The sequence below is a fragment of the Rosa rugosa genome, chromosome 3, assembly GCF_958449725.1.
Source record: "Rosa rugosa chromosome 3, drRosRugo1.1, whole genome shotgun sequence".
NCBI classification, from domain to species: Eukaryota; Viridiplantae; Streptophyta; class Magnoliopsida; order Rosales; family Rosaceae; genus Rosa; species Rosa rugosa.
In genome coordinates, this window is record NC_084822.1 from 24,595,361 (window position 1) to 24,667,255 (window position 71,895).

The window sequence follows — 71,895 nt, forward strand, 5'->3', positions numbered from 1 at the left end:
AGTTAGCAGCATACTTGGGGTACGTCAAAACGTTGCTAAAAAAGTTCAACTTTCACACCATCACACAAATCCCCAGGGAAAAGAATGCCAAGCCTGATTCACTGGCGAGACTGGCAACCGCCCAGCCGCATCAAAGTCCAGCGGACACAAAGGTGGAATGCCTTGACAAGCCAAGCATCACAAAGACCCTAGCAGAGATCTTCAACATTGAAATCAACCCCAGCTGGATGGACGAGATCACTGCATACAAGCGCAGCGACACATTACCAGAGGATAAGGTCAAGGCACGCCAAATTCAGCGGAGAGCAACCCGCTACAATATCCAAAATGGCAAGCTTTACCGCCAGGGGTTCACTCACCCCAACCTCCGCTGTTTAACCCCGGAGGAAGGAAAGGTCGTGTTGGCGGGAATCCACGGCGGGGAGTGCGGAAACCACTCGGGCGCCAGATCCCTGGCCAATCGCACAATGCGACAGGGCTACTTTTGGCCTACGCTTGGTGAGGACGCCCGGCAAGTGTCAAGATCTTGCCACAAATGCCAGCAGTTCGGATAAATCTTCTTTAAAAGTGGGTCCCGCAGGGCCACTTCGGATTTCAGGGTGAAATTTGGGGTCGGCCCTGTCATCTTTTGTAAAAGATGCAAGCATATATTACCAAACTACAGTCTTGTTCCTTATCATTAAATTATATAGAAGATTTCATAAATGGAAGAGACTTCACGACTCAGCATAATTTAGCTCTTATTTATTTAGAGCTCATTTCATATTATGTATCTCTATATCAGTTCACCCCCTTATTCTAAGTTGTTTAGCTTATAAACTCTTTCCTCATTTTGTACCTATGATCTAAGATGATGATAATCTTTACAAGTACTTTGTTGCATGGTTTTATGATTATCATAATTTTTTTTGGCCTATTAATGCTTAAATGTACGTGAAAGTAAAATTTTCTATGTTAACTGATGAATGCCTCAGGAAAATTTCAATAAAGTTGTTGGAGAACTTATCACTTGCCTTGAGAAGATTGATAGCGACAACTATCTTGAGGTACTATCTTCTTTATTTGAGCTAAAAGATAAACTTTTTATGTAAATGAACTTCTTTTTATGATATATGTACTGTTTTATAATAGTTGAACCAAGTATCAATGTTGAAAGCATTTTCATGCTTTGTTTACATAGTGCTTGCAGAAAGTGATAGATCAAGGATTTTGAGTAGCAGATGATTAGATTAAAGCCCTGAAGGCCTGGTTCCATCTCTCCCTTGTTTTTCCTTTGAATAATTAAGTCGATGGTTCTCCTTAGTATGTACCAATGCATTCATTGAATCCCTTATGGGTCTTCCTCTGTTTGTTTTTTCAATTTTAATTAGATTACTTTTGTTGCCTCCTGCTTGAATGATTTCATAAAATAATTAGTATTTATGAAAAGCTTCTTGTTTCTTTTTCTTATCCCAAGAACTCAGTCGTAAGCTTGCATGAATTCAATGGATGGACAGCTCAATAAATGGACAACTCAAGATATTCTTGAAACTCCAAGCAGCTCAATTATAAATAAGGTTACTAATACTATTTCAATTGATGGATTTACATGTTATTCTTTAGATCTAGCTTATTGTTGATGTTATATCTAGCAAACTGGTTTGTTTATTTATTTTTTTATTTTTTTATTGGTGTGTGTATGCATGTCATCAAAATTAGCAGTAGTACATTTTGGATCTTCATTCGGCTTTAACGAGATGGACTTGTGGTATTTGTAGATTACTTATTTTGGACGTTGGACATTTTATTAGATGTTCTCTATATAAGAAATTGTTATGTGTAATCTTATACATTTTCGATAATATGAGGATGTACTTTTTGTAACCTTTTATGGATTTGAGGACTCCATTTCCAGATCTTTGAGGACATAATTTGTGTGTCTTAATTAGTATAGAAAAGAGAACACACATGAGTGTATTTTTGTGTGCTCTTGTGGATTTAAGGACTCCATTTTCAGATCTTTGAGGACACAATTTATGTGTCCTAGTTTAGAAAAGATGACACATATGAGTGTAATTTTTGTGTCCTCTTATGGATTTAAGGACTCTATTTCCAGAGCTTTTAGGACATAATTTGTGTGTCCTAGTATAGAAAAGAGGACACCTATTAGATAATATAAGGATGCAATTTAGGTGTCTTCTTATGGATATAAGGACACCACGTCCAAAGGTTTTAGGACACGTAAACTGTGTCCTAGTATAGAAAAGAGGATACATTTCCAGTGTCCTTGTTTGAGACTTACAATGACTTTCGGGTAGATGACTTTTTTTTAGAGAGACCTTGTATGTAATAGAGGACTCTCTTTCAACATCCTTGTATCATGTTTTTCTAGACTTCAATGTAAGAAATATTCTTGTTTTCAATTAACTAAGTGATTAAGAGTGTTTCTATTGGGACCTCCAAATTTGCTCACTTGACATCACTCTATTATCAATTATTAAATGACATATATAACCTACTATAAAATTACTATTAAGGACAATAATTATACCAAAAAAAATATTATATTTATTTTATGTAGACTTTCCAATTCAATAATATTAGATTGTATTCTTTATTATTTTCCTTATTTATTTTCATTTTTCAATTTCACCACATACTCATTAAAGATTTCATAAATATTCAATAAGAATTAAAAATATGAGTAAGATCATGTGACATAAAAATGTATGATATATATGTTAAACGCATATTGGTGAGTAAATCCTATTATGATTTATGACCTAAATTTAAGTCTATCCATTATATTTGCAAAAAAAAAAAAATAGCTAGCTAGCAATAAACAAAAAACTAAAAAATATTTAAATAATTAATCATGAGGTACAAAAAATAGAGAAAAAAATAAACATTAAAAAATGATTTCTTCATATATTTTTTTTTGCACAGCTAAAATTAAAAAAATAAAAAAAAAAAACACAGAACAATTCATGTTATTTTCTTATTGATTAGAAATTAATTCTTGAAACTCAATACCTTGTGTTTGGTTTTTTTTTTTTTTTATTGGAAAAGAGATTTATGCATGTTGTTTGATTAAGAAATGTATATGTAATTAAGATTTATAGAGTAATTAAATCATTGAAAAGATTAAGTTTTTTTATTTCAAAGATAATAATTTGTTTGCAAATTATATGAGTGAGGTTATTTGAGGAACTTTAGTGAGGTTTAGTGAGTAAATTTAGTATTTGAAAATTTGATAAGAGGTGCAAAAAACATAGAGATTAAGTGAGTAAATTTGGAGGTTCTAATAGCAAAACTCGTGATTAATGTTTCTGATACGTGTATAATATGTGAGGTTAGTTTGGGTAGTTTTGGTGGTCTATTAATTTGGTATTTTTGGTGGGTCTATTTAGTGAAACATTATTATAAAAAATTAAATTAGTAGTGCATTAAGTAGGGGTGCGAAGTAAGTAAACTGAAATGTATGAATAAAATTTTCCATAGGAGAACAAATACCTTTTTTTTTTGGGTTTGGGCACTTTGAAAATGAAATAGTGAAAAAAAAAAACTTACACACAAGAACTCCTCGAACAATCTACATTTTAGGAATCAAACAGGAAAGCTTGAGCAGCAGTAAGAGGGAAAGAATTGGACCACACTAGAGTATGGTTGCTATGTCGGAGGTTGGCTAAAGCATTCACTAAGGAATTTGCTGACACGCTCATTGCAAGCGAATAATTTAACCCTGAAAATATCGTTAGTAGTATAAGCAAATAGGGATCGTTCTATTCCGGGGATTGAGGGTACACCTGTCATTGTCAAACAATTAAACAATTAAAATTAAAACAAAGTATAATATTCACAAAGATATTCACAACTATAAACATTTTACACGAAAAGGGGGAATTTTGTTTTTCGGAAATAAATAAAGTAACAAAACAATTAAAATGCAAAAACATAAAAATACAAATGGAATAAGAGAACAAAGATCAAAACCGAAATTTATGATTAAATTGATTCAAACCCTAATATTATTCATCTAAGTCATGAGAAAGGAGTTGATCATGTGAAATGTTAGAAAACAAACAATTTCCCATATTTTACTTTTCAATGCTAATTAATCTAAGTGAAAGCACAAAGACTAATCCTATCAAACATGCATTCAATCCCTAGAAAGCTAGTCAATCATGACATGTTTAACGCATGAAACACATAGAAAGGCTATCAACTCAAGTGTACAACTTAGTATGGAAAAGTCCACCTAATTGCAATCCTCGTTAATTAAATTCGATCTTTGTACAAAACCTTTACTACTTTGATCCAAGTTTACACAAAACGAAAAGTCGATTTCATGTTCTTAAACCTAGCACCAATGATATCGAAACCCTAAGTGTTTGCAACCACATAAGATTAAAATACAAAAGTTATCTATAACGCAAATTTAATTAAACAAACCCACATAAGCAACTCTCGAAGAACAATAATATGAATCTGAAAATTTCATTCAATCATATAAAATTCCAGAAATTAATATTCGTTCAAACACATATGTCAACTAGAACAAAACCAACGAAATTCAAAGCAAAGGTTACAAAGTAGAGGTCGAATTACACCGTGGATGGAAGATGATGATGGATGAATAACGATGAATCCTTTGAAACTCGAAAGCAAGCTTCAAAGGTGGATGGTGGAGGAATAGATCACGGCTTCTTCTTCTCTTCCTTGGCCTTGCTTGAAATCGTGGCTTGCTCTAGAGGATGGAGAAACTCACGGCTATGCTAAAGGGATTTTCTGATTTTTCTAAGTTGTAAAACGTAAGGAAGAGGAACCCTAGACGTTGAGAATGAGAGAGTATATATAGGGGACGGCATACTTGGTCTCCAAGCCGTGCACTTCTCCAAGCATTCTCACGGCAATTACTTGATAACTCCACATAATTTCCTCCAATGCTAGCTTGTCACATAAGCCCTATGACATGGTTCAACCAATCACAAAATTCCACTTTAATTTCCTAATAATCTTGGCCGAAATACCATGATAATATTCTGATTTTTATAGTTCAATTCGGCCAAACTTCCTTTAGGGAATTAAGGAATGTATCTAGACTTCTTTTGAGCTTTTCTTGGTCTCCACCTTTTTCTCTTTCCTTTTATTTCTCCCTTGAATCTCTCTTGGCGTCATCTTTGCTAGGGTTTCACGTTATTCCTCCTTTATCTCATAGCTTTGGACGGCAAATCCCCAAGATAATCTCCAAGTGTATTTTCCTTCCATAACAATTACCCTATAAAATCTCAACCGAAATTCTCTTTGATAATTTCTGATTTTCACGCCACTTCCTTGTTTATCTCTAGGTATCTCACGGCAAACATCTCTCTAGGGTTTCACCTTTGCGTCACAAACCCTAATTCCATGGGCTTTATGGGCCTTGATCCATTTTGCCGAAAATCCAAGTCAATCCATAGAGTTCTTGGGCCTTGTTGCTTCAACTTCAAGCCTTGTCTCTTTCCAACGTCAAAACACATTATTTTTCCATTTCTTTTTCATAGTAACGTTGGAAACTTCATTGGTAAGCTTTCCTCCTTTTCGCAGGGTTTCCTGGTTGAAGCAGGAAAACTTCTTTTCTTCATTTCTGCTCATTTCTGTGGTCCATTGTTCCTCATTTTTGCTCCCCTTAATGTTCGCAAGCTCCTCTTTCCATTTATGAGTTCATTTCCACTTTTTAGCTCCGAGGTCCTGAAAATAGAAACTATTAAGAAAAATAGAAACTTTCCTAAAATGAAAAATGGCAACTTTCCTAAACTGAAAATGGAAACTTTCCAAAAATGAAAAATAGAAACTACAAAAATAGAAACTTTCTACAAATAGGAACTTTCCCAATCGAAGAATGGAAACTTTCCTAAACAGAGTTTTAATAAGGAAATAACGCAGAAAATGTAGGGAAAAGTAAGTAAAACGTCGCATTAAAATGCTCCTATCATTTGCCTCTCGATTAACATGCCTGAAGGAAATAATTTGGAGTTGTTTTGCTAAAATTTTGTTGTCTCGAATGATTGGCTTTAGACGCCAAGGAGTCTGGATCTTGCCATTGATAGGAATGATAGCATCAATTAGAAATCTTAAGTCACCTTCTATTTCTAATGAAGAAAAACCATGAAGCAAAGTCGCATGCATACCTGCTCTCAGAGATACCTGGTGAAGATTTTTGCAAACCACTAAAATGGGAAGACCTTCAGCATATATGAAGACAAAACCACCAGCTGCATTGGAAGAGGAGAACACAGAACCATCAAAATTAAGTTTAAAACAACCCTCATTAGGGGGATATCATTTTATGTTTCTAGGCTCAAACTTTTCCTTACTGCATTCAACGGAAGATAACTGTAATAGGAAGAGGCTATAGTAAATAAAATTCTAGTATGAGAAAAATATTTATTTGTGAAAAAAAAATCATTCCTTGCTTTCCAAATGAAATAAGCTGTATTCAAAGCTATGTTGAAGGAGTTATTATCCTTAGACAAAATAGTGGATAAGAAATGTAACCACTCTATGACTCTATAAAGGATCTTTGCCAAAATTGAGGCTGGAGGTTGGGAAAAATGGAAAGCCATATTTTTTGAGATCCAGCACAGTTGAAGAACAGATCTATATTTTCAGTTGTTGAATTACAGATAGGGCATTGTTGATTGATCATTTGTCTACTAAAAATTTGGTCTCTAGTAAGAAGGCGCTTCTTGAATAACAGCCAAGCAAAAGTTTTAATCTTAGGAGCCAAGGTTTACTCACTGATAGGAGCATAAAGTGCGACGATATTATTGAGTATATGCCCCATTTTAGACTTGTTTCTCCCTTAAGTTTCGTGTTTTGAGTTATCGAGTCAGTTTAAGAGTCTTGTACAGTGTTTGGCGTAAAATAGGCGCAAAATGCGAAATTTATGAAAAAAAAATCCTAACGGGATCAGGATTCCTTACCGTCGACGTTTTTGCGGTCTTTACATTAATTCCCTTTATTTTCTCTTAAAAAAATCTGATATTCTCCACCTTTTTGTAGGAAATTTAAGACGTTTGACCAAGCAATGAAGAAGGGAAATAAAGGAGAAAGACGTTTCAGCTGGAAAATAAATAAAGGAGAAAGACGTTTTTAGTTCGGGAATAAAGGAGAAAGACGTTTCAGCTGTTAAAAGACCCCATTATGAGAGGAGTTAAGGCCATAAAGGAGACGTTTTCAGTTGGAAAATTAAAGGAATTATGATGCAATCCCATCCGTCCAATGATGAAGGGTATGATCGACAAAAGCCAACCAATGCTCCCCTATAAATAGGCAACGTCCAGAACAGAATTTCCATCACTTCCCGGCCTATCACTTCCTAGCCAAGATCACTTCCGGGCCTATCACTTCCTGGCCAAATACTATTCCAAGACTGCCCAATTCACTCCTTAAACTTCCAACAACTACAAGACCGTGACCACCATCCATCCATCAATCTACGAAGTTCTTAGGCGCTGAGTCAAGGACGCTCCACCACCATAGCAGAGACGAGTTCATCACCTTGTTGCTAAGCCGCTGAGGAAAGCTTCAAAGTGTAACTATGACTCTACTTACAATTGTTGTTTCGGTTTTGTGTGTTTGGATTTGCGAGTTGTGTAATTGGAGACATGAGATTTTCAGAATATTTTTATTAATATTTTTTAGATTTTCAGTTTATTATTGAGTTAATTTCGAGAATTCTTTTATGATGCATGTTACAATCTTGTGCCCTTTTATGTGTTTAGGTAATTTTCAGAGTTAGGTTCATAAGTTTGCATGCTAGAATAACGGTGAGAGTTCTTGTGTGTTTGCTTAATTTGCCAAGAGTAATTGTTATTTGTTAAGACGCTGAGTTAAACAAGTAGTAATTAGTTCTAAAAAGTGGTAAAAATCATGCTTTAATGATTAAACGATTCTGGAAATTACGTGTTAAATTCTATGTGTAATGGTTAATTTGCACGTGTGAGTTGATTCGAGGGTTAGATAATACTACTACTTAAGAGGACTACGCTGAGTGTTTTCAAAAATTAGTAGTATTAGGCTTGGTAAGGACTTTTCCGATCCAAGCCTACATTAGAACGAATCAGATAAATGGATTGATCCGCTGAGGCTTTTCATTTGGGCTCTTATCTAAGCGTTTAAGATGGGCACATTTTTGTAGCATGTTGAAATGAATTTCTGAGTGGTATTGGTCTAGGTTAGGGAAGTCGATCATTGTATATAGTTTTATTTGTTTTGTTTTTATTTTAAGTAGATTAGGAACCAAATTCCAAACCCCCATTTTATTCTTTTATTTGTTAATTGACCTTTTTGTGTAGGTGTACCCTACAATCCCCGGACTGAACGATCCCTGCTTATCCTATACTGACAACTACATTTTGCAGGGTTAAATTGTGAGGCTATTTTAGCCGCATCAATTTTTGGCGCCGTTGCCGGGGATTGTTAAAATCCCTAACATATAAAGTGTCATCGATTTTGTTGTATATAGAATGCATGCTAAATTTTTGTACTACACTTGTGGAATGGTGACAAATTGCGATTTATGTTTGGCCAAGCTATAATTGTGATTTAGTTTAAGTTTTATGAGTGTTACGAAATTAAGCATGTCTTTTATAATTGTTGTACAATTTGTAGAAGTTTTTAAGCATATTGTAAATTGTAGAATGAGTTTTTTTTAAAGCATGTTGTAAATTGTATGTGTTTCACTTAGATTAATATACTTAATTGTTGTAAATTGTATGTTGTCATGAATTTAGTTAAATACTTAATTGTTGTAAGTGTGTAAAATCGTATGAGTAGACAAGGGCCCTTTTGTTAATATTGGCCTAAACCCTTCATTAGTACCTTTCTAAGGTCTCTTGAGGTTGAGGGCGGCCTTTATTAGCATTTGGAGAACAGTCTAACACATGAGTTAATTTCCAAACTGAGTAAGGGGCATTACAGATGGTGTCTTAGGTTGAGACCCTGGGTGATGGGTTCAAATTGGATCTCAGAGATACTATAGACTGTGCGTAAACCACAATGTGGAAGTAGCCAATAGGGGCGTAAACCTCAATGAGGGAGTAGCCTCCGTAGTATCACCAAAATGAGTCCTCCCTCTCACTTACCTCTTAATCTGGCTATCTGGCCTTCTGAAACCACGGAAAGAGACTTATGTCTAGGCGACTATCCCTATATCGTATCTCACCAATAGTAGTGGTTTCTATTGGGCTCGACTTACAACTTGGAATCAATTGAGATATTAACTAAGTTTATAACAAACTTAAAAAAAAAAAAAAAAGATAAAAAAAAAATAAAAAATGTTATGTGACATGCTTAAGGTATATTGGATTAAACATGACCTTGTCGAGGGTAGCTGTTCTATAGTCCCATTGCACAAACGAGGTCCTCTGTTCCAATACCTAAGTATGTAAATGTAAAAGTAACTTAGAAAGTAGGAAAGACATAATGTTTGTATTTCGAACCTTGTATATGTTACTAACACTTGATTTGGTCTTAAAGGTCCATGAATGTCCACTGTCTCTGATAAGACTAAGGAGCTCTTTGAGAAATTGGAACGTGCTAAGCAAAGGGCAGAACTCACTTTTTCAGACCGCCCTCTTCTAGAAAGGAGGGATTCTCAGGACTCTAACTATTCAGGTTATAACTCCTCAACTAGATCAACCGAGGAGATCAACAAACCTGACCATTCTGAAGAAGGAGAAGAACAAGTCTTTGAAGAGGAGGAAGAGGAGGTCACTGAAGAGGACGTTGCGAATACAGAAGAGGAAGAAGAGGAAGAGCACGCCCGTGTTGAGCAAGTACAAGCACCAATGGCTGAGACTATTAGGCAACTGTCTAATCCTACAGGTGGGGGTGCTGCGCCCTTATGCATTGCCTATCCAGAACCAGGAGAGGGGCTTAATGATGATTTTGAGTTAAAGAGTGGGTTTCTGCATCACCTACCCAAGTTTCATGGGATGAGTAGTGAAGACACCAATAAGCATCTCAAGGAGTTCGAGTTTGTCTGTGGGAGTATGTGCCCTAAAGGAGCTGATATCAATATCTTGAAGATGAAGGCATTCCCCTTTACTTTGGAGGACAAGGCCAAGACTTGGCTATTTGAGCTGCCTGCTGGGACTATCAACACTTGGGATAGGATGAAGGGCGAGTTCCTTACGAAGTACTTTCCTGCCTCAAAGGTCACTGTTTTGAGGAAGCAGATTAGTGGAATCACGCAAGGACATGAGGAGAATTTCTGCAATTATTGGGACAGGTTTAAGAGCCTTGTAGCATCATGCCCTAACCATGGGATGAGTGAGGGGTCCCTCCTTACCTATTTTTATGAAGGACTCACCGCTAATGAGCGTGGTCTGTTAGATGCTGCTGCTGGAGGGTCCTTTATGGATAAGACACCTGCTGATGCAAGGGAGCTACTTACTAATCGTGCACTAAACTATCAGCAATATGAGGGGGTGCTTTCCACTCAACGGAGGGTACATGAGGTGTCCACTAACTCTGCTCTTGAAGACAAGGTCAACAAGATGTCTACTCTGCTGTCTCAAGTCTTAAACGGTAATGGAGGAGGAGCAATGGCTCAAGTGTGTGGGATGTGCTCGACTCAAGGGCACCCCACTGATAAATGTCCCCAGCTTGCCTCTCCAGAAGGATGGGAATCTGTTAACGCCCTAGGGTATCATGGAGGTCAAGGCGGCCCGAGGTACAACCCTTACTCCAATACGTACAATCCTGGGCTCAGAGATCACCCCAACTTTCGTTGGGCCAACAATGATAACACCTTGAGACCACCTCAAGGCCCAGGTCAGAATTCTCAGCGCCCACCAGGTTTGTTTTTGAGGCCTCAGGTACCTCAAACTTTTGGTATTCCCAATTCTGTCCCTCCACCTCCTGTTTCTAATACTTTGAGTGCCCCTAATTATGATGAACTGTTGAAGTCCCTTGCTGCGGGGCAACAACAACTTAACACGGCTACTCAAGCTTTGGTTGTAGGACAGGCGACCCATTCAAAGGATATTGCAGAGCTCAAGAATCAAATGGGCCAAGTGGTGGATTTCATGGGTCGAATTGCTGAAACAGGGAAGCTACCGAGCAACACAGTGCCTAACCCAAGGAATGAGCACGCCCAAGCCATCATCACTAGGAGTGGACGCGTACTAGTTGACCCTCCCAGAGCCCACAAGAAGATCCAAGCGGCCCATAATGAAGAAGAAGACGTTGTGGAGGTGTCTAAGGAGGATGTTGAGAAGGACCTAGCTACATCAAGGGTGGAAGTTAACGTGCCCCAAGCTGAGGCACCCAAAGGTACAATTCCTAACTCTAGTGGTTTAATTAAGACTAACCCAGTTGTTTCTATACCTTTCCCAAGCAGGTTTGCCAAGACGAAGAAAGATAAATCTGATCAAGAGATCTTGGAAATCTTCAAGAAGGTTCAAGTGAATATGCCCCTGATTGAGTGCATCAAACAAGTGCCTAAATACGCCAAGTTCTTGAAGGAGCTTTGCACCAAAAGGAGGCAGACAAGATTGAAGGAGGTGGTGAAAATGAGCGAGACGGTATCAGCCGTTATCCAGAGGAAACTACCCCCAAAGTTGAAGGACCCAGGGAGTTTTTCTGTTCCCTGTATCATTGGTGACACCAGGTTTGAAAATGTGATGTTAGACTTAGGGGCATCCATAAATGTTATGCCTTATAATTTGTATGTGTCCCTAGGTCTAGGCCCTCTTAAAAGGGATAATGTTGTCATTCAACTTGCTGATAGGTCTAACAAATACCCTCAAGGGTATGTTGAGGATGTTCTTGTGCAGGTAAACCATCTGATATTCCCTGCGGATTTCTACGTATTGGACATGGAGGAATCACCCCTAAATACCACTCCATTACTTTTAGGGCGTCCCTTTATGAGGACTGCAAGAACGAAGATCGACGTGTACAAAGGGACTCTCACCATGGAGTTTGATGGTGATGTTATACGCTTCAACATTCTTGAAGCCATGAGGTACCCTGTTTCTGACTTGAAACCTTGCTTTGCTATTGATGTAGTTGATTCACTCGCGCAGGTTTTATCTGAAGTAATGGTTGAGGATGAATTGGCTCTGACCCTAGAGGAGGTTGTCGGATATGATGCAAATGGGGAACCTATCCCCAAGGTTGAGTGGGACGTTGAGGAGCCTAGAGTGATCAAGACTGTGGCCTCACTGGAGGCTCAGCCTATAAAGAGGTCAATTTCCTATTTGTCAATTCCGGTTTCTACTAATAAAATGCTACGCTCTATTGTTCAGGCACCCAAGTTGGAATTGAAGGTACTCCCTGAGCATTTGAAGTACGCGTACCTAGGAGAAAAGGAGACCCTCCCAGTGATCATATCGTCAACGCTGGAGGTAGAGCAAGAAAGGAAGTTGGTGGACGTGTTGAAGAAGCACAAGACTGCCATTGGTTGGACTCTAGCAGATATCAAGGGGATCAGCCCAACCACGTGTGTCCACCGGATCCTGTTAGAAGATGGCGCCAAGCCCACAAGAGAAGCCCAAAGGCGTCTACATCCGCCCATGATGAAGGTGGTCCAAGACGAGGTGATCAAGTTGCTAGATTGTGGGGTGATCTACCCCATTTCTGATAGTAAGTGGGTCTCTCCAGTGCAAGTGGTGCCCAAGAAGTCTGGGGTGACAGTGGTACAGAACGAGGATAATGAGCTAGTGCCCCAGAGATTAGTGACTGGTCATAGGGTATGTATCGACTACCGGAAGCTGAATGCCATAACGAGGAAGGATCATATGCCCTTGCCTTTTATTGACCAGATGTTGGAGCGCTTAGCGGGCCATTCCTACTATTGCTTCTTGGACGGATATAGTGGGTACAACCAGATCTGCATAGCCCACGAGGATCAGGAGAAGACGACCTTCACGTGCCCCTTTGGGACCTTTGCTTATAGGCGCATGCCCTTCGGCTTATGCAACGCACCAGCCTTGAGATATCTGATGATCAAGAAGGAGGCCAAGCCCAGATTGATTAGATGGATCTTGCTGCTGCAGGAGTTTGACCTAGCGATCAAGGACAAGAAGGGAAGCGAGAATGTGGTGGCGGACCATTTGAGCAGGATAGTACATGAGGAGGACATCCAGCCCCTACAGGAAACTTTCCCAGATGAGCAGCTCTTTGGGATAGAGGTTAGTGTGCCCTGGTATGCGGATATAGTTAACTATTTAGTCACTAGGACATTTCCTGACACACTTTCCAAAGCTAGTAAGGATAAATTGAAGAAAATGGCTAGGCACTTTATTTGGGATGAGCCCTATTTATGGAAACATTGTAGTGACCAAGTCATTAGGAGATGTGTCCCAGAGTCTGAGCATAGGTCAATTCTGTCATTTTGCCATAGTGAGGCTTGTGGAGGCCACTTTGGGCCTCGTAGAACGGCCTTGAAGGTCTTAGACTGTGGATTTTATTGGCCCACTATCTTCAAGGATGCAAACTTGTTTTGTATTTCTTGTGATAGATGCCAACGGACTGGTAATCTTGGCCCAAAAGATCAAATGCCCATGAGCCCAATAATAACTGTAGAAATTTTCGATGTTTGGGGCATTGACTTTATGGGCCCATTTCCTTCGTCTAATGGCTGTTTATATATACTATTGGCTGTGGACTATGTATCAAAGTGGGTGGAAGCAAAAGCCACCAGGACTAACGATTCAAAAGTGGTTGCAGGTTTCTTGAAAACTAACATATTTTCCAGGTTTGGTGTGCCACGTGTGCTGATCAGTGATGGAAGTTCTCATTTTTGCAACCGGACAATCGAGGCTTTGCTGAAGAAGTATGGGGTAACCCATATGGTGTCCACGCCCTACCACCCTCAGACCAGTGGCCAAGCAGAGGTGTCCAACAGGGAGATCAAGAGGATACTCGAAAAGACAGTGGGCCCAACAAGGAAGGATTGGAGCCAGAGATTAGATGATGCATTGTGGGCCTACAGAACAGCCTACAAGACGCCTATTGGGATGTCTCCCTTTAGGTTGGCCTACGGAAAGGCATGCCACCTTCCAGTGGAGCTAGAGCACAAGGCTTGGTGGGCTGTCCAGAAGTTCAACATGGATTATGATGCAGCGGGCCTACATAGGAAGCTACAGCTAAATGAGCTTGAGGAGATAAGGAATGAGGCCTACGATGCTTCATGGATCTACAAGGAGAAGACAAAGGCCTACCATGACAAAATGATCCGCGGAAAAAGCTTCCAAGTGGGCCAGAAAGTTCTGTTATTCCATTCCAGACTTAAGCTATTCCCTGGTAAACTTCGTTCTCGTTGGGTTGGCCCATTTATAGTTACAAATGTGTTTGCTCATGGTGCTGTAGAGATCAAGAGTGAGAAGACGGGGAAGGAGTTCAAGGTAAATGGGCATCGTCTCAAGCCCTACTATGAGTCCTTCGTGGGGCACACATTGGAAGAGATACCCCTCCAGGAGGCACCCCATGACATGTGAACAAGGAGAAGAGTCCCGGCTGAAGGACTATAAATATTAAGCGCTGCATGGGAGGCAACCCATTTCAACCGAAGCTGTGGAGGAGCCATCAACGAGAGTTTGACATTTCTATCCCTTCACTTGCTTAGGTTGAATTGTACTTGTGTCTTTGTTTGTTTGTTTGTTTATTTTACCCTTCCCATATTTAGGGTCTATATACCATATTCTTTTGCCTACATTGAGGACAATGTAGATTCTAAGTATGGGGTGGGTTTACACCTTTATTTTCAGATTTTTTTCAGTTTAAAAAAAAAAAATAATAATAATAATTATTTTGTTGGTTTTATAGTCTTTTTGTTTGTTTGAGTCTTAGGATGCTCCTAACGTCTAGGATGAACATGTCTCTGAATTCATGGCTGAAGGTTTTCACAATCGAAATAGGACTTAATTGAATTCTGTGGTTAATCGACGTTGTGATACTTGTATGAAGATTTGAGATAGGATTGTAACTTGGTTCATTAAGCATGCTAGGATTAAGTCTGATTCATTTGACCCTAAGTGAGCTTTTGAGCTAAAATACTTTCTTTTCGAGTGCTTAATTGATAATTCTAGAATTTCGTGGCTGTATTTGCAAAACCTCATCATTCTTTGAAAATTCAATGATCATGTGCCATAAATTTTAATGGACTAGAGAGTACTAGAACTCGGCTGTTGTGACTGTCAAAACTTGTATGCCATAATATGCACTGATCCTGGATAGGATAGAAGGCATTAGGGTAACCACCATAGCCAAACAAGCATGTGTCCCCAATTGTGCCCGTCGTGGGACTCCTTAGAGTGAACCCCTTTGAGCCTACGTTTAAAACCTTTGTTTCATCACCCTCACTACCCTACCTTGAGCTTAGTACAGGATATCTCTACCCTTGTCCTAGGGACTTAGTAGAGCATGACATAATGTGTAGGGGTGACGATGAAAGACAAGTGTGGGGTGGGGAAAATCCAAGAAAAAAAAAGAAGAGAAAAAAAAATTTTCCATAAAAAAAAATTGAAAGAAAATGAAAATGAAAAAGAAAGAAAGAAAGAAAAGTGGCAAAAGAGAAGAAAAATTGAAAAGAAAACTCTTGGGAAATTGTTGAAGTGTGGTTTTGGACTTTCAAATTTGTAGAAGGCTCAAAGTTGAAAATTATGCCTTTGTCCATTCCCATGTTGGTTAGAGTGAAGGTTTGGCCCAAAACAATGATATTTGGTCTACAAAAATGATGACATAAGGTGGTCCATATATGCTCTGCTAGGTCCTTAGGATTTTTGTATCCTTAATCTTCATTTCGAAAACCCTAGCTTAGCCCCATTACAACCTATTTTAAGTGCTGACTTGATCCTTGAGATGGGCAGTCTTTGGTTAGTGGAGTCAGGTACGCAGTCGAGCTTATGGTTTAGGTCCATTTGTGCACTTAGTCATTTCTTGAGGTCTTTAATAATTCTTCACAAAATGCGTTTATTGATGAAATATGCAAGTTGTTTGTTGCCTTACAATTTGTTCTCTTGCATATACTTGAGTGTGAAGCTTTTAAGCATAGCCATTTCTGAGAGAAAAATTGAGAGTATGCCTTGTGAGTTTGGATTGGACTTGTTCGAAACATGCTATCATTCACTGTATAACTTAAGTTCTCCACATCTTACTTAGTCATATGAGCGTTACATGTTTATTAACCATGGAATTATCTATGCGATTTTGATTAAGTGTTTAACGTGAAAGCCATGAGTTTGGAGTCTCTGAGACAACAGTTAGGGGTAGTAGAGTCATTTACTTGCTTTTTGTCGAGTCTTTGTTTTGTTTTGTATTTCTGTTTTGCTAAGGGACTAGCAAAAGTTAAGTGTGGGGTATTTGATAGGAGCATAAAGTGCGACGATATTATTGAGTATATGCCCCATTTTAGACTTGTTTCTCCCTTAAGTTTCGTGTTTTGAGTTATCGAGTCAGTTTAAGAGTCTTGTACAGTGTTTGGCGTAAAATAGGCGCAAAATGCGAAATTTATGAAAAAAAAATCCTAACGGGATCAGGATTCCTTACCGTCGACGTTTTTGCGGTCTTTACATTAATTCCCTTTATTTTCTCTTAAAAAAATCTGATATTCTCCACCTTTTTGTAGGAAATTTAAGACGTTTGACCAAGCAATGAAGAAGGGAAATAAAGGAGAAAGACGTTTCAGCTGGAAAATAAATAAAGGAGAAAGACGTTTTTAGTTCGGGAATAAAGGAGAAAGACGTTTCAGCTGTTAAAAGACCCCATTATGAGAGGAGTTAAGGCCATAAAGGAGACGTTTTCAGTTGGAAAATTAAAGGAATTATGATGCAATCCCATCCGTCCAATGATGAAGGGTATGATCGACAAAAGCCAACCAATGCTCCCCTATAAATAGGCAACGTCCAGAACAGAATTTCCATCACTTCCCGGCCTATCACTTCCTAGCCAAGATCACTTCCGGGCCTATCACTTCCTGGCCAAATACTATTCCAAGACTGCCCAATTCACTCCTTAAACTTCCAACAACTACAAGACCGTGACCACCATCCATCCATCAATCTACGAAGTTCTTAGGCGCTGAGTCAAGGACGCTCCACCACCATAGCAGAGACGAGTTCATCACCTTGTTGCTAAGCCGCTGAGGAAAGCTTCAAAGTGTAACTATGACTCTACTTACAATTGTTGTTTCGGTTTTGTGTGTTTGGATTTGCGAGTTGTGTAATTGGAGACATGAGATTTTCAGAATATTTTTATTAATATTTTTTAGATTTTCAGTTTATTATTGAGTTAATTTCGAGAATTCTTTTATGATGCATGTTACAATCTTGTGCCCTTTTATGTGTTTAGGTAATTTTCAGAGTTAGGTTCATAAGTTTGCATGCTAGAATAACGGTGAGAGTTCTTGTGTGTTTGCTTAATTTGCCAAGAGTAATTGTTATTTGTTAAGACGCTGAGTTAAACAAGTAGTAATTAGTTCTAAAAAGTGGTAAAAATCATGCTTTAATGATTAAACGATTCTGGAAATTACGTGTTAAATTCTATGTGTAATGGTTAATTTGCACGTGTGAGTTGATTCGAGGGTTAGATAATACTACTACTTAAGAGGACTACGCTGAGTGTTTTCAAAAATTAGTAGTATTAGGCTTGGTAAGGACTTTTCCGATCCAAGCCTACATTAGAACGAATCAGATAAATGGATTGATCCGCTGAGGCTTTTCATTTGGGCTCTTATCTAAGCGTTTAAGATGGGCACATTTTTGTAGCATGTTGAAATGAATTTCTGAGTGGTATTGGTCTAGGTTAGGGAAGTCGATCATTGTATATAGTTTTATTTGTTTTGTTTTTATTTTAAGTAGATTAGGAACCAAATTCCAAACCCCCATTTTATTCTTTTATTTGTTAATTGACCTTTTTGTGTAGGTGTACCCTACAATCCCCGGACTGAACGATCCCTGCTTATCCTATACTGACAACTACATTTTGCAGGGTTAAATTGTGAGGCTATTTTAGCCGCATCACTCACACATTTTATGCAGAACATTGGAGTTAGAATGAGCAGCAATGTTTTGATTCAACAAATCAGAAGCAGATTTAACAGTAAACTTACTATTGCCAGTAAAATCCCAAATCATTTCATCATGGAAAGAATAAAAAGGTATCAGGACAAATTGAATTTTGACGACAACATCTGCAGTGAGGATGGCTGAAAGTTTTTGCACATCCCACTACTTATTCAAAAAGTAATCAGCTACAACTTCTTGGTTATTAACATTTTCTTTTTGAGTATCAGAAAGTAAATTAATAAGAGGAAAAGGAAGAACCCATTTGAAATGCCAAAATTTAACAGTTTTACCATCACCAATGATCCATCTGATACCAGAAGAAAGAAGCTTTTTAGAGTCTAAAATGCCTTTCCAGGCTGAAGAAGAATTTGAACGTTTAGGAACAGTCCAGAAAGAATGGTACTTCAGATATTTTTCTCTGATTAATTGAACCCGCCAGTTACTATGATCTGTTAAAATCTTCCAACCTAACTTGGCAAGGGTAGCTTGATTAAAGTGGGAGAAAGATCTTATACCTAGTCCTCAAGGGTCTTTAGGAGTACAAATGGTAGACTAGGGGTCATCATGGGCCGGGCAAGGGCTATTCCTACCCTAAATTTTAGGGCTTAGGGTCGGGCCGGCCCGAGGATTAAATATGGTAATCCTTATTCACCCGAAAGGTTCGAGCCGCTAGGGCCTAAAGGGCCGGGTCGGGTTGGCCTTCTAAATAGAGCCAAATACGGCCGAAATGGGCCGAAAATGGCCTTATTTTGTTTAACAAAAAGAAATATGTTATTTTCATTTTTTATCAAAATATGGCTCAATGGTTATATAGATAATCCAAGACTCAATCTTTTTGTTGTTGATCATATTTAATATATATATATCCATTAATTTGGTTGAAATTTTGCCGAGATGATCTATACATTAGTAGCTAAAAACTGAACGGTCGAGATGTGAAAATGCGACCGAAAAGTGACCCTAAACCCTAACCTCAGAGCGAGGCATTACTCTGGATAGGATCTGTATACATATATATATATATATGTCAGGACCCGCCCCGGATTTCACCCCGAAATCCGAAGTGGCCCTGCGGGGCCCACTTTAGAAGAAATTCTACCAAAAATTTGGCGGAACTTCCCCTAAAAGTAGGCTACCCAAAACCTGTAGGAAAACATTTACACTTCTAAATCATCCATCCTCATTCTCCTGGAGCCATCTGCTCCCCAAATCACAACTCCCATTTCACAAATATCAGTCTCAACCTAAAAACAATATTAATCTCATAGATTATCAGAGCAATACTAATCCCCTAGGTAACAAAGAAACAGAAATAGAATGAGTACGCGGAAGCAATGCTGTTGACTATGCCACTCCATGTACGCCCGACCTCAACTAATTTCGCCTGCAAACTGGGCATTGAAACCGAAGGGCCCAGGGGAAAGTATTGAAAACACGTTAGTGTGAGTGGACAAAAATAAATAATTAAGATGATTTAAATGAAGCAAACTTAAATACTTTCCCACTTATTTAAATTTATAAAACTTCGATGCATGCCACGTTTATAAAACACATTTCTTTAAACTCAAAATCTCGTGAAAACATACCAGCCCCGCTGGCTAAGAGATATCGGACTAGGCCCCGCTAGTCAAGTAATAATAGGATATGGGGAAGAGATATCACCATACGGGTAAAGGAGCCCCTTAGGCTCTTCCTACCCTCGACTGCCACCCACACATAGATTGTGTGAGGAGGAGAACTAATAACCTCGACTACCACTCACGTGAGGAGGAGAATAAATCACCTCGACTGCCACTCACAAACACAAAGTAAGTGAGGAGGAGAATAAGCTACCTCAACTGCCACTCACAAACACAAAGTAAGTGAGGAGGAGACCTAATCGAATGACCCGAGTATGGTGTGGAAAAACAATCGAAAACCGGTAAATCAGTAAGGCTTCCCCAACCTCGCAACAAAACACGAGTATGAATCCCATCCATACTCGGAAAATCTCAAGAAAATATATACTCCAATGACGTGGCCCCGCACGCCAAATTTCTAGAATTCATAAACCATTAGGCGAGAAATAATCGATAAAATAATTCAATCGAAAATCCCATTTTCGAAAAATATTCCAAAAATCTCAATATCGACGAATAAAATATATTAATAAATTCCGGAAATCACCTCGGAAAGTAATTCGTCGAAAATCACTTAAATCATGATTTCAAATAAAAGCCATATATCGGAGATACTTATCAAAGGCTCAAAATCCATTCCCGAATCATAATTGAAAATAAATTATAATTAATCTCCGAAAATTTAATCATATTCCGAAAATAAATCATAAAATCCAAATCTGAGCATAATAGATTCGTATATGAAATTCATATGGAAAAACAATGCCAAAATTAAAATCCAAGGCAAAATATTATGCTCGATAATAAAATGATAAATAAATTTTTATTTCGGGAAAAATAAATGCATGCATCATTCTTTAAAAATAAAAGTCCACTCACAGTACTATTCAGGTGATCACGCATACGAGTTCCTAAAATCAATTCCTCATAATTACATCTCCACTTCTCCTCGGATTCAACCCACATTCTACCACTAATACCAATTCGTTATCTTAAAGGTTCCAAGTCAGAACCGAGAGATATCCGACGGTCGGATTCTCATAATTCGATAATCGAAACCCTAAACTTCAAAAATTCATAATTAATTCCAAGCTTCTCCAAAAATCACCAAACTTCACAAACAAGCTCTACAACATTTATAGAATTTAATGGGCTAAAAACTGGAATTAAAACACTGCCCTACACGCCTCCACGCGCCACCCACAGTGGCGGCGCGTGGGGCTCACGCGCCGGTGGCCACCACCTCCAATGGCCACCAAATTTGGACAGCACCACCTACTCATCAGACCCAACCATTCATTAAACTACAACAAGTTCCGATTTTACCTGGAAGAGCTCCAATTCGGCCGGTGAAAAATTTCCAGAAATTCCAAGAACCCTAGAAATTGCAAATCGTTAATTCGACCTCTACACTGCAAATTGAAATGAAAGACCTTAGGGGAAATGATCTATGTCAAAAACCGAACCTTCGATGTCAATTTCGTGGCCGGAAACGGCCGGAATCGGAAGAATCGCCGGAAAACCCCAATCTGCTACAGTGAAGTTCACGACTCCAAATCGAGCTCCACCGGTCGAGCCACCGCAAAACACCACCCCAGGCGTGTCAAGGGAGAGAAGGCGAGCCTGATGATGTCCGGATTCCATCGTGGGGTGGCCGGAAAAGGAAGAAATCGGAGGGAGAAGAAATCGGGCCGAAGAGGAGAAAGGATCGGGGGAGAGGAGAGAGAAAAGCCGGTAAGTTTCCAAAATGGAAACTTACCACAGTAAATTGGCTATTTATAGAAACTTACCCTGAACAGTAACTATGAACAGTAACTTTAATCTTTCGCTTATAACTTTCGCATACGAACTCCGATTTTTACGAACCACATATGCACGCGCTCGGTTTAACGTTCTCTACAACTTTCACGAAGGAAGTTTTCTCAAATTTTGACCCGATCAAAAAGTCAACTTTTAGGGCCACTAAAGTTACCGAAAAAGAGTGAAAGTAAATCGAATTGTCGTTTACTGTCCAAATGACTAGTAAACCGGTGAATTAAGATACGGGATGTTACAATATATATATACATATATATATATATATATATATATGTATATATATATATATATGTATATATATATATATATATATATTGGAATAACATTTATAAATATTAGTTAAAGTGGGTATATTCAATTAACTATCTCTCTAAATCTCCTAAAATTTGAGAAACGGTCAGATCGGCCCGCCCTAATGCAAGGGCTGGGTTGGGCTTTGGCCTTAAGGGCAGGGCGCGCTTGGGGCAGACTTAGGGCCGAAGGACTAAATGATGACCTTTATGGTAGACCAAGCCACTGGAAATTCAGTGGTATTGCCCCAGAAGAATTTTCTACATTCAGCATCTAAATCCTTAGTAATTTTGGTTGGACATTTAAAACAAGATAGAACATGGTTAGGTAAGCCAGAGAGGTTGGCTTTGAGAAGAGTTAACGTACTTTCCGCCTCTAGACAGAGAAGCCCCTTTCCAACCAGCTAGATTTTTCTGCATTTCCAGAACCAGATCTCTGGAATTGATGGGGTCTTTCCAAAAATTAATGTTATTAATACCAAGATACCTACCTAAAGTTGTCTTGTGTTGAATATTCAGAATATTACTAATATGAGTCCTGATAGGTGAAGGAATGTTATGAGAGAAGTAGAGAGTGGATTTCTTATAATTAATTTGTTGACCAATAGCTTTACTAAAAAGATTTAAAGTGTTCAGTAAATGTTTGGCAGCAGACGTAGTAGCTTTAGTAAAGATCAGACACCATTGTTCAACTCTTTGACAACATGAAAAACCAAAAGCTCTACCCTTCCATCCCTTGGATATATAGAAGGGAGGGCAGAGGCCTTTGGCATTAGCAAAGAAGAGATTAGAAATCCTAAGACCATTAGGAGAGGTTGTAAACCAACTTGGTTCTTTGTAGAGGTACAAAGAGCATTCAAATGTTGATTTAAAGGTTCAATACAGAGAATAAAAATGTAAGGAGAGAGAGAGAGAGAGAGGATCTCCTTGTCGAATTCCTCTTTTAGGTTCAAAAGGAGATTGGAGAACGTCATTGAGATTAATAGAGAGGTGACTGAAGTAATGCAATTCATAACAAGATCAATCCAGTGCTTATGGAAACCAAAGCTAGAAAGACAGTGAGCAATAAAATCCCAGTTTAACAAATCATAAGCTTTTTCCAAGTCAATCTTGATAGCCATAGCACTAGAACGGTTTTTGGTTTTGCTAAAGTTAGAGAAGTTCATGAGCAATAAGAATATTGTCAAAAATGGACCTACCCGGAACGAAAGCTCCTTGATTAGGAGAAATACACTTATGAAGTAGAGGTCTTAGCCTATTAACTAAAATTTTGGATATAATTTTATAGATATTATTACATAAGATAATTGGTCTAAAATGGTTGACTAATTTGGGATAAGCCGTTTTAGGAACCAAAACAATACTAGTTCTGTTGATCAGATGTAAAGGAGTATTGTGTAAGAAAAAGTCTTGAACAAAAGGAATGACTTGACCTTTAATTTGATCCCAATACGTTTGGTAGAAAAGAGCATTAAGACCATCTGGACCAAGAGCCTTGAGGCTTCCAATTTGCTTATTGGCTTGAAAGATTTCTGCTTCAGAAACTGGTGCAAGTAACTTGTTATTATCAGCATAAGAAATGCAAGGACTGATATTAAAATTAACATAGAAAGAGACCAAAAATAAAAAGAGAAGCATTGCATGAAGAATGGAACTAGTGACTATAAAAGAGAGGAAAGAACCACATAACCAATTGAGCTATGCTAAAAATGTGTAAATTTTAGTAATTTTCGATCGTAATATTTGTATGAAATACTCGAAATCCTCTTCTCATAGAGAGGCCCTTCATAGTGCCTCAATAAGCTAATCCTAGCCGTCCATTATGACTTTATGGCCAGGATTCCCTTCTTCAGTTAGGTGGCTATGGAAGTTGAGTGGCGATGAAAGGGGTGGTGGTTGCGTAACTGAACATGTGCAAAATTGGAATTTTATGGGACAAATAAACAAAAAAGATAGTCGGGTTCTGTATTAAGCATTTAGCAATTTGTGAATAAAATTTCTCATAAAAAAACGTTAAGATGGAATGAAACGTGATGAAGGGTAATTTTATTCATACCTTCTAAAATTGATATGCAGACCTTGTATGATTTTTAAAAACTAAAAAAATTACAATTACAGTTTAGCGGCTTTTGCGTCTCTCTCACCCCGCATGTTGAGAGACGGCTTCTCATTCTAAGATTGATAGTGATGGTGCCATGGCATGCATGATGGGAGGACATAATATATTGGGAGATCATGCTGGGGACGATGACTCAATGGTAGTAGGTGACACCACCGGAAGTGGTTGGACTGAATTCTGCAGGAGATGCTGTGCGATAGTGTTGGTGTAGTGTTGGTAGAAGATGAGAACGGAGGCCATGAGGGGTTAAAATTGGAAGAAGAGGTCCAAATAGCATATCTGAAAGTCTGGATAGAAGCACTCCAGGATGAATACCAATTTCCAGGAAAAGAAAAAAAACATGCGAATTTCATGCAACTGTTTATTACTCCTCCGGACTGGTCCAGACGCCATAAAACTGGCTTGTCTGTAGTTCAATTATCTAAAACAAAACTCATTTTCAGGCCTACTCTAACGAATTTGAAGAATCGCAGTTCTTCTGAATCAGAAGTGCGTGGAAGTCGTGGGCTTTTTCAGTCAACCCAATGTCTCTGAATGCATTCCAAACCCTCCTACAGGCAGAAACAACAAAATCTGCAGTGGTTGAAAGCTTCCACTGATCAACAACTTCTCCCACTTCTTTCAGCTGCCCAAGCATTATATATGAGGAAATGATGCAAATATAATTTCTACTTGTCATCTTTTGTTTTGTCATTAACAAGGATTTCCATATCTGATCGATTCTACCTTTGTTTCCTAAACCAGCATGCAGAATAATGAGGAAGTCGTACGTAATCCATTCGCTTTGTGTGATTCCTTTCTCAGTTTCAACCAGAGAGTTGAATTCTTCATTCACCAGATGACCAATATTGATATATAGATTGGCCAGGTTAATGTATGTTTCCCAGCCTTCAGCAAAACCAGGATCAGATCTCATTTCATCTAATATCCATTTAACTTGATCTATCTTTAGCATTGCAGCACATGAACTTATCCAAAGATTGTAAGTGAAGATATCTGGGGCAACCTTCTGCCGTTTTAGTTCTTCAACAACTAAAGGGACCTTCTCCACTTGTCCCACTGACATGTACATAGTCATCATCTCATTGTAAGTAAGGGCACTAAGGGACAGCTTCGAATTCTTTATTCCCTCATAGAGATCCTCAGCCTTTTCAGTCAATTTTGCTGCAGCATAGCAGTGGAGGAGAGCAGTATATGTCTCACTAGTTTTTGCAGTAGGAGGTAGACCTTCAAAGTACCGTTCTGCAGCATCAATACCAAAGACTTTTGTCATCAAGACAATGCGGACTGCATAGTCTGAATCTAATAACTCAAACTCATTATGGGCGACCATCCACTCCGATACCTGCAAGCTTGTATCAATTACAAGACAGCATTCACTGAACTTTTAGCAAAATTTTGATTGCAGCATTAAATTGAAAGAGATATACAATGATTACATTTAATGTTCCGATTTAAGATCTTAGTAAAAAGAGAAACAAAACAAAACAAAACACAAAAAGCAAAAGGAATTACATTTTTTGTTTTGAAAAACAAAAAGTAGTTGGAACTATTAAAACTCCTGCAGACTATGAAACCGCAAATTAAAAACTCATTGATCAATGCCTTGGGTCAATAATGGAGATGTCCTTCATGCAGCTCCCAATGTTTTGGTACTGCCATTGTTTTCTGAGAGATATGAAAACAACAAACCTCTGGTTCTAGATTTTTTTCCAAACCTTTTGCGAACTTTTAAAACAAAACAAAAAAAGAAAAGAAAAACAGAACACAAGAGTGGAGGATAACTTAATATAGCTATGCTGATAGACTATCGTATGGATTATCTCAAACTTAACTTTTAGAAAGAGACGAAATGAATTTGTACAATATCCAACAATGTAACCAAGACCAGCCTATCTCCTTTTATTTTGGCCAAAAATCATTACTTACCCAGTTACCCATAATATAGGACACAAAAGGGGACAAAAATTCTTCCCATAGTATCGACCAAGAAAAATAAAAAATTCTTCCCACAGTCATCAAGGAACTCACTAACAAAGTATTATTAGCACAAACTAGTCATAAATTTCTTTCTTTTACTTAATTATCTTTTTTTTTTTATATGTTATATACAGACGAACATAAACTCTTGTAAATTGGGGCAGTTCAGCAACTGATGACATATTTTCCCTTATAACAGTAATCAAATGGTAAGCAATTCAGGAGGGTTGGTATTTAGACATCCATTTTTCAATGCTTAGCTTGTGGCTTACCATGATACCTGAAAGACATATCATAAATTTTCAAGAATGCTTAAAACAATTGCTACTCTAACCCTTTTTCTAAGCAATAGGTACATTCAGACCAAAAAAAGACAAAGCAATAGGTACATAGAATTTCAATCCTTCATCAGTTTCGTATCCATTTAAATACTATTGGTTATGTTCTAGCAAAAACCTCCTAATGGTATTAAGACTGGGGAAATCATTACAGTTGTACGAAACCTCTTAAATGCTTCTGTTATGCATACACAAGAATAAAAGTGCTCAGATTCCACTTTCCATGATTTTTCTGGCCACCAGAACATGAAGAGAATCAATTTTGCTACAAAGAAAACAGACTACGAACCTCGAGAGCGTGCTTGTGACGCTGAGACATCCTAAGGTCCTTCGAGATCTGGCGAAGCTCTGAGATGGTGATTTGGTTACCTTCATAGACCCATTTCTCAAGAACGTTGGTGACGCTTCTCTTGGGCAGCCTCAGCCTGAAGATTCTGGTCTTCAGGTCGTCAATTTCCTGAGAATCTTGGAGAGATTCACTCAGAGCACCTGAAGAAAACGATCTTGAAATACAAGTGTTGCCCACCATGCGGCTCGCACTGCATTTTCTAGGGTTACATAATAGACTGCTGTCAGTTCTCAGAGGACATTATATGGCCAATTTGGCCGCTTTGGTTGCTGAGAGAGTTGCAGGATATTATTGAAAGAAAATTAGATTCAGTGTAAGAAAGGAAGAATTAATTCGTTTGAGCTATGAAATGAGATTCCCCATGGTAAGAGGTTTTGATTAAAATCGAGCATTTTGAAATTCAGATCATCAATTTCCTTTTTCTGGTAACCAAACGGAGAAATGGGAGTTGGTGTTGCTTACCGTCTGAGAGTGACGAAAAGTGACCGAGACGCCATCGCCGCTCACCTATTTTGGGTTTAGTGTTTGGCTTGGGTCACCAAGCGCGCCTACTGCAGCATATTATGGCTGCGTTTGGGAGGGCTTTTTAGCTCCCCTGCTTATGAGCACAAGATGGAGAAGCGTTTGGTAACACAACTTCTGATCAGCTTCTTCCAAAAGCTGCTGCGGCTTCTCTCGAAAAGTAGAAGCTGCCTCACCCCTATTTTTAGAAGCCAGAAACCAGCTTCTCCACTGTAGCGGTAGTGACTGTAGATTAATGAATCTTTGAAAATACCGGTCTCTATCCTCCCTTGGTTGAGGCAATTACTGGATTGCCATGAAACCCTTCTTCTATCTAGACGCCGCACAATCTCTCTTCCCTCTCATCACAGACGCCGCATCACACAGACCCTCCCTCTGACGCCACCTCAGCCTCTCATCACGATTTCGGGTTGGAAATCGAAGGCTCAATCAAGGCTGCTAGGCAATTTGATTCGGGTTAGTTTTTTTATCTATTTCATGATAAATTTTTGTGCTTTTGATGAAAAGGAAGTATGAATTTTATTCTGGGTTTTGGATATGAGTAGTAGATTGTGATTTGTAGCACACATATATACTGGGTGTTGTGATGTACATATATTTAGAACTATTTAGAACCAATTTCAGGGATTTGGTCAATTCAATTTGCCTATGATTTGAGTACTGCTAGCATCCTTGTATCATTGGATATCTGTAATGGGTTGAGTTTGATTTTGTTTTGGTGAATTTTCTGGACCCTTGTAACTTGTGTTCATTGGTGTTGATCCCGTTTTGACTTAGTAGAGGTTCAACATGTGTCAGCAATGCAACTTTGAGATTGAATTCTGTTGTGTTCTAGGCTGTAGGATTAAGGTTTGATCTGTATTCAATCTTGATATGAACTGATATTAAGGTTTTAAGAAAGTTGCTGTTTGGAAAGATGAGATTAATGTATGCCTTGCTTCTTTAGAAAGAATCCTTTTCTAAACATTGAGATAATACTAAAATATATGCAAGATTTTAGAGTGTAGGAAAGATTGAAAGCTGCACAGCCTGCACTGAGGGCTGAGGCTTAGGTTTGAGAGGTTGGACCGTCGGACTGATGGACCGTCGAACTAGGAATCAGTAGGAACTATTTGGCTATTTTGCTATTTTGTTATATGCTTTCAGGGGTAGATAATGCACCCAATTGAACAAATTGATTTGAGTGGTCTGTATGTCAATGAGTTTATCGATGAAGACACAGGTTTCTGAATCTTTTTATTCCATAAGCTTCATGAATTAAGTTGTGATACCCCGGAAATTCGTATTTATTTTCCGAGGATTTTTCGGAATCTAATTTATGGTTATTGGACGGTTTCGTGGCTCATGGACGGAGCGGAAGTGTTTCGAGCGGATTTTTATTTGAAAAGTGTGGATTTAGGGGGGGGGTTCAAGGTTGACTTTTGATACATTGAGATTCTCCAAAAAATTCCTTCACGAAAGTCGTAGAGCATGCACGTCGATACGAGTTCGTGGACGTGCAGTGCGCATCAATTGGAGTTCGTATGAGAAAGTTAAGGTCTGCGGAAGTTTTGGGAAAGTTCTATAAATAGGAGTTTCCATTTTCGGAAACTTACTATTTTTATTTTTCCACTTTCCTTTTCCGAAAACTCTGAAACTCTCCGTTCTCTCTCTTCTTTGCGACTGACCCGACCCGAACCGAACCCGGAGATCCGACCCGTCCGGCAGTCCTTATTCCGGCGACCTCTACCGGTGAAACTCTCCAGATCAGCTCGTCTCCTCCGTGCGCTCCTATCTGTGGTATCCTCTTGAGGCGATTCTCCTCCACGGCGGCGCTGCAAGGCGGCACCGTTTGAGGTATTCGGACCCGATCGGAAAACGCAGTTCCGGCGCTTTTAGGAAGCATGGTATGTTTTCCTTATTCTCGAGTTGAAAGGTTTTCCTCGTTTTTGGTGTGAGTTGTGTGTGGTTTGAGTTACTCATACGGGCTTGCAAAAACTTATCGGGTTTGTTGTGTGGCAACCCGGTGCACCATTCAAACGGTGTAGGGTTAATCCTGCAGGTCAGGGAAATCGTGGTTGAATCTGAAGTAGCGTGCTAGCAGCTTTACAGTAGGAAGTCAATTTTGTGACTTTACCGTTATTAAGACTTCCGTTGTAGTGAGCTCTGAGGAGCATTTACGTTTTATTTTGTTGTTGACAATTTAATTTGTAAGCTTGTGTAGTATATAACTCTGTGGAGAGCGAGTGTATATTTAACTTTGAGGGTTCAGGGCATCAGTTTGTACTTGGTTTAAAGGGAAAAAGTTTTCAGGTATTTTGTATTTATGGCTGAACGATCACGCATGTATAATTATGGGATTATATATCGATTTTTTTTATTTGTGTTAAAAATCAGGGGCGTGACATAAGTTCTGGGTGACAATCATCAACCCATTTTCTTGCTGATTTTAGAGATACATTTGACTTTTTCTTGGAACTTACCTGCTTTAATGCTTCTAAGTTAGCATGGGGTGTTTGTTCCTCAAGTTGTTTAAACTGACTAGGAATTTTACTCAATTGGAGGCATGTGGTGTTATGGTTAAGAATTGTGGAAGTCTGCATTCAATTTAATCAGCACACTAAACATAATCATAGGATGGAAAATCTGCTCTGCCTGACCTAGTTTTTGGGGAGTTTTCTTTGGGTGGCTCTAGTGGATATGCAGAAGAGCTACAGGATAGTGGTTGGCATAGGAATCGATCACAGTTCCTGCTCTTCGAAGAAAAAGATTGAGCAATCAACCTTAACTAAAGTTAATATTTTTAACCATTTATGATTTTTGCAGTCAGGAACTGTAGAGAATAATTAGCTTATCAATTGACAATTCATTCTGTTTTGGTATCAATAGGAACTTGGAAGTCACATATTGGAATTGGAAGGATTTGACAATCAATGTGTCATTCCGTGTTTATCAAATTTATTTTATTTCTCTTTAGGAAATGAAAGTTTTGGCCTTTAGCTTCAGCAAACATCTGTATAGACATTGCATCTTGTAAGTTTCAGTCATCAAAATTACTATCCAGTTTCGCAGATTTTAATTTATGGTTTTGTTTTTCTTGTGTTAAGGTTCCCATTGCTATTGGAGGCCCCGGACTGGCACCTGGTGTTTGGTTCTGCAAGGATCTTCCGAGTGGTGGTCTTGCCAATGTTGCTGCAACTATGATCAATCTGCATGGATTTGAGGCCCCTGCTGACTATGAGCCGTCCCTCATTGAAGTTGTTGATAACTAGGAAATACAAGGCAACATAGGGAAAAGAATTCTCACTTGTTGAAGGAAAACTGAAATTAGGAGAGAATGTAGTCGTGCTTTCATTGATAATAGATGCCTCTTTATATAGAGGATTACAAGCATAGAGATAGAGTTGTACATGGAAACATAATCGTACATTGATTGGATATCTCTTAAGATTCTCCGAGAATATCTCTAATATAAACCCTATTTCAACTAGAGCAAGTAACCTAGAGTTTGGGCCAGACACATATTCTAAATTTACTTGAACACTCCCCCTTGTGTCGCCCAAACGTGGTGTTAATGCTTTGATCCGTTGGGGATCTAATTAACGATAAGTAAAGAGAGAGAGAGAGTTGACACAAGATGTATAGTGGTTCGCCTCCGCATGAGCGGGAGACTACGTCCACTTGAAAGCTATACTAGTGTGTCGAGCCTTGCGGCCTAACAAGATTACAAAGTATGTAATGGAATGTCTTGAGTTGTGGGAGGAGGCATTCCTTTTATAGATGAAGGAATGCTCTTCCTCTACTTATTCTTCGATGTGGGACAAGTTTCCACATATTTCTTAGTCTATTTAACATGCAGAAAGCTATGTTGTGGAGGCATCTTGGCAAGGGCAGAAAGGTGGCTTCCCGGTGGCGGATTTGTGACTTCCGGATACCGCCGCGTAGCCTGCACATAGGGCTACACGATGCATGTCTCGGTTGGGCCTTGCCATGTCTTGTGGATGTCCCAAAGTGGGTGTTACTTATGCTTGGTGATGTAGTAAATACTCCATATTATTGGAGGTATGTACAAGTCCCCGAAGTCCCCAAGTAAGAGGAGCTTCTTGGTTGGGGAGTTCAAATCACGAAGTCATCAAGCATAAGTAACCGGGCGGTACGGAGCCCCCACAAGTATAAGTTGCCGCTCGTATTAATGGAACGCGAAAAGAATTCAATTTGTCGGGATCGACAAATGGTAGAAGAATTCCATGTTCCATTAACGTGTGGTGTGTCGAGTAGAATGTCGGGAAGGCGTGAGCGGGAAGCACGTGAGCGGAAGCTCAAGGGGTGCCGGGAAGGCATGAGCGAGAAGCTCGTGAGCGGAAGCTCAAGGGGTGCCGGGAAGGCATGAGCGGGAAGCTCGTGAGCGGAAGCTCAAGGGGTGCCGGGAAGGCATGAGCGGGAAACTCGTGAGCGGAAGCTCAATGGGTGCCGGGAAGGCATGAGCGGGAAGCTCGTGAGGGGAAGCTCAAGGGGTGCCGGGAAGGCATGAGCGAGAAGCTCGTGAGCGGAAGCTCAAGGGGTGCCGGGAAGGGGCGGGAAGCTCGTGAGCGGAAGCTCAATGGGTGCCGGGAAGGCATGAGCGGGAAGCTCGTGAGCGGAAGCTCAAGGGGTGCCGGGAAGGCATGAGCGGGAAGCTCGTGAGCGGAAGCTCAAGGGGTGCCGGGAAGGCATGAGCGGGAAGCTCGTGAGCGGAAGCTCAAGGGGTGCCGGGAAGGCATGAGCGGGAAGCTCGTGAGCGGAAGCTCAATGGGTGCCGGGAAGGCATCAGCGGGAAGCTCGTGAGCGGAAGCTCAATGGGTGCCGGGAAGGCATGAGTGGGAAGCTCGTGAGCGGAAGCTCAATGGGGCCGGCCCCTGCTAGGCCCCGCTAGAGAGTCCCCGACTCCCCAGCCATGTTTGTTGAGGGGGAGCTGCACGGAGCAGAGGGTGTTGGGAAGCGATCCCAATCTTTGGTACCCAAGCGTCGGGGTTAACTGCCGGATCAATGGCTGCCGTAGGCTGTGTTAACTAGTCCCTTGCTGCCGGATCAATGGCTATTATGAGGCGTTGCCTGACCGCTTGGCGGTTTTGGTCGTAGACCGTGGACTCGTACAGTGTATGTGCACGAAAAAATGACAAAACACACAGAGCAAGCATGTATAGACATGGCATGTGCGGTAGCTCAAATTTGCAAGAGCGTAAGAGATAAGATGAAGCTACTTATCTTGTGCCAATTAGGGGGCTAGCGGAGTTTGGCCGAGCGTGATGCTCCATTGCATTGTGGCGGATAAAGTACTCCGATAATGTCCGTCAACTCGTAGCTGCGGTTGAATGCTCAATAGAAATAGTTGAATTTCCTCGAAACAAAATAGATGATCAATATGTGTATTTGTAAAAGCAACATCAACAATTTGCATATGTATTTGGACAAAATCGTAAGCAAAGTGTACAAGTAAATGTAGTAGTTGATGACAAATAAGTTGCATATATGTCTATTTTGAATGTCAAGTTTGCCGGGAACGAAACTCGTTATGTGCAATGATGGGACATAGCCGTGACGACATTGATTTATATGTAAATGCATGTCATGTGGCAGAAGTGGGAAAATTAATTTGATATACACATGCAATAGCCTATGTGTACGTGTATATATAAGTTCCTACCCACAAACCATATGCTAGAAACATAAATAGCATATATGCTCAAGAAGCATCAATATATCATGCCCTCATACCTGTCTTGTGTATGATAATCGGAAAATGCCTGACCGTATGGCAATGATAATTGGCAGGATATGTCTTTATATTGGAAGTGCCTAGCATAATTAACATGCAGCCGCTAAATGCCCACTTGGTCTTCCAATGAAGACAAGTATGGTGAAGGGTCGGTGCCCCATAGATACACATGATAATTAGTATATAAATCATGATGCATGATAATGGATGGTGTATGTTGTTTATGCGTATAGGCAGACAAGTGTCCAATGTTGTCAGTGCATGGCACTTGACCGTGGAGCCTAGCGGATTATAATTGAAAGATGGAATATGGCAAAGCATGCCTAGCAGGTTATGCAGACATGTGTGGTTGATAAATCCGTACGTAGCACGTGAAGCTTATCTAACTTGCAGATAACAATGATATAAATATTTAAACAAGAGAGCTTATCTCTGTGTGGCTCAAAGGCACTCGCCACTCGGTGTTTGAAGGAGCTGCGTCCCTGAGTTTATTTCTATCCCAGATTTTGAGTGGGTCGACTACCGCGATTTTAAGCTTGCAGGCCGAGTACAAAGTTGGAATGGCGGCAGGGCCTCGTACACAGGCAGAATGGTGCAGAGTGGAGACTTATTGAAGAGAGCCATGGGTGTACTCAGCCCAGCGGTTGGAGCTCTACCCAGCGGTTGCCGGTTGGCGGAGCACTGTCCAGCGGTTGCTGGTTGCCAGCGGTGTTGTCCAGCGGTGGTGTAGCTGGCGGAGATACTCGGTGGAGCCTGGCGTTCACCTGGAGCTTGGCAGAGACCACGGAGCTGTAGGTTGGGCGGATGTTTTGCCGGCGGTCTGGCTAGCCGCTGGTGCTGGAGGAGCGCGGGGATGGTTCGTCGAAGAGAGGCTGGCGGAGGTAGGCTAGCTGAAGAGTTCAGCGAAGGCTTTGCTGGTCAGCGGAGCTTCGGAGCGCAGCAAACATAGCTCGGTGGCGGCTCCGAGTTCGGCGGTGCCTGGAGTTCAGCGGTAGGAACTTCCTGCTGCTCTGAGTTCTTGAACGCTAGTTGTAGGGGTCTCTGGCGGAATACTACCGCTGGGTATTGCTAGCGGTCCACGTCGCCGCTGGACTCCCTGGTGCGTCCAGAGGACTTGGCGGAGCTGTTCAGTTGGGCGGCGGTGTCTCCGAGCTCAGCGGGGCGACAGTTGGCAGAGGTGATGGTTGAGCGGAGTCTGTCCGCTGATAAAGTACAGCAGAACAAGTCCGGCGGAGCTATGGCCGAATGGAGGCCGCTGGTGACCGGCGGAGCGGAGCCTTGTGCTCACTTGGAGCTCGACGGAGATTCGACACTAGCTTAGCAGAGGATTCGAAGTTCAGCGAAGAGGTGTTGCTCAGCGGAGGAGTTGCAGCTGGCGGAAAAAATTTGAAAACAAAGGAGATGGGTGCCCAGAGAAATTTTCTGGGTGCCCAGAGCAGTTTGCCGCCACCCTTTTTTTTTTTTTTTAGGCAGCCAGTGTTGACCTTCATGGGTTGGGCGTTGACCAACCTTGACTGGTGCTGACCGAAAGTGTGACCAAGCCTGATGGGCGTTGACCAAGCTTTGACCGCCCCATATGTTGGTGTTTTGAGCAATTTCTGCAAATTTTGACCACTCCTTGGGCGTTGACTACGTGTTGACCGGCGTTGACCAGTGTTGACCGGCCCACAAAGTGCAAATTTCTGCACATTCTGCTCTAGTTGCCACCAAGAAACATTAATTCAAAGAAGGAAGGAATTTCTTCAAGCTCCGCTAAGCAGACTTAGCTCACGGTAGGTGACGAAGCCATTGTGTTGGCTTCCCACAGACGGCGCCAATGTTAATGCTTTGATCCGTTGGGGATCTAATTAACGATAAGTAAAGAGAGAGAGAGAGTTGACACAAGATGTATAGTGGTTCGCCTCCGCATGAGCGGGAGACTACGTCCACTTGAAAGCTATACTAGTGTGTCGAGCCTTGCGGCCTAACAAGATTACAAAGTATGTAATGGAATGTCTTGAGTTGTGGGAGGAGGCATTCCTTTTATAGATGAAGGAATGCTCTTCCTCTACTTATTCTTCGATGTGGGACAAGTTTCCACATATTTCTTAGTCTATTTAACATGCAGAAAGCTATGTTGTGGAGGCATCTTGGCAAGGGCGGAAAGGTGGCTTCCCGGTGGCGGATTTGTGACTTCCGGATACCGCCGCTTAGCCTGCATATAGGGCTACACGATGCATGTCTCGGTTGGGCCTTGCCATGTCTTGTGGATGTCCCAAAGTGGGTGTTACTTATGCTTGGTGATGTAGTAAATACTCCATATTATTGGAGGTATGTACACGTGGTGCTCCTCTCGTTGCCTCATTAAAAACCTTGCCGAGTAACAAAAACCCTGTGGGACAAAAATAACCTCGGTCGAAGGGGAAAAAGAGCACAAGACACCCTTCACGTTTCGAGACCATACATGTAGACATCTCCCCCTGATGTCTGCATCTCCCCCTGATGACAACGGTCATGGGAGTTCGGATAACTTCCGCAAACGATGCTACCAACATGTTTCTCGAAAGTGGAATTTAGGCAATGACTTTAGTGAGCAAGCCTGCCACACTGTCCTCAGATTGAACCTAGTTCGCTTTGATGTTGAGGAGAGTCTGTTCTTGTTGATTATGCTTGGCGTTTTCGCTTTTGATGTAGCCTTGCTTCATTTGTTCAAAACAAGCAGCATTATCCTAAATGCTCGTAGGCTCATCTGTGGTAGACTTCAAACCACGATTGTTCGAACATGCGTAATTATGGATCCAATCCATATACATTCACGAACCACTTCGTGAAGAGCAATAATCTCTGCATTGTTCGAAGATATAGCGACTAGGGTCTGTTCTGTAGACCTCCAAGATATCACGGTCTTTACCCATGGTGAACACTTAACCAGTTTGGGAATGACCTTTGTGTGGGTCAGAGAGATACCCAACATCAGCAAAACCTTCCAAAAAGCTTATCGTTTTGGGATGGGGATAGTGGACGCATGCCACTGTTGGCGGCGTTCCTGGTGTGTGATGGGTCCGAATCCATCATCTCTCTGTAGGAATAGAACAAGCCCATATCAATCGTACATCTCAAGTACTGAAGGATATCTTTTACACCAATCCAATGGCATCGCGTTGGCGCAGAGCTATACCTTAGCTAACAAGTTTACTGCAAATGAGATGTCCGGTCTTATGCATTGGGCTAAGTACAATAATGCGCCTATTGTACTAAGTAAGGCACTTCTGCCACTAGCACATCTTCGTCATCATCCTTTGAACGAAGATGATCCTTTTCAGGGTCAAGACTACGGACGATTATGGGGGTGCTTGAAGGCTTGACCTTGTCAAAATGCCTAAGCATCTATCAACACGATGCTCAAGTTCCAAACTAAGGCATAATCGTGTTCTCCTAAAATCCTTCATCTCAAACTCGGATTTCAAGTGCTTAGTGGTTTCCCTTAACTCTTTAAGGGCTTCCAATGAAGATCATGTCCAACATGAACCGCGATAGAATCCGAAACTTGTTATAGAAACGCGTGGGCATATCCCTTCCCAATCAAGTAGTCACTTTAGTGAGCGTTTCAATCTTATTGTAAACGCGCTCCGTGGTCTAGAGCCACTTGACTTGGGTAGATGAAGTTCACCATGAACCTTCATGTATATTCCATATCTAGATCTCCATAGAGATACGTAGTGACCACATTTGTAAGCTGCATGTTCAGTTATTCAGAAACTACCAAACTGACAAGGTAGTGGAGTGCAATGACATCCATTACGAGAGAATATGTCTCATCGTAGTCGATTCCAGGGCGTTTTGTGAGAAGCCTTGCGCCATGAGGCGAGATTGCCATCTCTTTTTCTCATCACGCTTTCTAACGATGACCCATTAGTCAATAGGTTTTATGTTATGAGGTGTTGGCACCATTGGCTCAAAAACCTTCCTCTTCGTTAGAGAATCCAACTTAACCTGGATCGCATCTTTCCATTTAGGCCAAATATCTCTACGTTGGCATTCATTCATCAACGGAGCGTGGTTCGATATCATCTGACTCAACAAACTCATGCACAACGAAATGCGCAACTACATCATCAATTATGATGGAGTTTCTATCCCACGTCTCATGTACACTAGTGTAAGTTTCATAGAGCTCTATATTCTCAAGAATAGGTTCTGACGTTGGGGCGTCCCCCAACGATAACCATAACCTGGAAGATACTCATGAAACGGATTTTGAGTGTCGATGATCAAAGGATTGGAGTGTGCCAAAGTATCCTTCGAACCCACGGGCCTCCCATGCATCCTAGCTGGGGCCATGGCCTGTAACGCCAGAGTGCCACTCTCTTTGGTGTTGGCACCATGCCTACCTCCGTGTAGGGTGGCGCTACGTCCTCTCGTAGGGACGTCCTTCCTTACAGGTATGTTTGCAGCATATTTGTGTGATCTCGTCACTTTAGTAGGGATCGAGATGAGACATAGTGGGGACAGACCATGTCAATTCCTGTCGTTCCTGCTGAACATCTGTGTTCTTATCTCCCCCTAACGACGGGAAGACTGTCTCATCAAAGTGACATCCGCAAATCTAGCGGTAAGGAGATCGCCTAGCAAGGGCATTGAGTGGCGGACGATTGTTGGAATCTAAAATCCAACGTAGTTGCCCATTCGTCTGTAAGGACCCATCATAGAGCGCTGTGGCGGCGCAATTGGCACATAAATGGCATACTCAAATATGCGTAAGTACGATTCTTGTACCCAGTCACTAGCTGTAACGCAGAGGTAGATTGAGTGGCAGTGGGTCGTAGATGAATTAGCATAACTGCATGCAATATTGCATCACCCCAAGCGGATATAAGGAGGTTGGTGCGCATTACCAATGTCTGCACTACCATCGTAGTCGTTTCCACGAGACCAATTGGGTGTGTTCATGGGAATATGATGTCCAACATCAGTCCCATTGCAATAACCATCGAAAGTCTTCGATGTAAACTCTCTAGCATAGTCAAATCCAATTGACTGAATAGGATGATTCGGGGAGTGAGCCCGTTGTCATATGATATGTGCTAGGAATGTAGCATAAGCAGCATACAAGTGGATAATGGTACAACATGTGACCAGCGTGTGTGCGTGCCAACCAACATCATGAGATATTTGAACGTCCGCAGGTTGGTTGAATCAGTCCACAGAATCCCCACGGACTCTATGTAAGAACAGAATGAGTATTTTCATATCCTTTGCATAGGACGGTCTCAGTCCTAATTTCCCTAAGAAACAGGCTTTGTAAAAACTAGCGAGAGGCTTTAGAAGCAACCAATGAGAATTGAGGTTGGGCCTGAGCGTCTGAAACGCTATTTGAAGCAAGTTGGTGATTGTACCATCACCTGAGGCGCCATCACCATGATGGACGCCATCCATGGCGTCATGGATAGGGACTGTGCCAGCCTTAGGCTGGTGGTGGACGGAGGCGGTGCTCTAGGCAGCAGCGTCGGTCACACTTAGTCCAGGAATCAACTTTTGATTCATGCTTCGTTTCGCTCGAGAAAAGGGATGTCCGTGCGAAGTCTTTAGTAGACGGATCATCATATCATGACCAGGATGACCTATCCTGTCGTGACAAAGCCAATATGTGTCTAAATCCAAGAGATCTTCTCTCATAACTTCATTAGATTTAATAGCTCGAATAGTGACATAGAGTCCACTAGAGAGACACATAAACTTCTCTAAGATGCGCCTTTGTTCGCAATCGTTAGAGGTATTGCAAAGAAACTCATTTCCGTTCTCTACATGCGTTTTCGCATGGAATCCGTTGACTATTCATAGGTGTGATTTGCCCTAGGAGCGTAGAGAGTTTCTGTGACAGTAATCAAGGTGCCATTTGGCAGGGGGAACTTGGGCTATTCCATGTCCTTGAATTAATACTGATGACCCAGCCATCGTAGTCACAAAGTAATATGCTCAGAATCAAAATTGAGTCATAATGAAAAGAACTCCAAATTTTATTCATAAGCCAACGAAATACATCATTGTCTCTTAACCATTAGGAGAATCTAATCTAAATGCTAGCTAATGCAAAACAAAGGTAGTCGTTTGACTTCTTTCGGTAACTCCAAAATAAATATGACCAGGTGAGTAGAGAGATGTCGGTGGAGCAAAGCTCGCTTAAGTACCACTTATCTCAAAACCTTCCTAGACATCACACTCATTTTGGATGAGCCTATGTGAAGAAAAACTAAACCAATGGCATTTACTACAAAGTATATGGCAATTGCCTATTACATCTCTTGGAAAAATAAAGACTTAAACAGAATTGGCGATCTATTGATCCCAGCCAGATTTGTAGTCTTCAACCCTTCACTCTAGACCATCTTCTTGATCTTCTTGTTCCACATAGTGAGCTTCTCTTGCTTCACAATATGCTTTGTAGGCGGTGACAATTTCTTCACGAGCTCTACAAATGTGTGCCCAATGACCGGATACTCCACATCGACAACATACATCTCTTTGCTCAGACTCCATTGATTGAGGCGCTTAGAAAGTGTCATTTAGATGGCTCTTAGTGTTAGTGGAGCCACCAACATGGCCTGAGGCGTTGCCTCCCTATCTCTTTCCACGTTGACCTCTTCGATTTCGTGTTCGCCTATTTTGGCGATTACCTTCCCAAGTAGAGCGATTATATGGACCAGAACGTCCGGAAGTATCCCTAAGATTAGGGTTTCTCTCTTGGCTCCCTCTCTTAGGGGCGCGACTATAATTGGTTTCCGGAATATACTCTGTTTCCACGAATCTCGAATTATAGTTCTTCACAAGGATGTTGTCATGCTTTTCAGCGACATTCATAGCTCCAATGAGTTCATGAAACCTTGTGATCCGTCCTGCAGTAACATCGATTCGATAGTTCTTAGCAACCATCAATGCAGAGACGGGGAAGGTAGAGAGAGTCTTCTCAATCAACATCACAACTGTGATCTCTTTACCACAGAATTCCATTAAGGATTTAATGCGAAGTGCTTCCGAGTTGTAGTCAAGAACTAACTTGAAATAACAGAAGCGGAGGCTATGCCATCTTACTTCTAGGTCAGGAAGCAGGGAGTCACAGACGTTGCCAAATCTTTCTTCGAGTGAGACCCACAGCCTTCTGGGGTCTTCTTCATTCATACACTCGAACTGGAGCGAATTATCCATATGACGAGTCATTAGGATGATGGCTTTCACCTTATTTGCCTCTAGGCTCGAGAATCGTATCCAGAATTCCATCGGCCTTGAGATGCTGGAGAACATCACGAACCCACCTGTGATATCCAGAGCCAGTTGTTCCCAATGGAGCAAAGTCCAATTTGTTCAGGTTACTCATCCTAAAAGAGAACAAGAAATTAGGGTTAGTTTCGGAGCGTAAAAGCTACCACGAAAACATATAAAATTTCTAAGCGTAATCGCTTCCAAGAAATTAGGAATTTCTGAGCGTAATTGCTTCCAAGAAATTCAATTCCAAGAGGTATTGGATTAGATCGAAACAATGATGTTTGCGGTCGATCGTTTTATCTCAACAAACTCCAAGTTTGGAGGACTGTACAAGCTCCAAGCTTAGAGTGAGCACGAACCCCCACAGTTTGGCTTAATTTGGTCTCCTATAAGCAGAGTTGCATAAGGAAACTAGGGTTGTGTATCTCCTATAAAAAGAGCCTCTGCAACACAATGAGAAGGACCGCACGCTCCACCTTCTCTTCTACCTCTCTTTCTTGTTCCTCCGCCACCATCTGTTTCTTTTTCTATTTTTATGTATAACTAAATTAATTTGATTAGGGGCGAGGTTTGAAGCCCTAAGATATGTTTTTGATATTGTTTTGATTCTTAGTTTTGAAACTACTTTGTTGTGAATTTGTTTATTTGGTTTTGGTTTACGGATAACTCTTGCATGTTTATGTTTTATGAATGCGCACATAAAATATTATAATCATGTGAGTGGGGCTAGAAATAGGTATTTTAATCTCCTAAACGGTTAATAATGCTTGTTTCAATGGTAGTAAAACCTATAGGACAATAGGTGAAACCAAATAAAAAGGATTGCATGCTAGGTAGGCGTTCCACACTAGTTTTGCATACTTGTTTCGATCAAACTTCCACATATGCTTAATGCTTAGAATAAATTGTTGATAGGATAGCGTTCTATACCTTGATTGTTTATTCTAAAGGCTTGGTAATGGTGCGTTCATCTTGCTTAAGTAATCTAGGGAAGTAATAAGAACTTATGCAGTGCATTCACGGTTTGTTCTTGATTGAAACCTTTTCATGACTTGGTAATTGAAACTAGGACAACAAATCTGTCTTGAGCATGTTTTGGTGGTGGATTTCCGAATCTCTAACATCTTCATTCATATCATTGTAAATCCCGCATTGTTTATATGTTTTACTTTAATTTATGCGTTACAAAACCCAAAACCCCCCTTTTTATAATTTACTGTTCATACATTCTTTCATTATTTTCGTACATACTTATATTCATACTGTGATTCTTTATGTAATTACTTATGTACCCTCAATCTCCAGCTTGAACGATCCCTACTTATTCTATACTAACAACTACAATTTTGCAGGGTTAAGTTGAGCATCTATTTTGGGCGTATCAAGCACAAGAACATTCAAGATTAGACAAGGAATCCTAATTGGACACAAGATACAACGCATCAAAGTAAAATTCGTTTCAAATTAGGAATCTGCCTGTGCAGATCAATCAACTTCGACAGAGTTCTGAGAACAACTCAGAATGAAGAAAATTATGATCTTTATTTGGTTGGAAAGATAAGGATGTTTAGTTTTCAAAATTTTTATGGTTCGTCAATATCAATTTTCTAGAAGAAGTTATAGCCAATCTGCCAGGAAATCTGTTTTGCGCGAATAAGGAGAGTTTGGACGTGAATATCTTTTGAACGAGTTTGGGAAGGTCTCTACTCCATATTTGATTTGATTTAGAGGATATATTGCAGCCATGATGATGTGGACCAATGAGAAAATTTGAGAGGAAATCTACATCAAGACAAAGAAGGAAATTGAATCAGAATTGAAGAAGGAGATCTAGGGTTGATGTTGGAGACATCATTGAATATGAAAGTGTGTGCAAATTTGTGTATGAGGTTCCTTACTTCCAAGTGTAGAAGGTCAAGTTTTAGTAAGGGAAAGTGTAGAGTATCTATCGTTGTTACGTCCCGAACCCAAATTCACCCGTTTACTAGTCATTTGGACGGTAAACGACCTTTACTTTCACTTTTACTTTCGGTTTAGTACTTTTAGTGGCCCTAAAAGTCGACTTTTTGTTCGGGTCAAAATTTGAGAAAAGTTTCTTCACGAAAGTTGTAGAGGACATTAAACCGAGCGCGTGCATATGTGGTTCGTAAAAATCGGAGCTCGTATGCGAAAGTTATAAGTGAAATAGTAAAGTTACTGTTTACGGTTACTGTTCATGGTAAGTTTCTATAAATAGCCAAGTTACTGTGGTAAGTTTCCATTTTTGGAAACTTACCCGGCCTTTTCTCTCTCTTCTCCCCCGACCCTTTCTCCTCTTCGGCCCGATTTCTTCTTCCTCCGGTTTCTTCCTTCTCCGGCCGACCCACGACGGAATCCGGGCACCGGCAGGCTCACCTCCTCTCCCTTGTCACGCCTGGGGTGGTGTTTTGCGGTGGTTCGACCGGTGGAGCTCGGAATTGAGCCGTGAAGTCCACTGTAGCAGTTGGAGAGTTTCGTCGATTTCCGGCGATTCCGGCCGTTTCCGGCCACGAAATTGGCATCGAAGGTTCGGTTTTCATCACTGATCATTTCCCCTATGGCCTTGTGTCACGATTTGTTGTGTAGATGTCGAATTGATGAATTGAAATTTTAGGGTTCTTGAGGAATTTCTGGGCTTGTGTTCACCGGCCGAACTGGAGCTCTTTCAGGTAAAATTGGCACTTGTTGTAGTTGAATGAATGGTTGAGTGTGTTGAGTAGATGCTACTGTCCAAGTTTGGTGGCCATCGGAGGTGGTGGCCGCCGGCGCGTGGGGCCCACGCGCCGCCACTGTTGGTGGCGCGTGGAGGTGTGTTGAGCAGTGATTTAATTCCAGTTTTTAGTCCATTAAATTGTATATATGTTGTAGAGCTTGTATATGAAGTTTGGTGAATTTTGGAGGAGTTTGGAATTGTTTGTGATTTTTCGAAGTTCGGTGTTTTGTGATGGAATTGTTGGAAATCCGGCCGTCGGATTTTCCTCGTTTTCGTTGTGGAATATGTTGATTGAGGAATTGGTGTTGTGGAAGAGATTTGGGTTGAATTTGAGAAGTAGTGAAGATAGGGATTTTCGGGTTTCGTTTAGGTTCGTAATTATTTATTCGAATTGTCGTTTATGGAAATGTACTTGTGTACAGGACGTTGTTGCGAGCTATGGCTAGATGAAGGAACTCGTTTGTGTGGTCGCCAATAGTACTGTGAGTGGACGTTTGTTTTTGAATATTGATGCATGCATTTATTTTTTTCGAATTAATGTTTTATTAATTACCATATTATTTTAGTTTCGGATACGATTTCGGTTTTGGAATATTACTTGGATTTTCCATCATGATTTTTGGAACGTGAGTTTTATTCGCTCGGATTTGAACTTGTGATTTAAGTGATTTTCGACGAATTATTTTCCGAGGTGATTTCCGGAAATTTATAATACATTTCTTTTCGTCGATATTGAGAATTTTGAATATTTTTCGAAATGGGATTTCGATGGAATTTGGCATTTGGAATGTCTTGTTGATGATTTCAGATTTGGTTTATGATTTCGAGAATATTTTTGGCGTGCGGGGTCACGTCATTGGCATATGTATTTTCTCGTGAGATGATGGGGAAGCCTTATTGATTTTCGAGTTTTCAGATGGATTTTTTAACCCACCGTACCTGGGTCGTTATATTTATTGCTAGCTAGCCTATTAGTACTCCTCCCTGCTTACTATGTGTTTGTGGGTGAGTAAGAGCAGAGCATGGGATGCTCCAGAGTGTGGGACACTCCGACCCGAGCCTGGGAGGCTCCCTTCTTGTATGGTGATAACTTCTTCCCCATACTTTTTCGTGACTTGACTAGCGGGGCTAGTCCGTTATTTTCGTAACCAGCGGGGCTGGTGTGTTTTCACGAGAATTTTGGATTTCGGTGTTATCGTAACCAGCGGGGCTGGTGTGTTTTTACGAGAATCTTGGATTTGTTGATAAATGTGTTTTTCTTAAATGTTGCATGCATCGTGTTTTTAAAAGGAATAAATGTGGGAAAGTATGAAATCATTTTTCTTTTAAATTGTTTATTTTTGTCCACTCACGCTAACGTTTTTCGTCTACTTTCCCCTGGGCCTTTCGGTTTCTATTGCCCAGTTTGCAGGCGCTATTAGTTGTGGTCGGGCGTACATGGTTCGAGGCATAGTTGATGAATTGCTTCCGCACTTCTTTGTTTGGCTCTGACCTATCGTGGGTTACTGTTTTGGGTAGTCCACTTTAGTGGTGACTCGACCAGTTCCCGGTAGAGTTATCTCTAAGGTGGGCCCCGCAGGGCCACCTCGGATTTCAGGGCGAAATTCGGGGCGGGTCCTGTCAATCGTACCCAAGGGATTGGGGGAAACTCCACCCTAGCTAGATTACCGCAAGAAAGCCTAGAAAAAATATGCAATCTACCTTTGTACAAAGTCATAACCTTAGCCCTTTGGAAGCTAAAGATCATGAGGATGATATTAACAATTATGGTAGTGAACGGCTTGATTGATTTTAATTTTTATGCGAACAAATTAAAAGTACACAAAAATAAAGTATGCAAATAAAAATAGAGATTTTGATATAAGAGAGAAATAGAGGCTTAGGCATCACACCTAACCTTACTCATGCACACAATATAACCCAAATTTAATGTAACAACATGTTTTGATAAATTTCCCCTTAGTGCTTTGATGAAGCTACCAAAACCAACTAGTCATGCAATTTTAACAATCTCTTCCGAAGCAAAGCTAAATTACACAACCTTTATACCATTCAAATCTTCCGGATTATAAATGGCCTATGGTGCCATGAGCCTAAATTCTTCCGGAACCTAAACTCACAACATCATGCTTTAATTTCAAGGTAAGAAAATCAAGCAACTTAGTTCTTCCCGTCGGAATAAGCTAAGCCACCACCTATTTAGCTACACATGCTCACGGAATCAAGAGTTTATCAAGTTCATGTTTCCGATTCATTAACTTCCTAGAGCATGCTTCTAGGTGATAAATCTATGAACACACTTAGGATACATTAAAGTATAGTAGCCAAAAGATTCAAAACATGCATAAACAGCCTCAAAGTTGCTAAACATCTACTCTACTGTTTTGACCAAAATTTAATTCAAAGTTGCTGGTACACTAAACAGCCTTCAAATATATATATATATATATACATAGTAACTAATTTGATTCATACTAGAAGTAAGAAATCTACATATACATATCCTAACTATTTTAGTCCATCTGCACCAGAATCCATCAACCTGCTCTGCCCACTCTACTTGATAAACATCTTCATGGCACTACATCCTGAAAAGCTTAGTAAGAAACTAAGAACATAGTAAACTAGTGATCTAACCACTAAGGTAACAATAGCAGTATATAATATCAAGTAAATAAGCTCATCAAAGAATGTGAACTGAAATTGAAAGACTTCAAGTACTAAAACTAAAAAGAATTGGCAACAACTAGTTTAAAATCATAGACAATTGTCTTCTACTAGTTTACTCATAGTATTAACAGTCATAGCAGTACATAGGGGCATATAGTTTAATCTAGCATTCATTGGCAGTCATAGCACCTGTCATTTCAACTATAACCAGTTAGTCATCAAGGTTTTAGCAAAGCCATAACAATAAATTCAAGTTATAACCATCGAGGTTATAAACATACAAGCCCTTGAAAGTGAAAACTATAATCATGTCCGGCCAAGTAGAGCTTTAACATAAGCTGACCTCCAAACTTTGTCGAAATCATTCAACATAATGGAAACATTCAAGACGTGCAGTTTATTTAATTTTGAAAGAAAACTATACCTCCATATATATATATATATATATATATATATATATATATATATATATATATATATATATATATATCTTGATGGTGTGGTATTGTGGTGAGATTCAATAATTGTGATTTTATTCATGTTATTGTTTTGAGAATTTACTCTTTTCGAGATGGTAATATATTATGTGATTGTTGATTTATATTTGTTGCTTGCATCACGAGTATGAAAATATGTGCAAATTTGTGTGATATTACCTACTCCCAAGATTAGGAGGTCAAGTTTTAGTAAAGGGGAAAAGTAAGAGTATCGTACCTAAGGGATTGAGTAACTCTACCCTAAGTTAGATTACCGCGAAAATAAAACCTAGAAAACACATGTGAGTCTATCTTTTTACAAATTAATAGTCTCGGCCTTTTGGAAGCCAAAACTATCAATAATGATATTTACGTACAATGGTAAAGTGGTGAATCAGCTTTGTTGATTTTAATTTCTATAAAGTAAAATAAGTTACATAAAAATAAACTAAGCTAATAAAAATAAAATAAAATAGAGACTTTGATCAATGAGATAAATAGGAGCATAGGTTTTTACACCTAGACTCCCTCATGCATATAATGTAACCCATTTTCTAATAACAACATGCTTTGATAAATTCCCCCTCGGTTTTCGGTAGAAAAACCGAGATACCAACTAATCATGCAACCTAACCATGTCGCTAGAGCAAAGCTAGATCACACAACCTTAGTCCCATTTACATTCGCTAAAACATAAAAGGGCTTTGATGTCATAAAGCCTAAGGCCTCTCGACTCTTAAACTCATGGCACCAAGCAATAATTTTAGGGTAAGGACCCAAGCAATCTAGTTCTTCCCGTAAGAATAAGCTAGACCACCATCCTATTAGCTACACATGCTCCTCTGTTACAAAAGATTGTCAAGCTTGAGTTTCCGATTTCATTCATTCCTACAACATGCTTCCAGGTGACAAATCCAAAAACACATGTAAGAAAGCATTAAAGTAAAGTAGCTAAAGGATTCAAAACATGCATATTCATCAAAAACATGGCATCACACTATTTTATACATGAGTTTGGCTAGGGCTAACGCCTAGCCCCAAATTTATTCTACTCACAACCCATAGTTACATAAATCAAACCCATAAACATAATAACATCAAGCAAAAGAGAGGAAGAGTAGAGAAAGTGGTTGGTTACCAAACTAGCTCCCCTTGATGCAAATCTAGTGAGAGATGTTTCAAAGTATGGAAATTTCGGTTCTTTCAAACTCAAATTGCCATACAAATCCACAAAACTCTTAGAAACTCGAAGAACAATGGCTTAAGATGATGAAACTAAGGTGTGATTGATAAAAAAAAATATCAAAAAATGTCAAAAATAAAAAAAAAAATTTTGCTTTTGTTTTTGTTTTGAGTCATAGGATGCCCTTTCAACTGTCTAGGATGATTCTATATCTCTGAAATTATGGCTAAAAGAGGATCACAATATTGAGATGATTTTAACATGGTATTCTTTGGTTAATTGAGATATATGAAAAATGTGTGCATGAGTAGTGGATATGGATCTCGTGACCTTGGTACAGAATATGAGCATGTTAAGATAAGTTTTGATTCATAAAGCACATGTGAGATAATTGAGCCCATGTCCCTTTTTCTTGGAGTGAAAATGAAAAATATATATTCTTAATTTCTTAGCGATGTTTTGATGATCTCATTATTCTTTCATCTTGATTGATTGCTTGCCATAGATTAAGTTTAATGGACTAGAGAATGCTAGAATTCGCTCTTGTGCTTGTTGAGACGTTGTATCAATACATGGCCCTGATTCTGGAAAGGATAGAGGCACCCTAGGAATTACCACCATTGCCAAATAAACTTGTGTCCCCATTTGCGCCCGTCGTGGGACTCCCCTAGATAAGCCCCTTTGAGCCTACATTAAGCCTTTTCGTTCATCACCCTTAAAAATCCTTAACCATGAACCTTAGTATAGTTACAACCTTACCCTTTGATCTAAGAACTTAGTGGAGCTATTTTTTGAGACATACTACATGGTTTTGGCGCTAAGGATGAAGATTGAGAAGAGGTGAAAGTTCAAGTGTGGGGGTAGACTTGTCCATGAAAAGAAAAATTATGAGAAAGCCGTGAGAAAAATGAAAAGAAAAGAAAAAAAAAATGTGTACGGCTAAAAAGAAAAAGAAAGAAAAATATATGTTTATGGATTTTAGTCCCCCATACTTAGTGATTTTGGAGTTTGCTTTGAATTGAAGGCCCACTACAGAAAATTTGGTCTTTGTTCATTTTACTAAAGTTCAAAGGAAGTTTACAATGAAGATTGGGCCCAACATGAAGACATTAGGCCCTTTTATTTTGCCTCTATGGGTGTGACGTTTTGCCTTGGTGGATTTTTCGAGGTCTCTACATTTACACGAGCTCTGCTAGGTTTTTAGGACACTTTGATAAATCCTTACCTTTCATTTCTTAAAACCTTGAGCCTTAGCCCCATTACAACCTTTGAGAAGACCTTCTTGATCCTTAAGATGGGACAGCCCTTGATGTGGAGATGAGTTACAAGAGTTGAACCTATGGCAGTCAATTCGTGCAAGTAGTTGGTATCCTTCATGAGATCCTTAAAAGAAAATAAATAAATATATGTGCTTTCGTTTCTTCATATGTGATCTATTTGTTTATCTTTCACATATACTTGAGTGAATAAGCTTTTAAGCATTGCCATGATCTGTGAGAAGAAAGAGTGGATATACCTTGTGAGGATTTGAATCATACTTGTCTGAAGCATGCTAAAGCTCCACCCCATCTGTAACGCCCCAAGCTGCACCTCACCAGCTTAAGCACGTCACAGTGCCGCGAGCCTCTAAAACATAAACCGAACGCTCGATTTACATTCTAGAGAACCGCTAGACATTTTGTTTGAAAACTTTTCGTAAAACACAGCGAAAGCTACAACGATTTTTGAGGTGAAAATCTTTGAGTTTGCCCAAAAATCATTTTGTTCGTCCAGACTTGAAATGAATACTCACTCAGGAGGCACAAGATTTAAGGACTAGGATATTAACTTGGTTCGACACAAGAATAGTTCGAGGTCCGAGATACCAAGTTCGAGAAATAGATATTAGAATAAAGTTTAGAAAACGGTTTACCAAACTTGTTCCGCACACCCAGCTCCGTCCGCCATTGTCTCGTCACCAGTGCACAGTACCTGCATCCAAACTGTTGTAGGGATGAGCTTTCGTCCTCGCTGCTCTGCAGGAAACTCTACCACGACTAGGTTTGAAAACTAACTCAACTTTGTAATCATTTGGATTTGGGCCCAGTGTGAAAACAAAGCGAATATATGTAAGAACGACAAACTTAAAAACCTGATGCATGATTAGAAAACTACGTGCGATTTACCTGATGGCCTGGTTCCGTAGAACCAACATCTGACCTTACCAGTCACAGAGCGCCAAACTTAACACACTAGCTACACACACGGAACCGGGTCGTCATTGCGACTGCGCACCGTCCGACCGGTATAGCTAACCCTCCGGAGGTTTAGGGGTGGCTAATCCCCAAGGAAGTCATCGACCACCTTTCCGCTCTCACACACCGCCATCAACAATCTTATACGCACGTTAACTTAAAAACATTTTAAATTTGAACTAACAATGCACTTTCATCATGCATCATGTATATAATCAAATATGGAAAACCACTAGCCAATAGAGAGTCCCGAGTCCCCTACCTGGATTTTGAAGCTTTACCATTTCACGTTGTTCGGAGATCACGAACCTTCCGTTCCCCGGGTAGCTGGAGTCCTAGATTCCGACATGATTCCATATCAATAATACTTTCTTAGGGAAATAATTATGTAAGCCTCGACAAATTAAATTGTCAGACCATTCCCTAGTTTGACCAGGATTGACCCTTGTTTGACCAACCCATTGCAAGCTCGATAATTAACCCAAACTACCGAACATTTACTTGAAATTATGATATCGACCAAATATATTAGGTGCACCCAAAATTTACTAAGGTCACCCAATATATTAGTTCCTTTTCTTTACTTGTTATCATTTCACAACAAGCTTATGCCAACCAACGTCATAACAATTCCCAATTTTTGTCAACAATTAAGTTGGAGTATACTTAGCAATTTCGGCATATAGTAATTCGATGGAATTTACTATGGACACCCAATACTTTCCAATTTTCATACAAGGTGTACCCAAAACTACTAAGGACACCCGAGCTTTATAACTTGACCATTTTTTTTGATTATTCCACAACCAATTCACAATTTCTTATCACAACAGCCACAATTCAAAAATGCAACTAAATGAAATCTCAAAACCATACAAAGCCTTCAACATTTAATTAAGGTATCAACAATACTTTACTTCTACCATTATCCAAGTAAGGTCTAGCTCACCTGGATATCCAAGTACGGTCTAGCTTACCCAGATATCCAAGTATACCTTCAGACAACGTTTCTGCAAGTTTATACCCATAATTGAACCAATCATCATAACACCACAATTGTCAACAAGCAAACCCACTCATTATTCTTTAATTAACAGCAAGCAGTTAAACCAACTAAACTTGTTCCAAGATTCTCACAAAGACGTCACCACCTCAACATGCATGAACCATAAACCATGAATATGATTACATCTTGACAGCTTACCTCCTCGATCAAACTAGTGAGCGGGATCACTGCTGCCCAAAGCTCTTTTTAATTCCAATTCCGACTCCGAGCACTCGAAGCCACTTCCAAATCCTATTTCTTCTTCTGTCCAACCTCCACTATGAATCAAGACCCATAATCAACAAACTTATACAACCTAATTTCAAACTCTCCAAGAACGAGAATCTGGGTCATGGAAGCTTACCTGGGTTAATTCAACTCCAAAGTCTTAATCAACTAATCTCATATGCCATATAACTCTTCCATGATCTCCCTTAAGGTTGTAGCCACGAGTATCATCTGTGGTGCTCAACGAGAAGTATCAAAGGAGAAGTTTGAGATTGATGGAGTTGGTTGATCAGGTGATAGTAGCTCTGGTCTGAATTGTGCTTTGTTGTTGGTGGATGTCTAGGTGTCGTTGAGAGAGTCTAAAAAGGGAAAGAAAAGGTCGGTCGACGTGTTGGTGTAAGATTTAGTCTCTAGGCACGTGGTTAAGTCTCAGACACACACCTCAAGTGATAGGAGCATTTTAATGTGGTATTTTAATAGTTAATTCCTCACATTTTGCTTAGTTAATTCCTTAACGAATCGATTTTTAATTCAATTTTTATTTTTAGGTACATTGGAGTAGATGATGATGAAATAAGTGTTAGGTCCATAAAATGATGGAGAAAAATGGAAATGCACTAAAAATGTCAACTTTACACATTTTCCTACTCCGGCTAGGAGAAACCAAGCCAAGCAAGGAAGAAGGAGCGACCACCTGACCAAATGAACTTCAAATGAGCTGAAACCTTCCAGATCCATTCTAGACATCCTAAGAAACATTTCTTATGAAGAGTGCAAGAGCCAAAAAGAAGTGGAAGGCCTTCAAACAGTCAGCCCAATTTTCTGCAGAAGCAAAACTGGAAAACTGGACCTGTAAGGAGTCCAGCAGAAATTCCGGCCCAAACACATGGAGATAAATTCTGAAAATTTTACAGAATGATCTACACTCATGATGGATCATTTCATATGAAGAAGTCACGGGCAAAATCTGAAGTCTTGGTGGAGAATTAATTGAAGGAAAAATGAGTAGAAAGTGACTCAAACCTAACAAATTCCATTAGTGTTTAAATATTCAAACCTAACAAATTCCATTAGTGTTTAAATGCTCAAACCTAACATATCATCATTTGTTTAAATCCAAATAGTTTTGCTTGGTAGCCTATAAATAGAGGCTACAACAAAGAAGAAAGAACATTCCTTCATCCATTCCATCTTCTTTGTCTCTCCATTTCCTTTCCATTTTCCTTTCCATCCTCTAGTTTCAAGTTTAGTCATCTCCACGAGTTCAAGCAAGGCCAAAGAAGAAGAAGAGAAGCCGTGAGCACTTCCATCCATAGCCATCCTTGAAGCTTGCTTTCGAGTTTCAAGAATCCACAACGTGAATCATCCATCTCATCTTCATCCACGGTGTAATCCTATTCTCCTTTGTAACCTTTGCTTTGAATTTCGTTGGTTATGAACTAGTTAACATATATGTTTGAACAAAGTATTATTTCTGGAATTTTTATGATTAATTGAGAATTTTCAGATTCATATATTGTGATTCGAGAGTTGCTTATGTGGGTTTGTTTAATTAAATTTGCGTTATAGATAACTTTTGTATTTTAATCTTATGTGGTTGCAAACACTTAGGGTTTCGATATGAATGGTGCTAGGTTTAAGAACATGAAATCGACTTTTCGTTTTGTGTAAACTTGAATCAAAGTAGTAAAGGTTTTGTACAAAGATCGAATTTAATTAAAGAGAATTGCAATTAGGTGGACTTTTCCATACTAAGTTGTACACTTGAGTTGATAGCCTTTCTCTATGTGTAATGCGTTAAACATGACATGATTGACTAGCTTTCTAGGGTTTGATTGCATGTTTGATAGGATTAATCTAGGTGCTTTCGCTTAGGTTAATTAGCATTGAAAAGTAAAAAATGGGAATTCATTTGCTTTCGAATGTTTCACATGATCAACTCCTTTCTCATGACTTAGATGAACAATATTAGGGTTTGAATCAATTTTAATCATAAGTTTCGGTTTTGATCTTTGTTCCTTCATTCCATTCGTATTTTTATGTTTTTGCATTTTAATTGTTTTTGTTAACTTAGTTTCATTTTCGAAAAAACCAAAAACAAAATCCCCCCTTTTCGTGTAAAATGTTTATATTTTGTGAATACATTTGTGAATATTATACTTTGTTTTAATTTTAATTGTTTAATTGTTTGACAATGACAGGTGTACCCTCAATCCCCGGAATAGAACGATCCCTATTTGCTTATACTACTAACGATCTTTTCAGGGTTAAATTATGCGCTTGCTTTGAGCGTATCAATTTTTGGCGCCGTTGCCGGGGACTTGAAAAATCACTTGTTTTTGTTTATAATTATTGTATATAAACTGTTTGAAACTTAGTTTAAATTAACTAGGTTGTTTTTTTTTTTTATATTGTTGAATACGAGTTTTAATTGTAAGTTGTAAATTGAACGGAATAGGTGAAGTCTCTTTTGTTAATATTGGCCTAAACCCCTTATTGGTACCTAGTTCAGGTCCATTAAGGTTGAGGGCGGCCTTTATTAACACTTGTTGAACTGTCTTCACACTTATGAACTTTTTCATCTTAGTAAGTATAGCCTATGTGGAATGGTGTCTAGGAAGGGGACAACGTTCATGACGGGTTTTTGAATCCAGAAGTGCTTACAAATGGGCCTAGCTCATGCCAAAATGGATTTTTCCTCTCGTGTTCGTCCTCCCCTACCTGGCCATTTCAGTAAGGTTGCCCAACGGATGTAGGAGGGACTTTGTGTCTAGGCGACTATACTTGGGCCGCATGTCCACTTGATTTACCGCTTGGAATTAGATTTGATATCAATAATATTTATGACAAAAGAAAATGTAACAAAATGTTGTGATACACTAAGGTAAAAAAAAAAAAAAAAAACATTTGTGTAAATATTTTTCATTTTTTTTTTTTTTTTTTTTTTTACTCACTTGTGTACCTAACTTGTGTCTTGTGTACAAAATACTTGTTAATTATACTTGTAGTTTGTAATTCATAGTTACTTGTTTATATTTTTTTTTTTTTTGTATTTCTTTGTTAATATTAAGTTACTAACTTTATTTAATGTAGGTACCGTCTGGCTGCAAGACGTAAAATACAAGCGCTGCTTGGGAGGCAACCCAATTCAGAATATAATCAGATTTGCTTTCTCTTCCCCTTTTACTCCTCCATTTTCTTTTTGTTTTAGTAGTTATTTTCGTAAATTCCATCACTATATGCTTACTTATTTCATTGCATGCTTATGATTGATTACATTGAGGACAATGCAATATTTAAGTGTGGGGGAAGGGATTTATATTTGAGTCTTTTATTTTGAGTCAGATATATTGGAAAATACAAAAAAAAAAAAAATCGAAAAATGTCAAAAATTAAAAAAATTTCGTTGATTTTATTTATTGAGTCTTAGTCCTTTGTTTTTATTTTTGAGTCATAGGATGCCCTTTTAACTGTCTAGGATGAGCTTATATCTCTGAAATTAAGGCTAAAAGAGGATCACAAGATTGGGATAATATTTGATGATATTCTTTGGTTAATTATGATTTATGAAAAGCATATGAATGTGTAGTAGATATGGTGCATGCGTAACTTTGGTACAGAATATGAACATGTGGATGATAAGTTATGATTCATAATAACCCTTGTGAGAATTTGAGCCATGTGCCCTTTCTTTGTTGAGTGATTAATGGAAAAAAAAATGAATTATACTCTTATTTTCTTGGCGATGATTCTGTTGATCTCATTATTCTTTCATCTTGATTGATTACATGCCATAGATTAAGTTTAATGGACTAGAGAATGCTAGAATTCGCTCTTGTGCTTGTTAAGACGTTTTGTCAATACATGGCCCTGATTCTGGAAAGGATAGAGGCACCTAGGAACTACCACCATTGCCAAATAAGCCTGTGTCCCTATTTGTGCCCGTCGTGGGACCCTCTTAGATAAACCCCTTTGAGCCTACATTAAGCCTTTTCTTTCATCACCCTAAAAATCCTTAACCCCTGAACCTTAGTATAGTTATAATCCTACCCTTTGTTCTAAAAACTTAGTGGAGCTATCTTTTGAGACTTACTACATGATGGTGACAAGGATTAAGAAGAGGTGAAAATTCAAGTGTGGGGGTAGACTTGTCCATAAAAAAATAAAAAAAAATAAAAATAAAAAAATATAAAAAAAAAAGAATGTTTATGGATTTTAGTCCCCCATACTTGGTGAGTTTGGAGATTGTTTTGAATTGAAGGCCCACTATCGAAAAATTTGGTCTTTGTCCAATTCACTAGAATCAAAGGGAGTTTAGAATGAAGATGAAGACATTAAGCCCTTTTATAAAGCCTCATGAGTATGACGTTATGCCTTGGTGGATTTCTAGAAGTCTCTCTACATCAACATGAGCTCTGCTAGGTTTTTAGGATACTTTGTTAAAATTCCTTACCCTTTCATTTCTTAAAACCTTGAGCCTTAGCCCCATTACAACCTTTGAGAAGACCTTCTTGATCCTTAAGATGGGACAGCCTTTGATGTGGAGATGAGTTACAAGAGTTGAACATATGGCTTGGGTCCATTCGTGCAAGTAGTTGATATCTTTCATGAGATCTTTTAAAAAAAAAAAAAAAAATTATATTCACAAAGTGCTTTTTGTTTCTTATATATGTGAGCTATTTGATTGCCTCAAAATATTTTCTCTCACATATAATTGAGTGATTATAAGCTTTTAAGCATGAGCCTTGAATCTGAGAGAAGAAAGAGTGATTTAAGCATGAGCCTTGAATCTGAGAGAAGAAAGAGTGATATATCCATGTGAGGTTTGAATCATGACTTGTTTGAAATATGTTGAGCTCCACTCACCACCATTGTTTACTCCCAAGTCTTACATGCTTATATGTGGATTATATTTTGTAATTAGCTCTTGAATATCTTGATGATGTGATTCTTGGTTAAGTGCTAATCTTGGTGTCTTGAAAGTATGAGATTTCTGAGACAATATGTTAAAGGGCAATAGAGGTCTTTGTGATGTCAACATCATGGTCTTTGTCTTTGAATTTACTCTTTTATGTGTGACGTTTTTTTTTTTTTTTTTTTTTTTTTTTTTCTTTGTGTTTTGCTTTGTGTTTTACGTTTTTGGTTTCTTTGAGTCTTTGTGTTTTTGTTTCCATACTTAGTCAATTTTTTCGTTGGTTTCTTTGTTTTGTGTCATAGTCTTTTTGGTTTGTTAGTTTTTGATTTTGCTAAGGGACTAGCAAAAGCTAAGTGTGGGGGAATTTGATAGGAGCATTTTAATGTGGTATTTTAATAGTTAATTCCTCACATTTTGCTTAGTTAATTCCTTAACGAATTGATTTTTAATTCAATTTTTATTTTTAGGTACATTGGAGTAGATGATGATGAAATAAGTGTTAGGTCCATAAAATGATGGAGAAAAATGGAAATGCACTAAAAATGTCAACTTTACACATTTTCCTACTCCGGCTAGGAGAAACCAAGCCAAGCAAGGAAGAAGGAGCGACCACCTGACCAAATGAACTTCAAATGAGCTGAAACCTTCCAGATCCATTCTAGACATCCTAAGAAACATTTCTTATGAAGAGTGCAAGAGCCAAAAAGAAGTGGAAGGCCTTCAAACAGTCAGCCCAATTTTCTGCAGAAGCAAAACTGGAAAACTGGACCTGTAAGGAGTCCAGCAGAAATTCCGGCCCAAACACATGGAGATAAATTCTGAAAATTTTACAGAATGATCTACACTCATGATGGATCATTTCATATGAAGAAGTCACGGGCAAAATCTGAAGTCTTGGTGGAGAATTAATTGAAGGAAAAATGAGTAGAAAGTGACTCAAACCTAACAAATTCCATTAGTGTTTAAATATTCAAACCTAACAAATTCCATTAGTGTTTAAATGCTCAAACCTAACATATCATCATTTGTTTAAATCCAAATAGTTTTGCTTGGTAGCCTATAAATAGAGGCTACAACAAAGAAGAAAGAACATTCCTTCATCCATTCCATCTTCTTTGTCTCTCCATTTCCTTTCCATTTTCCTTTCCATCCTCTAGTTTCAAGTTTAGTCATCTCCACGAGTTCAAGCAAGGCCAAAGAAGAAGAAGAGAAGCCGTGAGCACTTCCATCCATAGCCATCCTTGAAGCTTGCTTTCGAGTTTCAAGAATCCACAACGTGAATCATCCATCTCATCTTCATCCACGGTGTAATCCTATTCTCCTTTGTAACCTTTGCTTTGAATTTCGTTGGTTATGAACTAGTTAACATATATGTTTGAACAAAGTATTATTTCTGGAATTTTTATGATTAATTGAGAATTTTCAGATTCATATATTGTGATTCGAGAGTTGCTTATGTGGGTTTGTTTAATTAAATTTGCGTTATAGATAACTTTTGTATTTTAATCTTATGTGGTTGCAAACACTTAGGGTTTCGATATGAATGGTGCTAGGTTTAAGAACATGAAATCGACTTTTCGTTTTGTGTAAACTTGAATCAAAGTAGTAAAGGTTTTGTACAAAGATCGAATTTAATTAAAGAGAATTGCAATTAGGTGGACTTTTCCATACTAAGTTGTACACTTGAGTTGATAGCCTTTCTCTATGTGTAATGCGTTAAACATGACATGATTGACTAGCTTTCTAGGGTTTGATTGCATGTTTGATAGGATTAATCTAGGTGCTTTCGCTTAGGTTAATTAGCATTGAAAAGTAAAAAATGGGAATTCATTTGCTTTCGAATGTTTCACATGATCAACTCCTTTCTCATGACTTAGATGAACAATATTAGGGTTTGAATCAATTTTAATCATAAGTTTCGGTTTTGATCTTTGTTCCTTCATTCCATTCGTATTTTTATGTTTTTGCATTTTAATTGTTTTTGTTAACTTAGTTTCATTTTCGAAAAAACCAAAAACAAAATCCCCCCTTTTCGTGTAAAATGTTTATATTTTGTGAATACATTTGTGAATATTATACTTTGTTTTAATTTTAATTGTTTAATTGTTTGACAATGACAGGTGTACCCTCAATCCCCGGAATAGAACGATCCCTATTTGCTTATACTACTAACGATCTTTTCAGGGTTAAATTATGCGCTTGCTTTGAGCGTATCATCAAGCAGCTCATGCACTCTTAAGTGAGCTACTGTTCTAACTAAACCCCTCACTAAGTTTAATAACATGGGCTAACTCAAAACCTTGATAAACTCAACTTGTACCAGACCATACTAAAACCCAACAAGAATCTTTAATTCCGAACTTAACCGAAAATTTTCACGAACTCGTCGTGCCGTACTTTACCATCCACCTCCTAAATTGAGGATTTCACTTTGTGTAAAATTATGAAAATATTCTCGAGCACTTTGACAATTACCGAGATCGTAAATATGTAACTTGTCAAACGATCTCAATTTAAGCTCGATGAATTTTCTGGGGCTCACACCATCACCATTGTTACAACCAAGTCCTACTTGTGTATGTGTGGATTATATGTTTTAATTAACTCTCGAATGCTTAAACATTGATTCTTGGTTGAGTGCTAATCTTGGTGTTGTGAAAGTAAGAGATTGCTGAGACAAAACGTTGAAGGGCAGTAGAGTCATTGTATGTGTAGAGTCTTTAAAATTTTCGTTGAGTCTTAGTTTGTGTCTTTATGTGATTTTGCTAAGGGACTAGCAAAAGCTAAGTGTGGGGGAATTTGATAGGAGCATTTTAATGCGACGTTTTAACTGCTATTTCCCTACATTTCCTGCGTTATTTCCTTAATAAAACTCTGTTTAGGAAAGTTTCCATTCTTCGATTGGGAAAGTTCCTATTTGTAGAAAGTTTCCATTTTGTAGTTTCTATTTTTCTTTTTTAGAAAGTTTCCCATTTTAGTTTAGGAAAGTTTCCGTTTTTCATTTTAGGAAAGTTTCTATTTTTCATTAACAGTTTCTATTTTCAGGTACTTGGAATAAATGAGCTGAAATGAGCTCATAAATGGAAAGAGGAGCTAGCCAACGTTGGAGGGAGACAAGATGAGATACAAAGGGATGCACGAATGAGCAGAAATGAAGAAATGAAGCTTTCCTGGTCCAATCAGGAAATCCTGTTCGAAAGAGGAAACTGTGTGAAGCAAGACTCCCAAGCCCATCAAGAAGTGTGACCGAAATAATGAAGGAAATGACATTGGAGGCATCAAGGCTTGAAAATGACGCAAGATGGCCCAAGAACTCTTTAGATCAACTTGGATTTTCGGCAAAATGGATCAAGGCCCATGTGAATTAGGGATTTGTGACGCAAAGGAGATATTTTTGGAAGACTTGAGAGGTTTGCCGTGAAATACTAAGAGAAAGAGAGAAAGTTGGCGTAAAAATCAGAAAATATACAAGAAGATTTCGGTGGAGATTTCTTAGGGAGATTTTAAAGGAAAGAGAATATGTGTGCATCAAGAAAAGCTCTCAAAGGCGTCTAGATTCATCCCTAGAATTCCTAAAGGAAGTTTGGCCGAAATAAAAGAGAAAAATCAGAATATTTGCAAGGGAATTTCGGCAAGATTATTTAGGGAGATAACATTGGAATTTTGTGATTGGTTGGACCATCTCATAGGGCTTATTTGGCAAGCTATCATTGGAGGAAACTATGTGGAATTTTCAGATTAATTCCGTGAGGTTTATTAGAGAAATACACGGCTTGGAGACCAAGTATGCCGTCCCCTATATAATCCCTCTCCATTGTGACGTCTAGGGTTCCTCTCCATACACTTTACACTTTAGAAAAAATCAGAAAACCTCCCTTGTTGCCGTGAGCATCTCCTTCCCTCTCTCCATCCTCTAGAGCAAGCCACGGGATTCAAGCAAGGCCAAGGCAAGAGAAGAAGAAGCCGTGACCTATTCCTCCACCATCCACCATTGAAGACTTGCTTTCAAGCTTCAAGGATCCCAACGTTAATCATCCATCCTCATCTTCCATCCACGGTGTAATTCGACCTCTACCTTGTAACCTTTGTTTGAATTTCGTTGGTTTTGTTTTAGTTGACATTCATGATTGAACAAAGTTATTATTTCTGGAATTTTTATGATTAAATGAGAATTTCGAATCCTATATTGTAATTCTTAGTTGCTTTTGTGAGAATCGTTTGATTAAATTTGCTCAATAGATATCTTTTGTATTTTGATCTTATGTGGTTCGAAACACTTAGAGTTTTTATATGAATGGTGCTAGATTTAAGAACATGAATCAACTTTTTGGTTTTGTGTAACTTGAATCGAAAGGTAGTAAAGGTTTTGTGCAAAAACCGAATTTAAATAAAGAGGATTGCAATTAGGTGGACTTTTTCATACTAAGTTGCACACTTGAGTTGATAGCCTTTCTATGTGTTTCATGCGTTAAACATGTTATGATTGTCTAGCTTTCTAGAGCTTGAATGCATGTTTGATAGGATTAATCTTTGTGCTTTCACTTAGGTTAATTAGCATTGAAAAGTAAAATATGGGAAATCGTTTGCTTTCTAACGTTTCACATGATCAACTCCTTTCTCATGACTTAGATGAACAATATTAGGGTTGAATCGAATTTGATTATAATTTCGGTTTTGATCTTTGTTCTCTCATTCCATCCTTGAATTTATGTTTTTGTGTTTTATTGTTTTCTTTACTTAGTTAATTTTCGAAAGACCTAAAACAAAATCCCCCCTTTTTTTGTAAATATGTTTATACTTTATTTTATTTTTGTAAATAATATACTTTGTATTTTTATTGACAGGTGTACCCTCAATCCCCGGATTAGATCGATCCCTATTTACTATGTACTAACGATGACATTTTCAGGGTTAAATTATGCGCTTGCTTTTAGCGTATCAATCGACCCTGTCAGGGACTGGAATTCAGAGATGAGGCGGTGGAGCTTTGATCGCCATTCCATGGTTGACCTCCTCTTCAGGACTTTCACTAATTAGATCTCAGCAATAACCAATTGAAAAAATAAAAGCAATATTGAATCTGATTAACTTCTAGTCTTCTACTCCAACTTTGTATTTGTATGTCTTATCAATCAAAACTTCCAGTGACATTCCATTTCATATGATGGATGAATCAACCAAAGTGGCTAGCCTACAAAAGAAAATCATAGACAACAAAGCACATAGAAAATCCATTCTTGAAGACCCCATTTGATTTTGAGCCACAGACGACCCAATTGCCCCAAGATTCAAATACACCAATCTCAAATCCAAGTTAAGGCTAATATTGTTGCCACCACTCCGCTGCTACATGATGATCATGATGATCACTCATTGGTGGAGTTTGGGTGTCCATCTATTCTGTTCTGCTTTGGTTTTTGAAAAAAATTGAAGAGAGAAAAGGTGTAAATAGCAAATTAGGTAATTATGCAATTAATCTAATTGTTGTTGTTAAGAGACAGATTTACCTTGAAAAATATGCTAGGTGGGATACCCAGTAACAGAGTCATTGATGGCAGGTACCAAAATTGGGTCAGGTTTGTAAATCCATGTACCATTGTGATAGTTCTAAAAGTCTAAGTACTTTAATTCTCAGTGGGCAATAGTTCATTTACTATTCTTAAAATTTACCCTATAATTAAATGTTATAAAAATAAAATTAAAAAATATAAAACCACCTAAGCGCTAGTCCCCTGACCACCGCTCGATTAGCGCTTCGCGATTTTTAGAATATTGTTTTTTAGAAAATAAAAAACACAAAACAATTTGATCATCTACTACACGCATGCATGCATTTCTCATCATGACCTTTAAATTGAGAGAAGAGTCGGTGTTCTGCGTGTTTGGATCGATTGCTTCCCATGACCTTTAAATTGAGAGAAGAGTTGGTGTTCTGCGCGTTTGGATCAATTGCTTCCGTGTGTGATTGATTCGATCATTCGAATTATAATGTTTAATATGATACTTGGCTGACCAGCCATAGTTAGCCAAAACTGCCTAACTCCATATGAGGCTAATTTAAGGGGCTAATAAGGGCATGAAATGTGTCCAATTTTATTTAAGGGCTAAATACTAGTTAGTACCCTGTGGTTTAGGTCCAAAATCAATTCAGTCCCTGGACTTCTAATTTCATCAAAAACACCCCTGCACTTTCAATTTTGATCTAATAGGTCCAATTCGTTAATATTCTTTCAAATAGTTGGATTATTTGTTGAAAAACTATTTATTTTTAATAGTAGGACTCACTCCTAAATTGACAATGCAGACCACCTTGACACCACATCATAAAATATAGGCCATATATGATCCACATTAACAAGTTAAATAACTCAATTGTCGGAAAACTAACAATTAAATTGGACCTATTAGATCAAAATTGAAAGTGCAGGGGTGTTTTTGATGAAATTAGAAGTTCAGGGACTGAATTGATTTTGGACCTAAACCACAGGGTAGTAATTTGTATTTAGCCCTTTATTTAATACAAATGAAATCATCTAAGCTTCTCTTCTCCACCTCTTTCATCTAAGTCCTCAGCTTCTATGAGACAGCCCACAAGGAGCTTGGAGAATCGTCATTACTTAACCTATAGTTGTTTCTATTAGAGAGCTTCTTGAGGTAGTAAGTAGCTAGTGTTCTAATAGCTGAAAGTTGGCATATAACCCAGGTTCAAGCTCTTAAGATCACCAGCAGTCTCGTGGGTAACACCATTCTCTGCTATGAAGATCACAACAATCTGAGTTTGGTCTTACCAGCAGTCCAACACGAGCCCTCAAGAATACTCATCACTCTCTCACAAGGTGGGCTCTTGAGAAAGACATAAAAGTCTCAGCTGTGCCAGCAAGGACAATTAATTGATTCAACATTTTAGCATGAGTTTTCGTAATGATAAGCTCAAAGTTGAGCAATGCTCAAAAGAAGAACGAAGAGAAAAGAACAAAGAAAGGAGATATGAGAGAGAGAGAGAGAGTCAGCGTTTTTTTTTTTTTTTTGAAAGAGGGCCAGTACGGCTGCCCTTAAGCTTTGATCATTAATGAAACTTCAGAATACATGGGGGGGATGTAACACCTGAACCCCAACTTACAATAAGCATAGGAAGAACATCCCGAGATAATAACAGGAGTCTCAACACAAAGTATGTATTCTGACATGCACCTATTAGCGAAGAGTGCACTTCTGGCTACTCTATTCGCTTTACAAAGGTGGTGACATATATACCGGAAAATAAAAGCTTTCTCGAAGCCATAATATACTAATAAGATTAGCTTTCCCACTATGTTGCCACCAAAAAACAAATCCGGTGACACTAAGTTTCTTCTTACCACTAGGAGGCTGCGACCATTTGACAAAACAAGGAACTCGCAGCCTAACTAGGGCAAACCAGGCACACAAGGTGTGTAGTCTGAGAAAGAGCCCACGTCGCCCTACACTAAACTGGTAGGGACTTATTGCCGGCATAAAGCCACATATAATTATAATAACAAAACAACATAAATAAAAAATGAAGGAAACTGGGCCTAAATCAAAAGCCCAGACCCACTTAATTATTGAATAAAATATAAAGCAAGCCCACCATGGGCTCCATAACAGGCCCAGTAGCCTCGGACCGGCCCAAACTCTCCCAACACCAGCAAGGTTGTTGCGCACGGCTACCCGCCGCCAATGTTGCCGGAAAAGAACCTCAGCCTCCAGCAAGACGCATCGCTTCACCAAGACCTTACCACTGACTGACAGCACCGACCGGATCGCCCAAGATACCGATTTCAAATCGAAACCAGATCGAAGCAATGAAACATCTTCACGGCCACCATCAGCTTTCCACTACCCCGACGCCGGGTAACAAGCAATGACTGCCTGTCTGTGAGCCCGAGATCGTCCCCACCCGACACCAGATCCCCTCCGCTGCACCACCCTTGCACTCGTCCTCCACCTCTGAGCAGATTGGAGACGCACCATCGCCTGCCGACCTCTCTCCATAGGCGTTCCCCAACTCTGGTTTGGGCCCCAAAACCCCTGTCCCGATCCGGTGGACTCATAGAACCAAGCTGCCCGTCCGACGACGACGTCCCAAGGACGCACCGTCGGACGGGGCATTGAAATTAGACGGCTTTTTGCTCTAGGATTTTCTGCTCCGACTTTCTTGGAGCTCTCAATATTTTATAGAATCTCACATATTGGTAAAGGAAGAAAAAGTTACCTCATGTCACGCCCTTATTACCTCATATAGAGTTGGGCAGTCCTAGCAGAGGTAAAGAAAAGAAGAAAAAAAGGGGGGGGGATGGGGATTAAGGACTGGTGTTGGTGAAACCTGCTCCTGGTTATCAGTTCTGTTTTCACATTAGTGTTGGGAAATAGAGATTGTTTTTGTTGAAACGTGAGCATTTTGCTAGATGCTAATTATAGTAAAGCAGAACTACTAATCCGATCCGTCTTTGATTTCTTCGCCTATCTACCTTATTGTTAGAACTTAGATGGACCATATTACATTACATATGAATGGTCAGATATAACAGCTAGTCCATGCCACCAACACGTACTACTAATCTACAAAATCAATTTACGTAGATATCCTGATCGATCTGCATAAATAATGCAAAGTAACTATCCAAATGCGACTCTATCTATTGGAATATTTTTATCATCGAATCTTCTGTTGTAATTTCCATGCCATATAAGCCTTAGTCATCTTTCTATTATCGCGATCGATCCTTTTTTGACCGATAGGTAACCCTAAAATTTTGGTTCTTAAAATATATTTTGTCGTCAAAATAGAATATGTGCACCTTTTATATGCAATTATGTATATATTAATTTCACACAGCTGAATGGAGCTTGAACAGAGAGTCCATGCACTTTGGTTTTTTTTTTTTTTTTTTTTTGAAATAATACACTTTGGTTTTTAGCGGTTCACAAATCTTTAGAAATTTTTGATTTCTGAAATAGAACCAACACCTGCAAATGAATTGTGAAAGATAGCATTTATATATAGATGGAGGATATATAACAGCTCTGTTGCTCTATATCGGCACTGCAGACCGAATAATTATTGAAAAGCAAATAGAATACAAAATAAAACAATTCAAGCAACAGATCTCGATCTAGGCTGCAAGTTTCATGGTCGAACCAGTGAAATCTAACTTGAAGTAGCAAAGCAAGCAAAAAATCTGGATCTAGGCTAGTATGTGATCGAATGTGGACTTCATGTAGTTCTTGCCGCTCTGCTGAAGCTGAATGTACTCCTTGTAGTTCATGGCAAGATACTTGGGAGGTTTGCCTTCTCTTTCACACAGCTCTGGAGCTGGAGCAATAGTTGTATCTACAGAAGGTCCATGTGGTATGGCTATTGATATCCTCGTTGCTTTGTTGTTCACAGTCGCCCTATGCATCACACTCTTGTATTTACCATTGGTAAAAATCTGCAATCAATCAGGTATATATATTATTGGCTCAGTGAAAAAGGTGCATCTACCTCTTTCAGAAAAGCTAGCTAGGTATATAAGGTACAAATCACTCTTAAGTATGCATGTGAGATTCTCAACTTTTAATATAAGTGTTTATCTGGTTTTCCATTAATTAGTTACTTAATTAGTACCTGCATTTGATCAGCAAGGTTAACAAAAAATCCATTGGCAGGGCCGTTTACGGTGAGCCATTTTCCGTTGTGTTCGACTTGGAGGCCATTCATCTCATTCTGGATGAGGAGTGTGACTAGACCGTGATCGGTGTGATGTGGTATACCAATGGCATGTTCCGGCTGAGGGCAAGGAGGATAGTAGTTCCCGGCCAACAATTGTAAGCCACGATCCATGTTCATCTTTTCGTATATGTAATTTGGCTCCAATCCCAGGCTTTCGGATATTGCTTTTGTGATTTCTAGTGCCACTTCTCTTGTTCTTTTGCCAAACTCCATTGAAACCTCACTAAAACAATTAAAGACAACAATTAATATTTCAATGAACACGCGCGTACAGCTGGTATATACCATGAAAAACAAAGTGCAATGTTTCGATAAATCATAAGAGGAAGTGAAAGTACCTGAAGGTAGCCGGTTTGTAGAGGGAGTAAAACTCAGGATGGGTTCTTACCTTGAAGAAGTCCCTCCAAAGAAGGACCTTATCCAAGGCAAGGTTATAACTGGTACCATACTTGAACATTTCTAGCACATCATTCCCTGATTTGAATTCCTTCTTCTCCTCGTCTGGAAGACTGAAGAAGCCATGACATGCGTCAATCATCGCCTTCATTAGGCTCTCTGGTACTCCATGGTTAATTGCCTGTAGGTTAATCAAGTAATTAAAATCATATATTCTCCAGAATAAGGTAGCTAGCTAGCTAGATAATAACTCATGAACAAAAGGATCATGTACGTACTATGAAGAAGCCCCATTCTTGACAAATCTTGACGAGGTCATGGATGATTTGGGAGCGTTGTTCAGGAGTACCAGATGTGAGAAGTGACATATCGATGATAGGAATTGCGAATTCAGGATCTTTTGGATCTGCTTCGTCATTGGGGTTTATGTTGAAGGCATAGGCAGAAGGGACAGTGTTTAGAGCAGAGGACTCAGCTAGTGATTTGATGCTGGTAACAGATGAGGGGGTCTCTAAGGCCTGAGCAACTGCAGCCATGGGAGAGTGAGCTTAGCTAACTAGCTTGCAAGTATATCAATCAATCGAGAGAGCTCTAGGGGGGGGGGATGGAGTTGAGTTTATTATGGAGGTGGATGAAAATATAGCTCAATTTATAGGCAGAACAACAAATTCCACGTTGTTATAGACCTAATAAACGTATTAGCCGTCATGGATTCTTGTGATGGCGATCGGAATGCACTTTATATCTTTTACATTTTTATTATGATCACCTGCTAGTGTTGTTCACCTACCAGTTTGTTAAGCAGAACAACTGATACATTATATACAAAGGGCAGTCTAGATGATGATGAGAAGATAAAAAATAAAATATTCTGTTTAAATGATACTTGCATAGTAAATGATACTTTCAATTAAAAAAAAAAAAAACTTGATAGAAATTTAAAAAGCTGGTGGGAGAAATGAAAATCATACAAAAAGTTGTAAACTAAATTGATTATAGGTAACCAACCAATGCTGTTAATATAGTAAACAAAGAAGTCACATGGAGGAGTTGAACCACAGTCGCTCTAGACTTGTTACAAAAAAATGAAAACTGACGAGTCACATGAACTGATGAAAGTGAGTATGGAGACTTGACCAGAACGAAAAGGGATGGATGGGTTTCCAAAAACCAACTGCGCGCGGTTAAGATTGATGCTACCTTTCAACTCCGTTATTTGTTGGACGACTGAACTGTGAGATGCTGCTATAAAGTTAAAGTTGCGAGTCAAACGGAGTACAGCCCGCCAACACTGGAAAATATGAATGACAATGATAAGCCAAATCCACGCACTAACAAGGAGCGCACATGGTATTCTCTTTTTTTTTATATTTATGATAACATAGTAATTTCTGTCTCTTTCTGTTTTTTAACTCGAATTTCATGGCAGTTTCTGAACAATTATATAAATAATGCAACGTTTAGATTGAAATGACTTCCTACCAAACGAAGTCAATTTCATATTTGGTGAGCTGAAGATTGGAGAAAGATACTATGCATTCAAATGTTAGGAGACTTCAGTCGGTGAAATTGAAATGGAAACGTGGTTTAATAATGTAAAGTTTATATTTCCACTTTTTCTTTTTTTGCTTCTGGAAGTGAAAATAAATGGATAGCACTACAATCCAAACATTGGTTTGGAATAATTATGATGGCTATACCCCATTCGTTTGTAAGACTTTTTTTTTTTTTGTCTGAATGATCATTTCATAACACAAAGCCACTAGGGCGAGAACAATATAGAAAGGAAACAAAAGGAGCAAAAGCAAGAAACAAACCCTACAAACTGAAGAAAACTAAAAACTAAATAACAGAACTAGCAACCAACTGAATTTGTAGAAGGCGGACCAGGCAGACCATCACTTCTCATTTTAGCAAGTTTTGCCGCTGCATCCGCAACATGGTTAGCTTCTATTGGGATCCAGCTCCATCTGATCCTGTTGAACAAAGGCAGTAAGTGAGCAATTATGTTTAGCATTGGGGAGATCTTCCAACAATAGGGGGTGGAGAGGTCCTCCAAAGCATGGATTACCTCATAGCAATCACTTTCCAGAACAACAATTTGAAGCTTCAAGTGGGCCGCATGCTGGAGACCCTTGAACACAGCATCTGCTTCAGATTAAATTGAAGACACTACACCAAAAATCTTATCAGACAACGGCAGAAAACCGATGTGGGATTTGGAGTCCCACTGTTGTAGAGTGAGCCGTTGTCTGATGAAAAATCAGACAACGGTGGAACACAGTTGTGTGATAAACACACAGGCAACAGGTATGTGTTATAACTGTTGTGTGATAGCTCGGCAGATGCCAAGCGCAATTGCGCAGCAGTTGAGGCGCTGTCTTCAGACAACAGTGCCAGTTTTAAGCTGTTGTATGTTAAGCGTGTCAGACAACATTTTTTTATTTTGTCTGTTGTCTGATTGATCTTCAAACTTCAGTTCTTGGACTATATCTGTTGTGTGATTAACTTTAGGACAACAGAGTTCAATTGGTTCTGTTGTGTGATTAACTCTTAGGACAACAGAGTTCAATTAATTCTGTTGTCTGAGTATAAATCAGAAGACACTGATTCGTTAAAAACCGATGTGTGATATGATTGATTGCAATGTGTTTTTGTCCCATTTTTGGCCATTCAGACAACAGGCAGTGATCATTATATATAATCTGTTGTGTGATCATTTGAACATCCCATTCCTGAATTAGATTGTGCATTCATTTGGTCCATTTACCAAATGAACAATACTTTATCAAAAACAAACATTGCAAACCATCAAATGATTCATCTAACCAATACTTTAAACTTCAAAAGCAAAAGGGGTGCATTTCCCAATCATTGAAACCAACATTTTACACAAGAAATATATAAGGAAGAATGCCCTAAACACAAGCAAATGAATGAACAAGTGAAAAGTCAAATAAATAGCTCGGTATTGATGTGCCTTGACCAGCTCTTTAGAGATCTGTGATCCAAGATTGGGCTGAGATGATGAAGAGGACTTTATCATGGTCGAAGTATATATTCTTGGAAGCAGCAGCCTCAGCCTGCGTAAAATCAAACTAAGAAATATATAAGGAGAAAAAAGCAGAATGCAACACACAGGCAATGAGGTAAGAATAACATTGAACGATAGCATGTACCAATCATCATATATTGACTAGTGATTAGGCCCGCGCGATGCTGCGGGGTTTTTTTCTTCCTAGATTTTATACGTAATAAAGTAGCAATTAGAATGCAAGAAATATTAGTTTACTTGCATATTGGATATGTAAAGTAATTAAAGCTGAGCAAGATAGTTTGAACATAAATTAGAACTCTAAACCTTTATGAACTTCATTCAAGCTCCTAATAAATCCTAAAATCAATTTCCTCTCGATCTTGAAGTAAAAGATAGGCTTCTGTGCTCACTTCAGTACAATATCTGGCCAACACTAAAAACTCGATGATGTGTAATATTGACACTCCACTTCAAATTTAGACAGAAGGATTTTAGACTTGCATACATAAACAATGTAAATTTTACAGTTCCGAATGTAGTTGCATGACATTGCTTAACAAAAGCTACAACATTTGATTACAAATTTGGAGGCTTTGTACCTTTACTCGTTTTCAACTGCCAAACTTTGGAGGCTTGATACCTTGAACCAATTTTTAGATCCCATATTTGATGGTAAGAGGTCATGTCCAATTTACCAAAACGTTCCCTGATAGTTGATGAAATCACCACCATCAGTATTAAGCAGACAAACCATTAGTCCAGTTTGAACATGAAAAAAAACAAACACAGGGAGGCATAGTGTTCTGTTTGATAAAGTTTGCCATCACTGATTAATCAACGAATATGAACATGAAGAAGAAAAATGCATTTAACATGAAGTGGAGCAGCTAACACTCAAAAAAGGCCTCATCAATCTATTTACCCTAAACAAAAATAAACAAAAGGTTCTTTTGACTTCATCAAATAAATTAGATGAACATACGGCATTGTCAAAAGGTAAGCCACCAAATTAAAGGGCACTAATAGAACTTGCCTTTCATTTGGTACTTGTACGTATATGCAACAATATATATTATGAGGACAGTTGAAACCTTTTCCCGCAGTTGGGGCATACATATTCCTGATCTGTGTTCTTGTCCTCCAATTCATCTTTTATTTAGTCCTCATACGATGCAGTCTGTACCTTACTATATCATATATCTGAAACAAATTCTTGTGTAAGGGCTTTTCCAAAATATAGAAGCTAATATTTTATCAAGATCTGGTAAATTAAATAATTAAAATAACTTGCATTTCTGGTAGAGAAGGGAAATAATATCTTGTCCCTTACTTACCAAAAAAAGAAAAAATTGAAAAAAGAATCTTGCCTACACTAACCAATTCACTTATCATTCAGAGTTATCAGGCAAATGCTTTATTTGTTTGCAATTGTCAAACTAAACTACAACATAATTATAAACATGCAAATACAGAGCCATCAGGAAGAAGCAAAGAGCATACCAGAGGCAGCAGCTCCGCAAACTACTCCCCATAACAATGGAGGCCAAGTAACAGGCTTAGTCAGCTGAAGACGAATCTTCCATTGGTCAGCTGAAAACAAATACAGGACCCTAAATTAACTACACATAAGAAATCCCAAAAAGAATTTCAATCAGAAAAATTGAGAGAAAAAAAAAACTACATCATATTCCCACAAAAGAATTTCAATCAGAAAAATTGAGAGAAAAAAAACTACATCAGATTCCCACAAATACCAACCTGATCATCAGTGAAAACATCAAAGACTAACATCATATAAATTTATCTCCTGAAAAAGAAATTTATGTTCCCTTTCTCACAGAAATATGTACCTCTTTTCCATCTTGTCCCAGTGTGTCTAAATTTGCTGTTGATATACAGATCTGCTTCATGCCCTGTCAGAGCAAACTACATGCAAATCAGGCAAAAAACCACACCCAAAAGAAAAAGAAAAAATCATTACACTCTTAATCAGGTAGAATAGAAAAAATCATTACATTCAATTTAGATAAGCAGGAGCCAACAGAAACTTTGGATAATGAGCTGAAGAAAAAGAAAATAAAATATATTGCAAATCATCTGGGAACTGATAGTGATTCAGTGTTGTAGAGAAAGCAACAAAGAACCTCTGTTTTTTTTTTTTCAGTATGAAGAACCCTAATCTGAAGTCGAGATAGTGGAGAAAGGAGAATTACACGCCTCTTGAAGTTTGAAAATTGGAAATCGAAGAAAACAGAGGGTTAGGGTTTGCAACTCAGAGAATCACAGAGAGGGAAGTGAAATGAGGGAGGGGAAGTGTGGAAGTTTTTTAGCTGAAAACTCTCTAAGGCCAAAGTGAGAGTGAGAGATGGAAGGCTCGGGATTTTGCTCGAAGTGAAGAAAAGCTCGGGTTTTGCTCTTAGACTTGAAAAATGGCTAATATGGTTGTGTGTGTGTAATGGTGCCCTCGAGTTGTATAAGGCAACACGCATTAATTTTTTTTTTTTTAATTACTCAGACAACATATAGAGTTATATATGTTGTCTGAAGTGTAGCAAAGTTGAGGGAACAAAGATGTAAATTTCCCGCTTGTGCAATCAAAATTTCAGTTTTGGCGCTGAAGCTAGGCATTTCTCAATCTCACAACAGAAATAGTTTATTATGTTGTAGGAACTTGCAAGCATGACAAACCATTGAAGCCAAATTTGCTCGTTTTGGGGAGAGAATGAATGCCATTTTGGAGACTTCTCCAAATTTTGCCACTCACTTGCACAACGACACATTAAAAACCATTGTATGACGATTTACAAGTATACTCCTACAACACACGTAACTAAACTGTTGTACAATTTAGTGGTATCTAGGGTAGAATTCGGAACCAAATTTGAGTCCACCTAGGAGGGAAATCTGCCGCATTTTTTTTTTGATTCACACAACAGATTATTCTTGTAACCGTTGTGCAATGACCTTCTAGACAAAAACTTCAGAAGTTTAACCACCTTATACAACGTAAGTTTAGTAAACATGTTGTCTGATTCACTTTCCTTCATCACACATCACTTTTTGTTTTTTTCGTTGTGCAAAAAGTGTAGTGTGTTAAGGTTTTTGGTGTAGTGAGAATTGTGGTTCCCATGACTAGTATATCACAATTTTATACTTGGGAACTGCAACCCTTGTTCGAAATCGGGAAAGGGGTGCTTTGCA

General features: G+C 39.0%; 4 protein-coding genes and 2 long non-coding RNA genes across 8 annotated transcripts; 3 read left to right on the forward strand and 3 right to left on the reverse strand.

Annotated features, from left to right (window-relative positions):
* Nucleotides 1-12,080: 12,080 nt before the first annotated feature.
* LOC133735235 (uncharacterized) lies at nucleotides 12,081-12,746 on the forward strand (the record flags this gene model as incomplete). Its single annotated transcript, XM_062162642.1, has 1 exon — nucleotides 12,081-12,746. A coding segment is annotated over exon 1 (489 nt), but the record flags the coding sequence as incomplete, so codon positions are not given.
* An 11,036-nt stretch (nucleotides 12,747-23,782) lies between these two features.
* LOC133738189 (pentatricopeptide repeat-containing protein At5g09450, mitochondrial) lies at nucleotides 23,783-27,228 on the reverse strand. 2 transcript variants are annotated; one of them, XM_062165651.1, is made up of 3 exons: nucleotides 27,014-27,228; nucleotides 26,492-26,750; nucleotides 23,783-25,229 (listed from the first exon to the last, which is right to left on the reverse strand). In XM_062165651.1, exons 1-3 carry the CDS (start codon nucleotides 27,046-27,048, stop codon nucleotides 24,330-24,332), a joined length of 1,194 nt encoding a protein of 397 aa, XP_062021635.1. In that variant the 5' UTR covers nucleotides 27,049-27,228; the 3' UTR covers nucleotides 23,783-24,329. The 2 variants fall into 2 exon arrangements, with proteins under 2 accessions (XP_062021635.1, XP_062021637.1); XM_062165653.1 differs by lacking the exon at nucleotides 27,014-27,228 and having other exon boundaries at nucleotides 23,783-25,236; nucleotides 26,492-26,632.
* LOC133737463 (2,3-bisphosphoglycerate-independent phosphoglycerate mutase-like) lies at nucleotides 27,164-30,492 on the forward strand. Its single transcript, XM_062165007.1, has 3 exons — nucleotides 27,164-27,178; nucleotides 27,305-27,529; nucleotides 30,160-30,492. Exons 1-3 carry the CDS (start codon nucleotides 27,164-27,166, stop codon nucleotides 30,322-30,324), a joined length of 405 nt encoding a protein of 134 aa, XP_062020991.1. The 3' UTR covers nucleotides 30,325-30,492.
* LOC133738190 (uncharacterized) lies at nucleotides 27,536-29,379 on the forward strand. The gene is made up of 2 exons (XR_009860004.1): nucleotides 27,536-28,959; nucleotides 29,101-29,379. It is a non-coding gene; the product is annotated as an uncharacterized LOC133738190 (long non-coding RNA).
* Nucleotides 30,493-64,523: 34,031 nt separating the features above from the next.
* On the reverse strand, nucleotides 64,524-66,372 carry LOC133738606 (2-oxoglutarate-dependent dioxygenase 19-like). The gene is made up of 4 exons (XM_062166179.1): nucleotides 65,936-66,372; nucleotides 65,600-65,838; nucleotides 65,157-65,484; nucleotides 64,524-64,980 (listed from the first exon to the last, which is right to left on the reverse strand). The coding sequence occupies exons 1-4, from the start codon at nucleotides 66,191-66,193 to the stop codon at nucleotides 64,735-64,737; spliced, it is 1,071 nt and encodes a 356-aa protein (XP_062022163.1). The 5' UTR covers nucleotides 66,194-66,372; the 3' UTR covers nucleotides 64,524-64,734.
* A 3,216-nt stretch (nucleotides 66,373-69,588) lies between these two features.
* LOC133740133 (uncharacterized) lies at nucleotides 69,589-70,663 on the reverse strand. 2 transcript variants are annotated; one of them, XR_009861034.1, is made up of 3 exons: nucleotides 70,545-70,663; nucleotides 70,195-70,284; nucleotides 69,589-69,894 (listed from the first exon to the last, which is right to left on the reverse strand). It is a non-coding gene; the product is annotated as an uncharacterized LOC133740133 (long non-coding RNA). The 2 variants fall into 2 exon arrangements; XR_009861035.1 differs by having other exon boundaries at nucleotides 70,453-70,579.
* Between the last annotated feature and the right edge of the window lie 1,232 nt (nucleotides 70,664-71,895).

Coding starts and splice junctions, on each gene's coding strand:
- LOC133738189 (XM_062165651.1), bottom strand. CDS start 27,048: ATGGCGTCTCGGTCACTTTTCGTCACTCTCAGACG. Junction 26,751..27,013: donor CTTTTCGTCACTCTCAGACG/GTAAGCAACACC, acceptor ATGTAACCCTAG/AAAATGCAGTGCGAGCCGCA. Junction 25,230..26,491: donor GTCACAAGCACGCTCTCGAG/GTTCGTAGTCTG, acceptor ACAAGCTTGCAG/GTATCGGAGTGGATGGTCGC.
- LOC133738606 (XM_062166179.1), bottom strand. CDS start 66,193: ATGGCTGCAGTTGCTCAGGCCTTAGAGACCCCCTCATCTGTTACCAGC. Junction 65,839..65,935: donor AAGAATGGGGCTTCTTCATA/GTACGTACATGA, acceptor ATTAACCTACAG/GCAATTAACCATGGAGTACC. Junction 65,485..65,599: donor TACAAACCGGCTACCTTCAG/GTACTTTCACTT, acceptor TAATTGTTTTAG/TGAGGTTTCAATGGAGTTTG.
- LOC133737463 (XM_062165007.1), top strand. Junction 27,530..30,159: donor TGCTAGGCAATTTGATTCGG/GTTAGTTTTTTT, acceptor TCTTGTGTTAAG/GTTCCCATTGCTATTGGAGG.